This window comes from Pseudochaenichthys georgianus, chromosome 14 (genome assembly GCF_902827115.2).
Source record: "Pseudochaenichthys georgianus chromosome 14, fPseGeo1.2, whole genome shotgun sequence".
Taxonomy (NCBI): domain Eukaryota; kingdom Metazoa; phylum Chordata; class Actinopteri; order Perciformes; family Channichthyidae; genus Pseudochaenichthys; species Pseudochaenichthys georgianus.
Window position 1 is genome coordinate 33,923,459 of NC_047516.1, and position 70,720 is coordinate 33,994,178.

General features: G+C 45.4%; 1 protein-coding gene across 1 annotated transcript; it reads right to left on the reverse strand.

The window, feature by feature from the left end:
* Positions 1-12,312: 12,312 nt before the first annotated feature.
* nrip1b (nuclear receptor interacting protein 1b) lies at positions 12,313-54,265 on the reverse strand. The gene is made up of 2 exons (XM_034098671.1): positions 53,982-54,265; positions 12,313-18,585 (listed from the first exon to the last, which is right to left on the reverse strand). The coding sequence occupies exon 2, from the start codon at positions 18,131-18,133 to the stop codon at positions 14,489-14,491; it is 3,645 nt and encodes a 1,214-aa protein (XP_033954562.1). The 5' UTR covers positions 18,134-18,585; positions 53,982-54,265; the 3' UTR covers positions 12,313-14,488.
* Positions 54,266-70,720: the final 16,455 nt, after the last annotated feature.

A 70,720-nucleotide genomic window follows, 5' to 3' on the forward strand; every position in this document is an offset into this window, starting at 1 on the left:
ACCCGGGAGAGAGTCAGCGAGAGCCCTGGTGAACATCAAACAACGGCAGAGGAGAGTGGCGGATTACGCGATCGAATTCCGGACCCTGGCAGCAGAGAGTGGATGGAACTCAGCGGCTCTTTTTGATGCGTTTCTGCATGGATTAGCGGATCCCATAAAGGATCAGTTAGCTCCATTAGAGTTGCCTGTAGAATTGGACTCGCTCATCGCCATGGCTATCCGGGTGGACCAACGTCTAGCAGAGAGACATCGGGAGAAAACCGCTTTCACTCCACTGTTCGGACGGGAGTTACAGAGGGAACACTACGGTTGGCGGAGTAATACCCGGACTTCGTCTCCAGAGCGACCAGCGACCCCTAGCGCCGCGGAGGAACAGATGCAGCTCGGAAGAGCCAAACTCACTCCGGAGGAGCATCAGCGCCGCCTACGGGAGCGGCTGTGGCCAGCAGGGTCATGTTCTGGCAGCCTGTCGGGCAAAAGATCAGGCTCATCAGCGGGAAGAGGGACGCTGGTGAGCCGAGTGACTTCTTTCAACCCTTCCTCGAGAAGACTGACTCAGGTACAAATGAAACTGAAGGATAAGACTGTGACTCAGGATGCATTAATTGATTCTGGGGCTGATGAGAGCTTGTTAGACTGGGAGCTGGCTAAAGAGTTGAACTTAAACATTGTCCTTTTAGATCAGCCATTAGAGGCTAGCGCGTTGGATGGACGCCTTTTATGTACAGTTACTCATCGCACGGAACCCATAGAAATTGTCATAGATCAGGAGCACCGTGAGCGTATTAGCTTTCATTTATTTAACTCAGCTCAACAGCCTCTCATTTTGGGTTACCCTTGGCTTGTTAAACATAACCCTCACATGGACTGGCTTACAGGAAAGGTTAAGGGGAGGGGGAGTGAGTGCTCTCGTTCATGTTTAGCCTCTCATACAGTTTCGAGTGGACCGCCCAGATCTGGGAACTGTAAACAGACGTCAGATAGGGACAGTATCATTTCTTCTAAACATTCTGACTTTCCTGACTTATCCAAAGTGCCAGAGTGTTACCTTGACATTAAGGAGGTGTTTAACAAGACACGAGCTACTTCCTTGCCTCCCCATAGACCGTATGATTGCCCCATAGACCTTCTCTCTGGCTCTACTATCCCCAAAGGACGGTTGTATTCTCTCTCTGGTCCTGAAAGGGAGGCCATGGAAGAGTATATCGGATCATCACTCAAAGTTGGCTTGATTCGGCCATCATCATCCCCAGCAGCAGCAGGTTTCTTTTTTGTAGGGAAAAAGGACGGTTCATTAAGGCCCTGTATTGATTACAGTCCACTTAATCAGATCACAGTTAAGAACAGATATCCCCTTCCACTCATCTCTACGGCATTCGATCTGTTACAGGGAGCCAAGATATTTACCAAGCTTGACTTAAGGAATGCATATCATCTTGTGCGCATCCGGGAGGGGGATGAGTGGAAAACAGGTTTCAATACACCTACGGGACATTATGAATATTTGGTAATGCCTTTTGGACTTTGCAATGCACCTGCTGTTTTCCAAGCCCTCATTAATGATGTGTTACGAGATTTCCTGAATGTTTTCTGTTTTGTGTATCTCGATGATATTCTCATCTTTTCCCCAGATAAGAAAACTCATGTTAACCATGTTCACCTTGTTCTTCAGAGACTCCTGGCTAACCATTTGTTTGTAAAGGCTGAGAAATGCGAGTTTCATGTGAACACTGTGGCATTTTTGGGCTTTGTGATTTCCCCTAACAAGGTGGAAATGGACCCAGCTAAGGTCAGTGACGTGGCTAATTGGCCCACACCAGACTCTAGAAAGAAGGTTCAGCAATTCCTGGGGTTTGCTAAGTTTTACAGACGGTTCATACGCAATTTCAGTGCTATTGCCTCTCCTCTCCATGCCCTTACCTCTCCCCATGTTCAGTTTGTGTGGAATCCACAGGCAGAGAAATCTTTCCTGGAACTGAAGAGGAGGTTCAACACAGCTCCCATCCTGACGGTACCTGATCGCCACCGACAGTTTGTGGTGGAAGTGGACGCCTCCAACGGCGGCGTTGGAGCTATACTGTCCCAGAGGTCAGCGGGGGACAACAAGCTTCATCCGTGTGCATATCTCTCCCGTAAGCTATCTTCTGCTGAGAGGAATTACGACGTGGGAAATCGGGAACTGTTGGCGGTGAAGATTGCTTTGGAGGAGTGGCGGCACTGGTTGGAGGGAGCGGAGCAGGATTTCCTGGTCTGGACGGATCATAAAAACCTGCAATACATCAGGAAGGTCAAACGTCTGAACTCTAGGCAGGCCAGATGGGCTTTGTTCTTCAACAGATTTAGGTTCACTCTGTCATATCGACCTGGTTCGCAGAATGGAAAGCCTGATGCACTCTCCAGGATGTTTGATCCTGAGCCAGTCCCCAAGAGTCCAGATCCCATTCTGCGGCCAGACCGAGTGATAGGGAGGGTGACCTGGCCCATTGAAGCCAAGGTCAAACAGGCAAACGTTGGAAATCCTGTCCCAAGAGGGTGTCCTCAGAATCGCTTGTTTGTGCCGGAGCAACTTTGATCTCAAGTTGTTCATTGGGCCCATACGTCTGTACTTACCTGTCATCCTGGAAACAAAAGGACCCTGTTCATGGTGAGACACAGATTCTGGTGGCCGGGGATGTGGAAGGATGTTGCAGAATATGTGGCGGCATGTCCTGTGTGCGCCAGGAACAAAACTTCTCGGCAAGCTGCGGCAGGTCTTCTCCAACCTCTGCCCATTCCCAACAGACCATGGTCTCACATTGCGTTGGATTTTGTGACGGGATTACCAATATCGGCAGGTAATACCACCATACTCACTGTGGTTGATCGTTTTTCTAAAATGGCACACTTTGTCGCCATGCCCAAGTTACCTAATGCCAAAGAAACAGCAGAGGCCATGTTGTCCCATGTGTTCAGGATCCATGGTTTTCCCAGTGATGTCGTTTCAGACCGAGGCCCTCAGTTCGTGTCACGATTTTGGAAGGAGTTTTGTCACCTAATCCAAGCCACTGTTAGTCTGACCTCCGGATACCACCCACAGTCGAATGGACAAGCGGAGAGGATGAATCAGGATTTGGAGACCTGTTTGAGATGTCTAGCGTCCGAGAAACCTACCACCTGGAGTAAGAATCTGATTTGGGTGGAGTATGCGCACAACACTTTACCCACATCAGCCACTGGTATCTCCCCGTTTCAATGTGTCCATGGGTACCAACCTCCTTTGTTTCCGGAGCTCGAGAAGGAGGTCACCGTACCATCAGCCCATGCTCTGGTTCGCCGCTGCCGTCGGGTCTGGGCGGGAGTTCGCCATATGTTGCAGAGGAGTGCCGTTCGCATGAAGGTATTGGCCGACCGGAAACGACGTCCAGCCCCCAAGTACCAGGCCGGACAACGAGTGTGGCTATCTACCAAGGATCTTCCTCTCCATGTCGCCTCCAGGAAGCTGGCTCCCCGGTTCGTTGGTCCTTTTCCCATAGCCAAAGTGATTAACCCTGTTGCTGTCCGTTTATGTCTTCCTAAATCCATCAAGGTCCACCCCACGTTTCATGTCAGCAAGTTGAAACCAGTCAAAGAGAGCAGACTGGTCCCCGCCTCCACGCCCCCTCCACCTCCCCGGATTGTCGACGGGGGTCAAGTGTACACTGTGGACTGAAAAGGAAGAGGGGCAGAGGTAGACAGTTCCTGGTCGACTGGGTAGGGTACGGATTAGAGGAGAGGTGTTGGATCCCAGGCAGCTTCATTGTGGACAAGACCCTTATATCTGACTTCGATAGAGAACAGTCTCAGGCTTCAGGGACGTCTGGAGCCGTCCGTAAGAGGGGGGGTACTGTAAGGTTTCAGCGTTAGAGTCTGTGAGCTTATTGTTTTGTGTTTATTCTGGTGGCCTTGCAGTTTTATTTTGATGTTGACTCTGTCCTCTCGTTTCAGGTGTCATCACTTCCTGTGGTGGTGTGTCACTTGTCAGCTTGATAGTGATCTCCTGTTCTGAATTGTTTGCACCTGTGCCTCATTAACTGTTGTGTATATGTAGCCCTGTTTTCCTGTTGTCTTTTGTCGGTTCGTCTTGTCTCAACACTAAGTCCATGTCGGTATTTCCTCGTGTAAACTTTGAGCAACCTAGTCGAACCTAGTGAACTTTTGAGTGTCCTAGTAGATCCTAAATACCTTTTTGCTTTGAGAAATCTTTTGTATATTAAAAGATAGTTTTGAAGTCAAGAAAGAATCGTGCATCTGAGTTCTTGGGAGTCCTTCGTGTCAAGGAGGTGGGATGAAGAGGAGGTGGGAAGAGGAGGTGGGATGAAGAGGAGTGATGAGGTCTTTGAAATAGCTCTCACTGGATGTGATGAAAGGAGGTGGATGGGGTGGAGGCGGGCCGCAGCATGAACATCTAAAATCACGGAGAGAGGAGAACCATTTTAAAGTTTCTCTGCAGTACGATGATTGGCTGCTGGAGATTGTGGTGAAATGTGATTGGAGTGCCCACAATGATCTGATTATATGCAGTTGCGGAGTGAATGAATGTAAACCCAGTCTTCCTGGAAGAATTTAAGCTGAGTTTCATTTAGATGAGACTTTAATTGTGATTTGGAACCGTCATACAGCTTGCTAAACCTAACCATAACCCTATTTTAAAAAGTTACATTTATAATATTTGTTTCCTTTTTTTCTCATATATCAATTTATTTGTATGCATAATTGTGTCAAGTGCTGTTTTAAGATGCTGTGAATTCCTTCTAAATGTCAGATGCAGCTTCAGGTTCTTTCTGCCCAAGTTCAAACACAGAACTGTCCTTCCTCGCTCTACCGGGGATTTCAGAACTGTTTACGTGGAAAGTTCATGACCCTGCACATCAACCAGTCTCTGTTTGTGATGCAACACACAGGAAATGAGAGTTAATGTATTTCTTCATAAGATTAGATTTTTTGGATACTTTGTTTTGGTGAAATCTTTGCTTTCTAGGTCTAAATAATCAGAGCAAAACCACAGACCTCTGAACGGAGTGGCTTCTATCTTCAGGAATCAAAAGATGTGATGTGATGCAGTGGTGAAAGTAACTAAGTACATTTACTTAAGTACTGCCTCATTTTGAGAGACTTGTACCTTGAGTATTTTACATTTGTTTCTACTTTGCACTTCTACCCCACTACAATTCAGAGGTAAATCGTGTACTTTTATTAAATACATTACATTACATGTATTTAATACTTTTAATTACTTTTCAGATTTGGATTACTGATGTGAAATATAATCAACCCATAAATAAGATGGGCCGAGTATCTTTACCTTTGGTACTCAGAGGTGGAAGAAGTACTCAGATCTTGTATTTGAGTAAAAGTAGAAGTACTCAGATCTTGTACTTGAGTAAAAGTAGAAGTACCAGAGTGTAGGCTGCTGCCTGCTTCCACCTGTCTGGTGTCTGTGGTCTGCAGAGGCCTGCTTCCACCTGTGGAGTGCTGCTGTGCGGAGAAGGATTTTTGCCCTGAGGACGTCGCGGAGAGACTGAGTGGCTCCACGCTTTGGGCTGGGGCTTGCTCCCGTCGGGCATGTGCTGCTGTGCGGAGGAGGATTCGCCACAGCTGGGGCTTGCTTTCCACCTTTCCTGGCTGCGGTGTGGCTGAGGAGGAGGGTTCTTGCCCGGGGAACATCGGAGAATGGCATATGTCATGTTTCTGCTGTGCCTGTTTGCTGTTTTGGACTGTGGGAAGATATCTAGTAATCCTGAGAGGTCTACTGGATTCGGGTCTGTTCTGCTACCCGCGGTGGGCATCCCCTGCGGAGGTTCAGATGTGCTGCACAAACAATTGCCGGTTGCCTTGTCGTGGACAATCTGCTCGACAAAATATGTTTGTCTTTTTTGTTTGCCTGCTATGATGGTTCTTCAGGACTGCTTCTTAAGCTCTAATCACACTTTCACAGACTTTGCTGGTGATTCTAGAGAAGATGACGGTGTATGTGTGTCGCTTAAGAGGAAAAGATGCCTGGTTTTTGTTGTTGTTATTACTGTCAGGAAATGTACAACCTAACCCTGGTCCGCCCAGTAGTAGTAGTCAGATCGCTACTCCTGCTGATTTTAAAGCTAGGTCTGGGTTGGGTTTCATCCACTTGAATGTGCACAGTCTGTTAGGTAAACTAGATTTTGTCCGCATCTGGGCGAGCTCGACTGACGCTGACGTCATTGTTTTATCAGAAACATGGCTAAACAAGTCTATTTTGGCCTCTGACATTGCCTTAAATGGTTTTAATGTGTATCGTACCGACCGGCCTAATAAAGGTGGTGGCGTTGCCATTTATGTTAAGAATAAGTTCAGTGTAACCACATTAGTTTCCAAATCGATCAGTAAGCAATTTTAATTTTTAGCTATAAATATAGAAGTGGCAAAGGGTCAACAGGTCATGGTAGTGAGTTGTTACAGACCCCCCTCAGCTGTCAAAGACTCCTTGTCTTCACTAGCAAATCTTTTACCGCTACTTGGAGATTTTAACTGGGACTGGTTAACTGCAGTGTCAGAGGATTTTAAAAACCTTTGTATCTCTTTAAATGTTACTCAGATTGTGGACAGTCCTACACGCCCTAACATTAAGTCCCCTAATAAATCCTCCCTAATTGATCTCATTTGAACTAATGTTCCCCATAAATATTCATCTGTGGAAGTATTTGCAAATGATCTGAGTGATCACTGTGTTGTAGCCACAATTAGGGACACTAAGGTCCAAAAGGTTAAACCTCGCATTATCATTAAGAGAGACAAAAAACCTTTTGCGGGGCAGGGTTTTGTGCATGATCTGTTTGACTTTGATTGGGGTAAAATCGATATGTGTGCTGATGTAGAAACCGCATGGTCTTATTTTTATCTTGGTTTTATGGAGATCATTGATATACATGCACCCCTGCGTAAATTTAGAGTTTTCTGCTAATCTGTCCAGTCTCCTTCATGAGAGAAACCAGGCCTGGGCAAAGGCTAGGAAATCAGGCTCAAAGATAGAATGGCTGCGTTTTAGGCAGCTAAGGAATAGCTTCACTTTACATATCAAAAGTGCTAAATCAAAGTACTATCTGTCAGTAACCACAAAGAATCTGAATAATCCTGGAAAATGTTGGAAAGCCATTAAATCGTTATCCACCGGCGATATCCGTAATGAGCTACCTCCGTGCATTACCACAGCATCTGGCACTATATCGGACAGGGCCACTATGCTAAATTGCTTTAATGAGCATTTTGTGTCCTGTGGTTCTCTATTTGATTCTGTCACTAACTATGCTTCTGTGAACACTACAGTATGTGACTCTGAAAAACGTGTGTTGGAAAACCCTTTTAGTTTGACCCCTTTTACTGTTGATGTTGTTCGTGAAGCTTTAACCAATTAGATCCTAAGAAACCGGCCGGCCCGGACAACGTAGAACCTTTCTTTTTAAAGATAGCTGCAGATTTTATTGCTCCACCTCTCACTACTCTTTTTAACCTCTCCCTCAGCACTAACACAATTCCAAAATTGTGGAAGTCAGCGTATGTCCTGCCTTTGCTAAAAGGAGGGGAGGCCACCTTATTAAATAACTATAGGCCAATCTCTAAGTTGTTAGTTCTGGCTAAGGTTCTTGAACGCTTAGTGAGTGAACAGGTAAAGGTGTTTTTATGTACAAATGACATCCTGTCTAAACATCAGTCAGGCTTCAGAAAGCAACACAGCACCATCACTGCCACAATGAAAGTGGTGAATGATGTGGCGAGTGTTTTAGATAATAAGCAGAGTTGTGCAGCTCTATTTATTGACCTTTCAAAAGCGTTTGATACCGTCGATCATCACATTTTAAAGCAGAGGCTAGCCAGTATAGGCATGTCCAGCCATGCAGTGGGTTGGTTTGTAAACTACCTCTCTGAAAGGTCCCAATGTGTTCACTTTTGATGGACTGTCTTCTGAGTGGTTGAACATTGCAAATGGTGTTCCTCAAGGTTCTGTTTTAGATCCACTTTTATTCTCCATCTACATCAACAGTTTAGGTGAAAATGTGGATGAAGCTACTTTACATTTTTATGCGGATGACACTGTGATGTATTGTGCAGGTCCCACCATTAAGGAGGCTGGTGTTAAATTACAGGCTGTTTTTAACATTATTCAGACTCGGCTCTCTGAACTAAAGCTTCTTTTAAATGTTGAGAAAACCAAGGTAATGCTCTTTTCTAAAGCTAAAAAGACACCAGAGCCTGTTGTAGATATTGTAACTACGCAAGGAATACAACTTGAAGTGGTTACCTGTTACAAATACCTTGGTATCTGGCTTGATGATTGTCTCACTTCATGTCAATAACCTGCTTAAAAAGCTGAGGGTTAGGCTAGGTTTCTTCTACAGGAACAAGTCCTGTTTCTCGCTTGAGGCCAGGAAAAGTCACTGTGACCTTTTGACATGTGCTGGACTATGGTGATCTGATGTATATGAATGCACCTGCCAATTGCCTGAGCAAGTTAGATGCTGCGTATCACAGTGCACTGAGATTTGTGACAAACTGTAAAGCATTAACCCATCACTGTACCCTGTATGCAAGGGCTGGTTTGCCTTCACTAACTGCACGGAGGCTCAGTCACTGGTACATTTTTATATACAAAGCCATGTTAGGGAAACTTCCATCTTATATCTGCTCCCTGATCTCACGGAGAATTGTAAGTGGCTACTGCCTATTATCAAATGCTGTGGTTTTATTAAATGTGCCAACTGCTAGGACTGTCTTAGGGAAGACAGCTTTTTTCCTCTGTCCTGGAATAGTCTGCAATTTAAATGGAAACTGAGCAATCTGGTGCCACTAAATGTTTTTAAAGCTCGGTTGGATGCTAGTCAATCGGAAGCTATTGGTACCTGTTTATGTGGATAATTATGTAAATGATGCTGTATGATGTCCTTTTGTTGTTCTATTTATGTGTGTATGTTTCATGTGGAACTACTTGAGCAGGTCTCCCTTGGAAAAGAGATCAATGATCTCAATGGGATTTATCTGTATAAATAAAGGTTTGAAATGAAATAGCGCCTTTCACGAAACCCAAGGACACTTTACAATGGGAAGTAACAAAACAAAACAAAAAAAGTAATAATAATCATACAGATACATAGGCTGAAGAAAACAAAACAGGAACAGGTTGCTGGGTACTGCATATTAGTTGATGCTTGTGGATTTACTCCAAGTGGAACTAAAGTCTGATTTAACACTTGATTATATTTCACATCATTCATCCACATCTGTAATGTAACTAAAGGTATTAAATACATGTAGTGCAGTAAAAGTACACAATTTACCTCTGAATCGTAGTGGAGTAGAAGTACAACGTAACATAAAATGGTAACTCAAGTATCTCAAAATTATACTTACAGTACTTGACTAAATGAGTTACTTCTCACCTCTGTTGGTAATTTAATTCTATTTTGATGTCAATACTTATATACTTTTAGTAACATTTTGATTGAAGGACTTTCACTTATAACAGAGTATTCCTGCTCTCTGGTACCTTTATACAAGATGTGAGTATGTCCCACCTCTGGTAGGATGTCATTGAACAGGCTCAACAAGAGTGAGCTTCCTCTGAAGAGGAGGCAGAAGAAGACATTGGCAGGTGGGGACTGACATTGCTACTTCTCCCCAGCCAGTTTGTAAAACATTTACCCTTGTGCTTATCTGACAAAGCAATATCATCCATGTTCTTCCAGTGTCAGCCATCATCCCTCCAGCTGACAGGCTGCATGGGGCAGAGCGCTCCCACTCTTCATGAATATTACATTGGCTCTGTTTGCCGCACATGGCCACCAATAAGCTTTACAAAACAGCTATCAATAATCAGATCAAAACCTACACTGAACAAACTGACACTTTAATTAAATATATTATGTCAACATATTTCACATCACTGTGTTATGTTAGTTGAAATCAATAATACAACTAATAAAAAAAACATTAGGTTCAACTTAATATTATTGCTTTCAACTAACCTAATACAGTTATGTGACAATTAATTTAATTAAATTCATCATTTCAGTTTTTTCAGTGAATGATTTCTTGCATTCTACTCTTTTGTCTTAATTCTAACAACAAGCAGTCTTGTCACATCTCCCCCCCGCCCCCCCCCCCCCCCCCCCCCCTTCTGCATACAGACTCTCTGCACATCAGGCTTTTTAGCATGACTAATTTCTGCTTCATGTATGTGGATAAGGAGGCCATGGGAAGCGGGGGGGGGGGGGGCAAGAGGATATCAGGCAGGCATTAAGGGAAAGAAAGGACTTGCTGCCACTTGTCATATTTACACAAAATGTCAGAAGAATGGGCTGGAGAGGGGGGGTTGTATGCTGTGGTGTGTGGTGGAGGAGGAGGAGGATCGGGGAGGAGGGGGGTGCCACAGCTGCAGGCCGACAGTTGATCCTGCCCCGGGAAACAGGATCATCCAGGTCAGGGCGGAGAGGGAGGCAAAAGGTTGCGACCTCTGGGGTTAAGGAACCGACTTCACAAAGAGGTACATCTTCAAACGCAAAGGCCCCACTGGGGGAACCAGGAGAAGGTTAGGAAAATAAACCCCCCCCCTCTCAGAGCACCAGCTTCACAAGGTGTTCTTCACTGACTCTGCTCTCATGAAGGAGCAGGAGTGTTACTTCACGTCAAAGTACAAAGGGACTTTTACTAGTATCTTTATTGGAGGAAACTTATGTTATTTTACAATTTGTATGACTTTATTCTGCCTCCAAGGTACTCCAAATCGGGTCATGACACTCATAACATGTTAATTTACATTGTGTGTTTGTGTGTGTGAGTGTGTGTTTACATAAGTGAGGTCAAACCATGTGCTCAGAGTTCAATGACTTGTATGAGGTGATTGAACATCTGTCAGCATATTTATCACACCAATCACCATGACAACTAGTGACAAGTGTGAGCTCTGTATGGCCTCCATGTGAATAAACAAAGCACCTAACAAGAAAGTGTCTCATTACCACTCACATGTCTGCACAATAGTAGCTCATGTGTTCCCATGTAGATAAGCCCCTTGATGTCAAAGCAATTTAATTGTTAGTCAGAAATCGAGTTTCTCTAAATAGTTTTTTGGGGCTAATTCTATGAAGTGCCTGTTGTGCCGCGCTCACTTCCTGTCAGTCTCATGCTGAGGTCAGGAAATCAAAGCGAGCAGCCTCAGACAAACAGCCGATTGTCAAGTTGTACACCTTGACCTCAGTTTAAACTTGTGACTCCCTCCTTTATGTTCGCCGCTGCTTTGGCAATCGGAGGAAATCAAGGGGTTACTGGCGGTTCAGCCTTGATAAGGATCTTGAAACGGAGAAGTTCACGGAGGGGAAAGGTTACTTGGAGTTTAAAGAGAGTGCAGCCAGTCATGGGGAGTATTAAATAAAAGGGAAGTCGGCGCCGAGGAACTGCGCTGCGATTTTTAAAAGTGCACTGCAGACAAAAAGCCGTCTGTTCGCTCACTGGACTTCATATTCAAACACAGGGCAGGGGAAGTTTAGCCTGAACTCATCTTCACCTCTGGGGAGTCTCATGCTACAGGCTGCCTCGCTCAACTCAAGGAGGAATGGACGACTTTCTACAGAGAAAACAAGAAATAAGGTTTGTGTTTATACCATGGGGTTCCAAATAGAAGATACACTGTTCCACTCTGTAAGGCACATCCTTGGGCATTCAGTGCCCATGTGGTGACCTCTATGAGTCCCCCCCTTTTCAAGGTCTTTCCTGCCTTTGTTGCACTGTAGCGAACAGCAGCCCTCTCAGAAGCAGTGGTTTTAGGCCAGATGCAGGACATCCTCTCACTCAGACCAGCCTTTGATTATACAAAGTGCAGTTTGGCTTTGATGTCAATTTCAAATGAGAATATTCTTTACTGAAGGCAAATCAGATATCTACTGTAGATATATGGGGCCAACATGTCCTTACAAGTGACTTTATAATAGGGTTTCTGAAGCCCTTCTCCACATGACACCAAAAGTCCTCACAGCATGGCTTGAAAGACATCACCTTGAAAGATGATGTCACAATAGAGTTTAGTCACTAAACATGTCTTAGTCAGGAATACAACTAGGCTGCATACTGTATGACCCTTTTACAAGAGAACAGGAGAAAGCACATGTACTGTTTAAGATAATATACACACATGTATTCCCTGAAAGACTATTGCTGTCCCCAGATAACATGTCATAATGTATAACAAACTTGCCCACATCCTCATTTTGTCCGTAGAAAAACACACTTCTAAATGGCAAACTAGAAAAAGAGGAACACGTTGATACTAGGTCATGCATTTTAGTACTTTATTTTTGAGATATCAGTGCAAATGAACACCAAAAATGAAAACATAAAAAAATGAAATAATGTTTCAAGTCTTCACATGAAAAAAATGAAACATCTTTTTTTTATATTTGCTGCTACAAATGTATTTCTCAGATGCACAATGCAGATCTATGATTGTACGTCAATCCCCCGCTATAGCCCGAGCTCTCTCCCAGAGCTTTGTTAACCAGTAACAGAAAAAGAAAATCACAAAAATATTCAATGCACGTTTATTTTTCACACAATTTAATCATCTTGCTCAACAGTCTGTGGTTATTTAGGGACTGTTCATATTCTAAACGAACCTCTCTGTGATAAAAAAGACCTATTTTAAGACTTGACATTTTCCCCCTTCACCAGTAGGGATACACAGGTAGTTCCCATGCGTCTGCATGCAACAGGCAGCAGTGAGGAGAGTCAGACATTATTACACAACACAGCGCAGGATAGATTATCATAACCACATAGAGACACATGCAAAGAACAAACCAACCAAAAAAGATGGGCATAGCATCCTCTGCCTTTGTATGTACACTTGTACGCATATAATTCATATTTACATATCAGGGCATTAAAAACTAGGGTATTATCTTTTCTTAAACATTACAAAATAGTCATCTTTCATACTGAAAGTACTATTTACACAAATATATTTAACCATTGTGAAAATGTATTGATAATTGAAGAGGCGTACTTCATAGGTATATGTAATAAAAGGATCACAAGACTATATGAATAAAGCCGTGTCTGACGTTAACTGAAAATAATACAGTACAAGATAGCAGATATCCCTCCAGACAGCCAAATGCTGCAGTGATGATCGGGGCCAGGTACACATATCCAGCTGTTTAGAAAACAAAGATGTACCTGTGGTCTTCTCTTAGTTATCATGCAATTCTTTTGTGAGTTGAGAGACTGCCACGAAAATAAAAAAGATGTCCAAAAACCACAACAGTTAAAAAATGATGAAAAAAAAAATCACAAACTGTCAAATTCTCAACAGATCACAATACTGACTTTTTTTTAATTACATGCCATTAAATTATTCTTAAAGATCACGGGGACTTCGATAGTGCAAACTGTAGGTGGTGCTTTGTATGAAGGGAAAAGAAAAAGCCATGTGCTTGACACCTTTTGTGTGCATGAAGGAAACTGGCGATGTGTTTCTCAGACACTGCAGCCTGTTAACTGTTGCTCTAGAAACCTGTTTCACACAGTTGCTCAACTGTAAGCACCACACACACACACACACACACACACACACACTTCAACCCATCTGCGCACATCTGCAGACACAATCTCCACACCCTGAGTTTGCACTGTCGAATATTGCCCTTAAAAGTTCCATTCAAATGAAAGCATAACTCACTGAATTGTGACTATCAAACCTCCATTCACATATTCCCCCTGTATTGGTAATCATGCCACACTGAATCTTGAGAGAAACCAAGACAAAGCATCCTTCATGGTAGGATCCTCACTACTGCAGTGTCTCAAGGTCCTCTGGATGAATTGATCATGTACATTGTTGTAGTAGACCGCTGTGTCTGCCCTAGAAGGACTTGATTTGGAATCGTATCTAAAACGGATGGGTCTCTGTCTATCTGAAAAGGTTCTGATGGAGTAAATAAATAAATGTCCACTGTGCTGAGCGCTAACATTTTCCGTGTCATCAATAATAAATGTTGAAATGTTCTTTCTAAATGTGTTGCAGTGTATGTCAGGCAACAAAGGGGACATGGCACATTGATATGTTTACAATTCAGATACAACTTAAAAGTCAAACAGGGCCAAATTGTAAAAGAGTACTTGTTTATTGACTAAATGAAATATGTGGTGCATGATAATCACTGAGGGGAAAGGTTGTGAGTCAGACAGTAGTTTTGGTTGAATCAATTCCACATGTCGCTAAGATAGACCTGTTTGTACCATTCCACGACCTCAGTATTGAGAAGATTGAGAAACCAATGCAAGTATATGAATCCACACTTGTTCTGTTACACCTTATAAAAAAACAGTTTTGTATTCTTCGTTATTTGTTCCATCAAACTAATTTGGCAAGTCATTCAAAAGAAAAACAAGGGGGGGGGTAAAGTCAGTGAATTTGATTCCGCTTTGTATTTTTTTGTAGTTGATACAACTTCTACTCATATGATTGGCTCAGCCCCTGGCTCTCATGGCTGTGCTTGTCATTGTGGTTGGCTGATTGTGGAATAGAGCTCATACTGTGTTCATATGCATGCAAGTCACTGATTGGCTCCTCTTTAACTCGGACCGCAGACGGGGTTCCCTCCGCCTGGTCCTGCAGCTCCTTCCTCAGCTGGATGCTGCCCTTCTGCAGCATGTAGTACAGGATGGGGTTAGACCGTGAGAGCCGGGGAGAGTCCAGGTTTGAGTCACATCCCTCCTCTTCCTCCTCCTCCTCCTCCTCCTCCTCCTCCTCCTCCTCCTCCTCCTCCTCATTCTCCTGACTGCTCCATCTTGCAAGGCTCTCGGGCTCCTGCTTGGCTAGAGTAGGGTGGTCCCGCTTTTGAGTGACTGGCCACGGAACTGGGTGGTGGCTCCAGGGGCTGTGGACAGGGCTGTCGCCTGCAGGGGGGGTGGGCAGGGGCCTCAGATTACTCGGAAGCCCTGAGTTGAGGGAGCCATGGGGGGGCCAGCTGGGCAGGTGGAGGAAGCTGTGGTTGTGGGCAGGCTGACTGAGAATGCCGCCGTTAGCCTTGCCGTTGCCCTGAAGGACAGAGGGGCTGGGCGTCCCCCGGGGCTGCTGGGACAGCTCCTTCAGGCAGTTGTCTGAGAGCAGCAGCTGTTTGAGCACGTTGAAGCCCCGGCTCTCCCTGGTGAAGGGTTCGCTCGGGGGAGCCTCCTCTTCCTTCACACTCCTCTGATGGTCGAGCTCTTCCTGAACAGCATAAGATGCAAACATGTTTCTGTCGCCACCGTCCACTGCTCTTGGAGAGATGGTACTGTTCAAAGTGTCCGTCCGGTCAGAGCAGAGGCGTCTCTTCTTAGGACTGGGGCTCGGGTAGTCCCTCAGCTCCTCTTTGACCTGCCTGGGCTCGGCCTGCACAGCAGAGCTGGTGTAGTAGGTAGCAGTCTGTTGTTTTAGCAGCTGGCTGAGCAGGCCGTACTTTGCAATGACCTCTGCAGGCCGCGGTTCTATTTTGAAGTCCTGCTGAGAATTTGAGAGGGGGCTATTCTTCTCAGAGCCGCTATGTCTCTTTCGGCCACTTGAGTCCTCAGACCTAGCCGAGGACGGTCTCACATCCTCCATGAACTCAGTCTTGACCTTTACGTCCAAAGGGGTTCCATTGGAGCTGTCGTAGGTGAGGGGGGCTCCGGGGCTCTTCTCGTAGCTCCCCCCTGAAACCTCGACACTCCTCCGGCCACTGCCACCAGACCTATCTCTGCGGCTGACTGTAGCAGTACTGGAGCCTGTTCCCAGAAGCAGCTGCAGCACAGTGCGCCTCTCTAGAAGGTTCTCAATCTGTGACGAAGGAGGAGAGGCGTCCTTCTGACTGTAAGGTGTGCCGCTGCCTGAGGGTCCGTCAGAGAATGGAGTGGTGGTGGTCCTGTTGATTGGAGCATTGAGCCTTTCTAATAAGGCGAGGGGTCTGCTGGCATCATGCTCCTGAACCAGCCCTTTGCTGGAGGGGATGGGCGGGGAGGAGGAAGACGTGCCACACTGAGCCAGATTTTGTAACAGTTTACTGGCACTGAAGGCAGGCTCTGAAGTCTTCTCAGCAGGGAAGGGTTTAGACTTACACAAATCCAAGGGGCTAGACTGGACATGGGGGGAGGGGTAAGAGTAAGGGGATAGTGCACCACTAGGGTCACGGTTAAGTGAGTAGAGGGGCTGGGCTGGGGCTTCAGATCGATCTAGGGGGCTCTGTGTCCTGGTCTCCTCCCAGGCCCCGAGCCCAGGTGGTTGGCTTCGAGACATGGTGGCCATAGTTATATCAAGTGGCACCTCCGGGTTGCCTTTGTTTACTTTCCCCATCTCATTGTTTCTGCGCTCGAGAAGAAGCTGCATGAGGGTGACCTTCGAGTGTGACTTTGGGTCTGGGCTCATCTCAGGCTCCTTGTTCTTGCACACAGTCGGGCCTGACGGATCTGGCTTCCACTTGTTTAATAACGATTCTGTTAGTTTGTCTAGGGAGGAGGTGGAGACACAGGAGGAGGAAGAGGAAGAATTAGCAATGGAAACAGAGGACACAGCAGTGGAGGATGGTGAGAAGGTGGCGGAAGGTTGAGGAGAAAACGCCACCGGGGGGGAGGAAAAGACTGCCGTGGAAGAAGAGAGGGCGGAGGAGAAAGAGGAAAGGGAGGAAGAGGGGACAGACGCTTTGGGCCATGTGTAATGTGTGTGGGGCCGGCTTCTCATGGAGAGGTCAATGGGAGAGCAGCTGGAGTAGCAGCTCTCTGCATCGCTGCTATCTTTCGTCAGACTCCTCTCCTGGATGGAGCACTCGCTGTCCGACGTGACGGAAGAGGAGCCGCTCGCTGGCAGGATGCCGCAGCTGTCCTCAAGGTGACCGTTCTTGGTCAGCTGTTTCTGATTGTTGTGGTTGTTGAGCAGCAGCAGGAGCAAGCTGCTGCATGTCTGGGGGGGGCGACTTGGGCGGGAGTCAAAGCCGCGCTTCTCCCTCGGTGTTTGGCTGTGAGTCGGGGTCGGAGCCTTTGGGGGAGTGGGTGGGGAGCTTTGGCCACGCAGCAAAGAGGGGCCCTGAGGACTGGACAGGGCCGTCCGTGGGAGTGTTGTTGTCATTGTGGTTGTTGCCGTCATTCCATTTAGCGTTGTAATGGGTTTTAGTGTGGTCTCTGGGGTACTGGGCAGACTTCCCCCCGCACTCGGCGGCCTGTTGTCTGGGCCTAGCTGCTGGTTTGCCATGGCAGCTAGTCTCTCGCTGGCAGATCGTCCAGAGAGCTGGGCTTTAAGTGCGTGCTCTCTGGAGTACTGCTGCAGATGGGCCTCACTGGACAGCAGCAGGGCCAGCTGACTACAGGCCACACTGGGCTTGGGTGAAGGTGCTGGACTAGAACGGATTTTCACCATGTTGGCCACCGCCTTCAGACGGTCGGCACAGGACACTGACTCTGCAGTTGTAGGAGCAGAGGGGGGCGTGGCACTGTGTGCTGACCGCGGGGATTCTGGTGGGCGGTCCTGGCTGTGTCCCCGGCGACTGTAGGGTGTGATGCTGTGGTTTTGAAGTTTACTCTTCCGCATTAGGCCCTTTAAGCGGCTCGAGGCAGTCCCATACACAGGGCGGGGCTCTTTGTCTGCAGGTGGGGCCTTGGAGGGAGAGGAACACTCACTGGGGGGTTTAGTGGAGTGCTGAGACATTGCCACACTCTGAAGCCGTGAGCTGAACGACTGAAGCAGTGAAGCCAACAGGGTGCTCTCCCCAGCATGAGGAGATCCCTCGAGCCCTCCATTCTGCAAGACTCCCCCTTGGCCATTCAGCTCCATTGGGGGTGAGCTCATCCGCTGGGTCCCTGGATCATTCCAGGCTGCAGAGCGCAGTAGGCGGGCCTTTTTCAGGTTCTGCGAAGAACCTAGCGTAGGCCCATTGGTTCCAGCCTTAGGGGCGGTGGGGCCATGGTTGGGCAGTTGGAAAGGCCCGCCTACCTTGTCGCCCTGCTCCTGGTTGCTGTGGGCAGCCTCAGATCTCCCGCTCGCCGTGGCCCCAGGCCCGGCTACCACTGGATGCATCAGTAAACCTTCCAGATAAGTTAGAACAGCTGAATCCTTGTGTGTCTCAGGGCCAGGCTCCTCCCCATGAGTCATGTTCAATACTATGATCCACTCGTATGGTTCAGCACTGCTACTGAGAAACTAATGTCCACTAGGTCATCTGGCTGACGGTGTAATGGACTTCCTAAGTACCAAAAAGAAGGCAATGGAAAGTGAGTCTGCAGGGAAGGGGGGGGGGTGCACTGACCAGATGTGACCCCTTTCTGTAGTGGGCAAAGTCAGCACTGTGGTGTAACAGCATCCATGTTTGCAGGCACTCTGGGGCAGGTGGGCCCCCCAGGCATCGTTGTAGGCCTTCAAACACTGTAGGATCCCAGAAGGCCGAGCTCCCGGCTTATATGAGGAGCAAGCGAGGAGTCAGCGGGATTTCACCGCAGATATGTTGACACATTCCGTGGCTGTGGATGTTTGGGATGTCTGTCCTAAGGCCTGGCTGAGGTTCCGTCGGCGGCACCTCGCAGCTTGGCAGATCTCACATGGGGGACCTATGGGCGGGAGAGAGAGAGAGAAAAGGGGAAACTGTGTGAGAAGCAGGGATTTACACAGCACGATATCACATTCATGTCACCACCGTGTCTGCCATCTATGTTACTTAGCAACATTTCAGATTGACTGCACACGGCTCCTTCTCTCTGCACTCTCCCCTCGCAGCCACAGAACAGACGACAAATGTAGATTAGGCCTGATTGGTTCCAAATTGAGAATTCTAGCCCACTACCTTGAAAACATTTAGGTCTTGAGCTGTAAGCCCCTCACAGCAATGTCTTTCAGAAGTGAAGGGCCTTGTAAGAGCTGTGAATAATTTCATATACAGCTTGTCATTTCAGTGGATTATCCTCCCCTGCCACCTCCGGCACTTGAGCAGCATCTCACATGGAGCAACCCCCGGTCCACACAAAGCCGCAGCCACCCACCTATATGCCCACGAGAGTAAACACAAGCATGAATATGCACATGAAGACGTGCTTACATGTGCATGCATACTCTTACACAGATTAAGTGAAAGCCGCTGTGGTGGCAGCTTACTCTCACCCCACCATTGTGTTTATTAACACCTGGCCACCTGTGCATCGGTGAATCGCTCAGTGCTGTTGAGCCTGAGCTGTTTTCAAATGAGAAACGAGATAAAAGCAGTACACGGAAAAAACTAAAACGTCGACTTTAATCAAATCAACATAACTGTATTAGATGTCACATAACTGTAAAAGCAATACTATTACGTTTACATAAGAAATAATAGGTTCAATTTAATATTATTGCTTCCAACTATCCCAATACAGTTATGTGAAATGTGTTTCTATTAAACACTCAATTCAAGTCAAGTGTTCATTTATTTCTGTGTAACTGACTTGATGTGATGCGACTCGTGTTTACGGCTACAGTACAAAGGCGGTGGAGAATCAAAGCAAGGATATAGCTAACAGACTAGCAGAACTAGACTGTGTGTGTGTGTGTGTGTGTGTGTGTGTGTGTGTGTGTGTGTGTGTGTGTGTGTGTGTGTGTGTGTGTCGAGGGCTCGGGGGTGGTTTAAGGATCAGGTGCACCTGTCACACCGCACCACTGTCAGTAGGGCAAGCCAGTGACACTGGGGTGAGCTCTCTGCCAGTTGCCATGACAGTGTCAGCGGCGCTGCCCTGGGAGACCTCTGCTCTGAACCCTGTCAGAGTGGTTTCCGTGGATACAGGACACCTCCGACAGTCCTGGCCGCATCCCATAAAGGTTAATTAATACAGAGTTTCCACCTCGCCTCAGCTGCTGTCTGTGTCCTTCCCCGATGCCGCCCTCACCTTTAGTGTCCGCTGAGTGGACCGACACAGAGGGTCACGCACCAGGACAGACACTGATTATGACGAAAGGCCACGGCAACCCAAACGGCCACTAGCCTAAATACTTCACAGAGTTCAGCAGCGAGGGCCAAAAACAACAAGGTAGCAGGCTTCTAATCAGGCTGAAATCCATCTGTGAGGACAAGGTCCACAGGTTGCCATGACAGTGATGGCGACAAGGTGGCTCTTTAAATGCCACCTTGAAAATTAGCTGGGATTAGACGATGGATTTAGGTGGATCAGTGCGCAATTAAGTCTGAGTCGCAGTAGGAAAACAATCAGGTTGGAAACTTTAAGACCGTAAAGCATTGAATAAAATAAAACAATTTACAGTCCAAGGCCATTTCTAAGCTCATGACCTAAATCTGACAACAACAGAAGCCGACCTGGTCATACTGGGCCATCTGACGTCTGATGTCATGCTAATCTTAGATGGTCAGGATTAGAGCTATTTTCCCGCCAGCAAGCTTAGCGCAATTATAATAGAATGCCCTGTAACACTGCTTTGATCAGCACAGTAAACAGTACACTTGTTTACCTTCAATACAGCTTGGCAAAGTAACTAATAGCCGGCAAACAGCCCCCCCCCCCAGCTATTGAGAGGAAAAAGGTAAATGAAAAACTGACGGTTTCAACATGGGACATGGCGGTAATCTCTCTGCTGCTGGCAGTGAACCTTAGGAATTACAGCTGACCTTCTCTATGTTTTCGCCCAGAGAAACTTCAGAGCAGACATTATGACTATGTATAATAATAATAACTTACATTTATATTGCACCTTTCAAAACCCACGGATGCTTATTGTATGTATGACAGCGTCCAACATGTTAAGAGTGTGTTGTGTAATAAAGTATATAGTAAGAGCTTGTTTGTCCTCATAAGTCATACTTTTATGGTATTTTCTCTTTTAGTTTTTTTGATCTAGTTTTATTTGTATCAATTTGAATTTGTATATCTATCATATCTTTTGTAATGTTCTTGTAATTTGAATGATCTATTGTTGATCTGTAAATCCACTGAGACAAACATGTTTTATGATAGTAGGCTGTATGAATAAACTTTGATTTGTATATACAGAGCTGCGGCATCCACTGTAAAGAACAAATAACTCTTTAAACAAAGTGCTCTCGAGGGACACATCATGACTGAGTCGGTGTCACACAGCAAGGGCAAGAAGAAATCAGTTGTCCTCGGCGACAGAGCTCTGCGAACAGATCCATGACCTTAATATGGGGAAAGCTGTCCTCTGCGCTGAGCCCTACCGCACTCCTCCCTGCTCGCCTCACAATGTGTGATGTGGGCATTACTATTGCATTATCACCCCTGGTCTATACGTTGAAAGTGACCTTACACATCTGTTAACATGTCGTCTCATTCATGGTGGCACCCAAAAAGCCTGACCTCCACCGCCCCCCCACTCCACCGTGGGACACCAGAGCACCAATGAGCCGTTTCTGTGGTGATTATCCATTATCCTTGACAATGTCAGCCAATGACAGAGCAACCATTCTAAAGTGATTTCTACCCCTACAGTTGGCCACGTCCATGTGGGAGGGAGGGGTCCGCCCTGCGTCTACTCCTCTCTGTGCTCCGCTCCTCTTGGAGTGAAAAGACACCAGAAACAGTAAAGGTCACTGCACTCTAAGTTACATGGAATTGCCAGAAGGCCAACATGGAAATGCGCGGACGCAGGTGCCGTGAATTTAATCTCAATGTGACCTTCGTTTCATTCCTCCATTGACCTCCAGATTACACCCACACACAGGAAGGAACACACTTGCTTGTAACACAGCCTCCTTTTTTATCTTAAAAATAAGTGGCTTTCTGAATGACCTTCGTTGCCTGGAATGGTAATCCACTTAGGCCGTTTAAAATGTACGAGACCAAACAAAAGAATTAAAAAGGGGAAGAGCCAAAGGAGCGGCAGTTAAAGTCAAGGTCATTCATTCCGCCAAGGCTTTTTCCACTTGACGCAACAGCTGGTGTCCATGCAAAGCTCTGGGCGTTAATAAAAAGTGACAATGCTGCCCAAGCGGTGTGTGTTACTAATGTCTGACACCAGCCTGGCAGATGTGTTCTCCCTACACTTAAGGGGAGTCAAGGTTAAAGGAATTTAAAAGGAGAGGCGATGCCTAAACAATATTATTTCATGTAATCTGCAGCCCGGCTCTGCTGCACTCTCTCATCGGGGTAGCTCACTTACTGTACACATGCTGCGTGACCGCTATTTGTAAATTCAATATGGCCTGACATGATTAAATAAGACAAAACATAAGCTACCTGACCAAACGTGGTTGTCGCGAGCCTCCGCAAGTGACCGAGGAGGAAAGTTGAATTAAAAGCTCTTGTTCACCTTGAGAGGGGTAAACAAGAGAATAACACGGTTCTGAACAGCGGGAGAGCTACAGCAAGGAAGTGTTTTTGCAGATAAGTCAATCAGGACAGAATACACAGACCTATGCACACCCACACAACGACAACTAGGGCGCTGTGACCCACTTCGAAGAATGCATTGAGCAAACAAGCCATGCATAGCAGACATGCCTCCGCGTGGGTGTACCACACATAAAGGACATGTGATACATGAATGCTGAAGACTGCGACCTGTTGTGTTAAGTAGCACAGGCCATCCATTGGGAGGAATCATCCCATTCTGGAATGTGAGGGGCAGTGTGTGAATGCTAACATCTCAGACAGAATGGGACAGAGTGCTAAAGGCTCGGCCGGCGAACGGCCTTGGATCAGGGGGCGGAGTTTAACTCGATCTGTGCTCGTGAGTACAAAGAGTTCTTGGGGTTAGGAGAGAGCATGGATGAATACATGCACACTGGTGAGTCATCGAGCCAGTTCATAGCCCAGCTGATGGGAGGGAACCCAGCCAGAGTAGCCAGTGGAGATGATATCATGGCGCGGATCAGAGCCCAGGACGGTCGCTCCCCTCGCCTCTCCTTACATGTCCAGGCTCGCATGGATGTGCTTACGGAAATGTTTGTGTCCATAGTAAATATTTGTGTGCCATTTGGAAGACCCACCCAAGGGCCATTTCCTGAGCGGCTGAGAATTAGTGCATCAATTAAACACACACACACACACACACACACACACACACACACACACACACACACACACACACACACACACACACACACACACACACACACACACACACACACACACACACACACACACACACACACACACACACACACACACACACCCCCCTTCTTAATGAGCCGTGGCCACTATCAATCTATACCTCGTTCATTTCTATTGGGCTCCGAGGTAATCTTCTGCTTACATCGTCCGTCCAAAATGGGGCTCATTTCCCTCTCGAAACAACACACATTTTCCATTTGTAAACACTGGTGCTGGAAATAGGAACAGATGATTGCCCCACGGCCGGCACGCCAGCAGGCAGAGCGGGGCTCTTGAAGCAGACTCCAGTGATGATGTCTGAGGGAAATGGGCCACTTTGCAATTGAGATCAAATGCTCCACTGTCAGCTGGAGAGAAAAGCAGCTTTTCCATAATATCCTTGGCGTCCGCCCGAAGAAGGCTTTTGCCTTGAGTCAGCAAGATGTCTATCTTTATTGGGTTAAAAGAGTTCTTTCTTTTCACTGCGAGCAATTCGGGACGCGTTGGAGATATATGGCGTGTGACAGAGGTCTGAGGGACAGATGAATAAAAGGGAACATCTCTGCTTTCATTATGCTTTTCATAACGCTGCCATTGACCTACTTTCTGTTTTTAAATCATCCTAATGCTTGCTCTGAGGGACTTGGAAAATGATATTAGAGCGCAGGATGGGCTGTGAGGGGGGCATTCCATTAGAATCATTAATAACGTGGTTTGTATTTTATTTAGATAAGAATATAGTCATATTTAATTCGGTAAGAATCCAGTCCTATTCAATGAAGCAGTGTGGTGACGCTGGCACAGATATATGTAAGCACAACTGGTAAACTACCTAACTGTTCCCCTGCACCTGAACACATCCCCCACTCTCAGTGCTATAAAAAGACAGAGTAAACCCCCGTCGGTATAAATAAGTAGGCAGGTTTTGTTATTTTTGTATCTAGCTTAGTCAAAATAACCTCTTTTATGCCACCTCCTCATGCGTCCCCAGTCAACACGTGTTGCCCCGGTCCACAGAGAGCTTCTGACAGGTAGAGTTTCCCTAATTACCGTTCTGATTTCGCTAGCCGGGTGAACCTTCCGTCATTATTTAGTAGTTGACTGAGTTGCCTCCTAATGAAATGCTCTCTGGTCGGAAGTGATGCAGTGTTTATGTCGAGGGCTCTCATTATGAAAATGAAATAGGGAATTTAGTCAAATGAGTGTTTTGCATGCTCAGTGCGTCCGGCCATCACGTGCAGCGCGCAGCCCTCTGAGCACAAGGATAGCATGCTTTTTAAGGCTTTGAGTGGAGATCAGTGGAGTGAATAGATTTGATAGTTTTTGTATGATATTTCAATGAACCAACAGACAGTAGCCAAAAGCAACGTTTACAACTTGTTATCACCATCTGTTGGTTTTTGTTAGCTTCCTGTTGCCATGTTGAATGTAGCTTGATGCTAATTTAGTCGTTTTTTCCCATATACTTTCATTGTAAAACATATCTTTTTGAAATTAGGATGAGTTTGCACTTTGTTACACTATTACTCAAAGCACCTTTCCCAATTATTTATATTGCTCGCTCGCTGAATGCAACATTTGCCACTGCATGCTTCAGGAGTCAAATCATTGTTTAGCAAAATATGAATTCTGTCTGTTTATGACCAGGGCTAGGCAACATGAAGATATATCATCAAAGCTGTCTATAAATGTCTGTCATGTGTATCATGTCTAAGCGATGTTGCAAAGCCAGAGGCCGAATGCCTTACTGCAAACCTGATATCATTAGGACCACACTTTCATTGTGTGCATTGCACATGGAAGCAAAGTTGTAGAAAAGTGTTGCTAACATGAACAGAGCATAACATGCATTAAGCACTGAAAGAGTCTCCGCCAAACCCAAACAATAAAGCTTGGTCACAAAGAGTCGGAAACAGAGCAGAAAAGCATCTGTGGCGAAGTCAGCTGTTCCCACTAATGGGCATGTTGTCCTGCAGGCTGTCCATGGCGATGAGCTGGGCTTTGTCTTCCTTGCTTTAAACAGAACACAGAAAGGCCGAAACCCACTGATTTCTTTTTGATTTACAGCATTAGTCCTGTTTTCCAACTTGAATATTCCTGGGCATTTTTGCAACCATAGTTCTAGACAACTTGAAATGCTCCTTGGGGCAACAACCTTTTTTAACCCTTAGATGCATAAGTGGGTCTTTTTTGACCCGGTGAGGTGGTTTTCTTAGAGTATCTTTGGAATCAAAAATGTATATCATTTCATATTCCAGCTATTCCTCAAAAGACATGTTTTGGATATCATGCCATTCAAATTTTAAATTGTATACATTTTAAGAAATTATAGTTTTTGTATTGCTACCCCAAGCTTTCATAAGTGGGTCAAAAATGACCCACATGCATTATCTATGGAATTTCGTTTTTTTTTCAAAATGTAATTTTTTTTTCTAAAATTATAAATAGTGAAAAATTAAATATAAAATATTTCTAGTGTGAACCAAAATATAATACTAAATATTATACAAGTGATTTTTCTGAACCAAAATCACAAAAATGGCATAAAAACACATATGGTTCTAATACGGGTCCTTTTTGACCCACTTATGGAAGAGGGTGGGGTCCAGTCACTCTAAGGGCATCTAAGGGTTAAGTTGTAATAGGTTATTGTTGTTTTGGAATGGGGATAAGAAATGACAAAAAAAGCTTTGGCCGGTGTTACACAAGCTTGGTGACGCTACGTTGTACTTCAGTTTCTAACCTGGGCCAACACTTGACTAAAGCAGTTAGTAAAGCGCACTAATACAATGGAAACCAGGGGAGGGTCCCTGTTACACTACTTAATGAATCAACTCTACTTCTGTCTAATTAATTGAATTCAAAAAGTGATTGTAAATGAAAACAGATTGGAATACAGAACTCTATAATTTGACATTTGAAAAAGTCAATTGAAATGAACATCACAAGAAACTCTCTGGAAGTGTCCTTTTATCTACAAGATAAAAGGATGACTGACCCCAATGACTTGTTGGGGATCTAAAGAGGATTTAAAATAATATCTTTGTCTCAAAAGAAAGATTGTATGCAAACACACTTGACAACATAAAAATACAGTTTTCTCTGAGGATTAAATAGAGCAGGAAGTAAGGCCAGTAACCATAATCTCTAAAAACTCTCTTTTTGACTTCAAGTCCTTTTCCTGATGATCCCCAATTGAGTTAGAAATAAATCCATATCTTATAGACATGAGGGCAGAACCCTCTCGATCTAGCTTGACCTCCTCCTTATATTTAAGCCTTCCCTTCACAAGTAAGTATTTAAAGCTAACACACCCCCGCTTTACTTGTGCTGCTCTGTCTTTCCAGTTTCTGTGGACGGGCTCTGGCCAGGACCTCGAATACTTAGAACTGCATCCTTTTAAAACAGGTGGACTAGATAAGACTGGGCATAATCTACTTTCAACAGTCACATTCTTTCATGATTCTGTTCAAATAGTGAATACAAATCCAACAGTCAAGTTGAAGTGATCAGGGCTCTGAATACAGATATCACAGTGAGACAGAAAATAGAATCATTTAGAAGTACAGTAACTAAGAGAACAACGTCTTTCTTTACAAATTGAAAGTGAAGAATGAAGAATGAAGTACTAGGCTTGTTTGAGACAAGCGAGACCTGCGCAATTGCGATCAACGTCTTGCTAGTGCGCTGCATGATGGTTAGTCATTTTGTCCGACTTGCTCTGGAGGCTCGCCAACATGAGACGTTGAAATCTCGCGGGACATAGGCGCCCGCAGCCTTGAGAGCGAGGCGCGGCGAGGCGGCGCAGTTCCTCTCCACGGGCTGCGGAAGAGAAATGCTTGATGGGAAACGACTCGCTGGTATCTCGAGCTGAGCGCTCATTGGTGGGTTTTACCCCGTGCTGCTGATGAAACTCTCCCATTGGCTCGGCAAAAGTTTGTTGTTGTTTTGTGTCAGTTTTACGTCGCCACATCCATTCCCATTTTTCATCATTGTTCCACAATGTTTATCATCATGAAATGAATATCTATATATTTTATATATACTTGCACTGCTTACCGTTTTCATACTTTATATATCTTAGCATATTCATACACACTGTTCATACTGCTCACAGGCTGATATCTAGTGTATTCATACACACTGTTCATACTGCTCACAGGCTGCTGTGTAGTGTATTCATACACACTGTTCATACTGCTCACAGGCTGCTGTGTAGTGTATTCATACACACTGTTCATACTGCTCACAGGCTGCTGTGTAGTGTATTCATACACACTGTTCATACTGCTCACAGGCTGCTGTGTAGTGTATTCATACACACTGTTCATACTGCTCACAGGCTGCTGTGTAGTGTATTCATACACACTGTTCATACTGCTCACAGGCTGCTGTGTATTCATACCCCTCACCGTTTATTCATCATTCAATTCATTCTATATTTTATTCTGTAGATTCAGATTGTGTACATTACTTTTCACTTTACTGCTTGTTGCACCGTTAGAAGCTAAACTGCATTTCGTTCTCTCAGTACCTGTAATATGTAATAACAATAAAGTTGAATCTAATCTTGAGCAGGAACAAATGTATTTACTTAGTACATATCTGACATTAACGATTAAACACACGTGTGCATTCTTTATAAATGCAAACCGAGTCAAGCCGACTCCGTAGGTGGCGGTATGCACCTTAAAGTTGTTTGCAATCCGCCAAAAAACGAGAGAAGAAGAAGAAGACGAAGCCGACTCCGAGCTGTCCGACTTCAGGCGAGCTTTTTGAGACCTCCCCCGGCTGCGATCGGCTATTCTCGTCTACTTTCGAGGCGAACCGCAGCTCGTCTCGAACAAGCCTGCTGTGTCTCAGTCTGTGGGTCTCCGTGTGCGGTCGTTACTCAAACTACTGCTGGTGATCTATCCAAGCAGAGGTTCATCGCAATGACCATGTGTCATTAGTCCCCGTTTGAGTATCTACAAAAAACAGCATTGTTAAAAAGCCTGACAACTCAAAGTGAACCAAAATAAGGAATAGGTTGTCGTTGTAACGTTTAATCGACAAAAGTCATGTATTGCATTTTGCAGTATTTGTGCTTCATTAGAATTGATCAGGTTGTCTTTACTGTAATCAAGAGATACACACTAGCTGTCAGCACGGTGCACTCGAGAGATGGTATTCACACGTATTCAGGTCTTTGACTCAAGTAAAAGCAGCAAAACTAAATTTTAAAAATACTCTATTACAAGTAAAGTTCTGCATTCAAAAGTATCGGCATCAAAATGTAAAACAACAAAGGTAAAAGTACTTGCTGAGCCTGAGGCCCATGTCAGAAGTATACATGATACATGACTGGATTATGCTGATATTAACGTGTTCATCAAAGCTGGTCAAAGTGGTGCTAACTTGGTATTTGATAACATGTATAAACTGCTGCTGGATATTTGAACCTATAATAATATGTCTATTATATGTATTTTTAATAAGCTAATAATCCAAACATGTACAGTAACTATTGCTGTCAGATAAATGTATTGGTTTAGAATGTACAATATCTGCTAGAGGTTTAAAGTAGCACATTAACAACATACTGGGATCAAATACATGTTACTACTTAAAATGATACTTTGTGGTACAGTACTTTGTGGTACAGTACTTTGTGGTACAGTACTTTGTGGTATAGTCCTTTGTGGTACAGTACTTTGTGGTACAGTCCTTTGTGGTACAGTACTTTGTGGCACAGTACTTTGTGGTACAGTTCTTTGTGGTACAGTACTTTGTGGTACATTCCTTTGTGGTACAGTCCTTTGTGGTACAGTACTTTGTGGTACAGTCCTTTGTGGTACAGTACTTTGTGGTACAGTCCTTTGTGGTACAGTCCTTTGTGGTACAGTCCTTTGTGGTACAGTCCTTTGTGGTACAGTACTTTGTGGCACAGTACTTTGTGGCACAGTACTTTGTGGTACAGTACTTTGTGGCACAGTACTTTGTGGTACAGTACTTGAGTAAATGTACTTGCAGCTAACTGCAGCAGGTCCCTTTGGTGAAGGAGATGGAGAGGACACAGAGAACGAGCCGGTAGTAAATGGAATAAAAAAGTTGCCAACAAAAGATCCACTACAAGCCGCACGCTAACGGGGTGGGGGGGGCAGACACACATCACGCTCCGTAGCTTGTCATCCTTAGCTGTGGAGGCTGATGCAGGTAAAGTGCAGTAATCAATTTGCTCTCCTGGCAGCAGCGCTCCGTTGGAATACTAATCAGCCTCCCTCTTTCTCTCCATCCCTCCTCCACCACCCCCTCTGCTTTCCTCCTTCCTTGTTCACCTTTCTCATGACTTGACACCCCCCCAGTGCCCCAGACCTGACCAAATGCTAAAGGGGGGAGAAGGTGGGGGCGCTCTTCTGCACAGATAACTGCTGCCACTAATCAAGCCTACGTGCACCGGGGCGTGGGATTAGAAGAGCTTGCACAGCTTGACTCGGGCACTGAATGGTGTTAGCGACGTGCGCGGGCAGACACACACCGGGTCAAAGTAAAAACCTTTAGGGGAGCTGCTCGTCCTACAAGCACAAGCGCCTCCACAAGAGCAAACTACACAACAAGGTCAACTTAAAAGCTGATGTTAGGAGAACATTCTCGGGCTATAAAAGAACACTCCCAAGGAGATTAGATCTAAATGTGCTCCGCCAGTCAAAACGGGACCGTGTGAGCTATCTCTCTGAACACATGTCACGCAGAGAGCTGCAGTGTTGTGCGCATTGAGAGCGGAAAGAGGAACACACTCAGGCGTGAAGCGACAGGCCGCGATGCCTGTTCATTTCTCATCGGGAGGCTCACAAGAGGGGGGGGTCTCGACAACACCACCGTATCAAACATGCAGGAGTTGCCTGGAGGCTGTAACAACGCGTCATCGATGTTACACTGCATTCACACACACACACACACACACACACACACACACACACACACACACACACACACACACACACACACACACACACATTCATGTGTGTGTGTGTGTGTGTGTGTGAGACAGGGGCAGAGAGAGAGACCACGCCACCCTATGCATCAGCAGGGATATTTCATTATGTACATAACGAGTGCCATTAATCGCTCTTAACAAGAGGACACAACCTCACCTTGGCAGTCTCACACACTCACACACACAGCAGGAAGGTAGGGGGGGGGCACTGGATAAAAATCCACAGTGCACACAGAAATTAAAATTCACCACACTCGAGGATCCGCCGCCTACTTTTGACCGAACGCGGCGGCCTCGGGGTGAGGTGGAGGGGAGCCAGCAGGCGTATAGGAGCTCATCTGAGAGACACATAAAACACATAAAAGAGTGGAAGAAAGAGGGGGGGGGGGGAGGGGGTAAATATATAAATAAAAAGCAGAGGGGAAAATGCCGCAGTGGCGGTTGCCAGCGGGGGCTCATGCCCTTGACATACTGACACTGGTGGGCGAGGGGTGCTGTCATGTGACATTCTTGTCATTCGCCTGATCACCCGCCTGGCACACTCCCCCCCCCCCCCCCCTCACCCCAACATCTCGCCCACCTTCGTGCGACCTCGCCCACCTTCGTGCGACCTCATCCTCCCCTGACCTGTCGCTGCATGCCAGTTCCGTGCGAAACCCCCCTCCACCTATGCCCACCGCCCCCACTCTGCAATCCTATAGCACCCGTCTGCCCCACCCCTAGCACTCCGTCTCTTCCCCCCCCCTCCCCCGCGGCTGTGCAGCAAGGTCAGGCAGGTCACTGTGTCCTCATCTGTAATCCGCTGCCATTCGTCAGCAGAGAGAGGGGAGAGGAGAGAGAGGGAGAGAGGGAGGGAGGGAGGGAGGGGAGGGGAGGAGAGAGAAAAGAGAGAAGCAAGAAGAGAGGAGATAGAAGGAGCGAGAGGCGCTCGGACGAGGGGAGAATGCCCAATTAGGAGCTCACACACGTTCACACACACACACACACACACACACACACACACACACACACACACACACACACACACACACACACACACACACACACACACACACACACACACACACACACACACACACACACACACACACACACACACACAGAGCAGGAGAGGGAAGGAGGGAGGCAGCAGACAGAGGAGGGACGTACATGCATCCTCAGCTGTGCGTGTCTGTGTACTGTACTGTTGTGTGTGTGTGTGTGTGCACGTGTGTGCATGTGTATGTGTGTGCATGTGCACGCGCGTGTGTGTGCGTGTGCACGTGTGTGCATGTGTATGTGTGTGCGTGCGCACGCGTGTGTGTGTGCATGTGTATGTGTGTGCGTGCGCACGTGTATGTGTGTGCGTGCGCACGCGTGTGCGTGCGTGTGTGTGTTTGCGGCTGCTACCTGAGGCGTGTGACCAGGAGGGGAGCAGGGTGTGCAGACGTTGAGGATACAGTAGTGACATACAGTGTTACAGCGTGTCTTCTCTGTCAGCACCAAAGTGGGCCGGGTCAACACGTACTGCCACACTGAAAAAACTTAAACGTGGACTTTAATTAAATGTATTATGGCAACAGATTTCACATAACTGTATTAGGTCAGTTGAAAGCAATGATACAAAAATATTAAGTTCAACTAAATATTATTGCTTTCCCCTGACCGACTGCAGTAATGTGAAATCTGTTAATATAATACATTTAATTAAAGTCAACGTTTCCGTTTGTTCAGTGTGGATTTGAAAGGTAGCACGGCACTGACATTCTTTACAGTAGCAGAATAGCAGCAGATATCAAATGGGTGACAAATATCCAATAATTGGGTCGTTCATCACCATAGAACACATCTGTTTTGAGTAATGGGAAAAGTAATCAGCAGAAATGATACAGAGACGACTCCACGCCAGGCACCCGCAAGATTTATGCTCCAGTGATTCCGGACTCAAGCCTGTACCTATTGATTGTTTCGTCTAAATGCTTTTTCATTTAATCAAAAGAAAGAGTCAAAATGGTCCAGTGCCAGCCGGGTGACGAGCGGAGTGAAACTCTCTTCACACTCTTGTCTCCCTCAGCTCCTCTCTGAATGTCAAAGTTCATTAGGGTTCAGCGCAGCTTCAAATCCAGCTTTGAGTGGGTAGTGTGCAAACGGATTGCATCACCAGCGCAGGGGACACTTATCCAGCAAATCCTGTCTGAGTAGAAAGTACAGTTCATAGAGACTACATGTGATGCAGCGGGATACATAGTTCGCTCCACCTGGGACCACATATTCTCTCAGCAGTGTGTGTGTGTGTGTGTGTGTGCGTGTGTGTGTGTGCGTGTGTGTGTGTGTGCGTGTGTGTGTGTGTGTAAGCCTGTCCTATGCCAGGCACAGGTGAGCAGGTTTGCAGTTAATTAAAGGCACCATTCATAGAGCTGGGCTGTAACAAAGGCAACATGATGAGCAGTGGTGGAAAGTAACTAAGTAAATTCACTCAAGTACTTTGGTAAAACTACGTTTTGCTACTTCACTTTTATCCCACACTATTTGGAAGAAAAAAAGAACTTTTAACTCCACTACAATTGTTTTACTTGATTACAACATGCTGCAGGACATTTCAGCATCAACTGCATTTTCTGAAATCAATGTAAATGATACCTGCAAATAAATCGGACTTTATAATGTGAAATATGACCATACAGGTCCCCTATATAAGAAACTCAATCTGTTACAATGTGTTGACACAGTTGAGCTGGAAACAGCGCTGCTATAGGACTGCAGAGCGCTTCCAATGAAAGTCAGCAAGAACCCAACTAGGCAAAAAAAGCTCTACAAAACGACCACGTTTATCGAGTATTAGTGTTAACAACACAAATCAAAGTTTAGGAATATTTTACTAACAGACAGAAACGTATCTTTATCACAGATTCTCATATTGACTTGCGCAGTTCCGTAAACCAACATGTTATGTGTTTGTAGAAGAAAGCACGAGCTATTGTTGTTTTTGGTTCTTCTTTAAAAATGATTGAATATGGTTATAATTTCAAATATATATTTTAGCCTGTGTACATGACTTCGTTAAATTGTTACCCTAAGCCTTGAATTTATTTGAATGAATTAAGTTTAAAACTAAATAAATAGTTACAAAGTTTGCAGTTATTTCAACACAAGATCTGTTCTTTTTAACCAGAAACAAAGTATTAGACAGGAGGCCCTTTTAGTTGTAATCCATGCTTCCTGCGTAATAAACAAAAACGTTAGAAAAGAAGTACTGTGATACTGTTACAAACAAGATGCTAAGAAGCTGGATAAGGTCTTTGCAAAGACGCACCACGGGACCCGGTGGGAATACTCAAGTCATTTCTGTCAGACTGTGTATCCCTGCGCCTCCACCCATCTCTCAGATTGTTATTGTAATGACTCAGTGTTTTGTTGGCCAGTTTCTTGCTCTGCTCTTCCAGCACTGAAAGTACCTAAAGTGCTCCCAAAATCTTAAGATTGTTATCTGTGATGTCATATTGATGCATAGCCAGAAGCGGCTCCATTAGCGGCCTGGGAGACTGACTTTGTGGACTCATACAATGTCTGCCTGTACTTTTACAGCTGCGCGGAAATGAAAGCTTTAGCGCAAGTTCAATAAGGAAGACCTAACAATGAGTCACTTACACGTCACTCTATTGCTCCCTCCCCCCTCATTGAATGCGTGGGCGTCACCCCTCAGCAGCCAATTGCTGCACACGTTCAATTCCTTAAATGCCTGCTCTTTCTTCCTGTCAGTTGTCATTTCAGGTGACCACACGCAACCCGCCTCCTCCCCTCTCGCCTCCCGTCTCCTCCAGGACAAAGCTAAAACGTCCTCCTTCAGACCGGTCCCACCTACTCAGCACCACCACCAGTATCTAGACCCCGGGGATTTCATCGGAGCGGTTCTTTCCCTCCTGAATGATTATCCTGCAAACCGGGGCCTGATCGCCAAACACCATTCCATTCTCCTGTTGTATTATCATGGCAATCATTTCATTCATATGACGTGTAACAATAAATATGTATTCCATACATCACGTCTCTCCGGGTTGAAATGTAGATGATAGTAGGGCTATTAGTTCTGTTCCAGAAAATATAGCCTTAGGTGCATTCACACTGCGGTACTTTTCCCACAAAGGTTCATGCGAACTTAGTTCATGATCGCGTTCACACCAAAAAGAGCCGGTACTAAAAGTAGTTCATGCGAACCTTTTTACCCCCTCGAAAGTCCCTGCTAGAAAGCAGGGACTTTCGAGCAGCTCTTTTTTGAGAAAAGAGCTATATTCCTGATTGGCTGGGCGGATTGCAAACCACGCCCCGTAAAACTCCCAAAAAGTTTTGTGAAGCCGCCATTTTATTATCCTCGCATTAGCATTAGCATTAGCCCAGTGCAGAAACGCAGAGAGACTAACTTATGGCAACACAAAATAAAACATGGGAGCGGTGGAGATGAGGAGGTGTCGGCGTTCTGGCGATTTACTCGGAAGGCTTCAGTAGAAGCTGTACTTAGTTCATGCGAACTAAAGAGTTCGCATGAACTAAGTTCTCATCTTTGTGGGAAAAGTACCGCAGTGTGAATGCGCCTCTTATCTTCGTCCAAAAATCACCCCTATACTCCAGCCTTTTGGTGTGAGGTGAGAGGTCAGGAGGCATTTCTCATTTCTGACCATGGATGATAAAACGGTATTAGTCTAGGGGAATCACACTCTCAGTGCCACATTAGCTGTATAAAGTAAGCAAAAGATAGTACAATGAGGCAGTGATTATAGTGAAAGGAATCCCAGACAGAGTGATCTGGACTTTGAATCAAGGTTTTGAATCACCCTGAATGGGTCAAAATGATCATATTGCTTCCACTAACTAAAAATAGCCCGTTTAATAGCGTACCATGGCTGGAGCTGCAGCGATAGCAACAGAAACTTTGCATGACGTCAGAACAGATCTAGGTTTTTAGCCTTGTAACTAGTCTCATCCCATTTCCCATGAAGCTTTAAACACTGAAAGATCCTGTGTTCTTTTTTCCTTTTATTTACTGGGGTCACTACAGTTAATGTGAACGTCCTGTGCTCTCCGTGTTGAATACTGAATATTCAAAAAGTATTCCACAGTGTTTTCTGAAGAAGGTGTTTTTTGGCAACAGCTGATGTTGAATTGACTGGACTTCACTCTGCGGATTGGTATGACAGCACATAGTCCTTTGATCAGAGGTCTGCTATCGAGAAAGATAAGATCATTGAATGTCCAGTTGACCAATTAGAATTCTTATTCAACTAAGCCGTGTAATAATAATAAATAATGGGATACTTTATTGAGACAAATCCCATCTGAGGTCATGAACATAGCTGCTCCTGTTGACTGGGAAGGGGGAGATAGTGTTGTTTCTATCTGTGAATTGTCTTTGTGTTTTTGTGAATCGCTTTTAGTTATCACTGTGTATGAAAGGTGCTATATAAATAAAGCTTGATTTGATATTCAGTGACGCACACTTTTGTCACTATTAAAACAAAAGCATTACTGCTATATATAATGTGCATTAAAAATAGCTATTGATTAACATTCAAGTTGACTTGCAATACCTATAGAGGGACAGCCAATGAAAAATAGCCTTTTTTCTTACTCTCACTATCAGCAATGTCCCGGGTAAATGAACAAAGTATTATTCTGAAAGCCCCTCTTACTTTACTCAAAGTATTTTTCCGACTCGTGGGAAACACTGAAGTTTAACCTGTTAAGCCCCGAGCCTGTTTTCCAGGTCTCAGGCTCGAAAATGACATTCCCAGAACAAATGACCATATCTTCACTTCTAAAAAGGGGTAAATTAATAATCTTTTTTCTCAAAGTTTATTTTAAAGTAAATTCAGATTGAACATAGTAAAACATTTTAAATTATAGTGTGCGTCCAAAATTACTTACAGTGAAAATCACCCTTGAATGATGGGATAGTAGACTAAAAGCTTTAGGAATCCAAATTATAACATATAATAAGTACCCTGTATCAAGATTGATGCAAAACAAGTAACATTTGACCTTTTTAGAGAGATTTAGCACAAAAAACCCACTTCTGGGCTCAATTGGGTGCATTTTCGGTTGATTTTGATGATTGACACCTCTTTTGAACCGTTAGAGTCAATAGAATCGAGGAGAAGTTCCTAAATCCTAAAAAATTGAATTGTTTGAAAGTGACACAGACACATTGGATTAACCTTCAGCAGCGTTATTCTCGTTTTAATTGCCATTGAACACAACTTTTGATCAGAAAAACAGCAAAGGTAAGACATATTTGCCGTTTTGTCTCCGTAAAGCAACGTTGTGTGTTGTCTGGGTTTGCCTGAGCTGCCGCGAGTTTTGGTCGCACAGTGGTGATACCGATACCTCTAGAATCTGTGGAATCTCAGCTTTCATATGATATCTTGTTTGTGCAGATCCAATAAGTAATAAAGTATTTATACCGTGAGTTCTGTGCTAAGTGCGTTAGCATTTTTCCGCTCAGGGCTAATTCAGAGGCTCGGCGTTAGAGGCAAGGCAAGGCAAGGCAATTTTATTTATATAGCACTTTTCAGCACGTGGCGATTCAAAGTGCTTTACAGATTAAAAGCAAAAGACATTTAAGAACAAATACAGCATAAATACATTATTAAAAAGGCATTTAAAAACAGGCATAATAAGCAAAGGTAATGAACAAAATGAAATAAATAAACACAGCAGGTACAGAATACATGACTAAAAAGGCATACTGTAGTGTGAGTATGGGCAGCTCAATTAAAAGCAGCGGCAAATAGGTGGGTTTTTAGTCGGGATTTAAAAATAGGAAGTGTTTCGGCGGACGTGCACGATTTAGGCAGTTTGTTCCAGATTGTTGGGGCATAATGACTAAAAGCTGCTTTCCATGTTTAGTGGTTATTCTCGAAACAGAGAGCAGACCCGACCCAGAAGACCTGAGACTCCTGGATGCTTCATAGTGATGGAGGAGGTCGTCTATATACCTCGGTCCTAAGCCATTTAGTGATTTAAAAACTAGCAGTAGTATTTTAAAATCAATTATTTCTTTCTTTGGCAGACTGGACAACTAGAGTTGTGTTTTGTTTCGGTAAAAATGGTTCATATCGTCAGTTAGCTGAGTTTCTTCCCGTTAAGTGGGTATGGCACATTAATAGGTTGTTAAATGTTAAGAAGCCCTCAGATGCTGTTTCTTGCAGATGTTGTGGGGCCATGGGGCTCAACAGGTTACATGAGCACTTCAGGAACCCACGGAGAGAGAAGGTTAACCTCGTTTTGTAGGCTTGACATAATAATAGTTCAACAAATGTTTGCACATAACATGTCATTCAGCTGAGCCTGCTAATCTCTGCGACTTACTATAAGTAACTACGGTTACATACGTTAAACCCTGGACATGAGTCCACAACTCCAATGCCCATTGAAACCAACTGCTGGTTTACTACGGTTCGACCGGACAGCACAGTGTTAGAGGGGCCGGGCCAAATGACGGAGTATACGGTAAAGAGCGTATGAACACACTGAAATGTGATGTCACATACCGTTTAAACAGCAGTAGCTATTCTCACTAGATCCTGTCATTCTCATGTGTTCTTGCAAAGTTCACAAATGTAGCTTCCTCAGGTAAGGTGATTTATCCAGACATGAAGGAAGGGGAGTGACGGATAGCTCAACTGGTGGCGCTGGCAGCCCATAACCTGGGGATCAATCCTTGCTGCAGCAAACCCCGGTTCAATTCCAATCTGTGGACCATTTACACAAGTCATCCCCTCCGTCTCTGCTTTTCAGATCTGTTTCTATAATGAAGGCACTGATGGCCCAAACATTTTTTCTTTAAGAAAAAAAGGAGACTCGAAGGAAGAGAGTAAGGTATGAATACAGAGGAGGAAGAGAATGAGGAAGGACTGTCACATGATCACCAGACTGTAGGTACTTTAGTATATTAATATGTACTGTAGCTTCCTACTCATTTGTTAAATGTATGTGTGCTGTGCAATGTGTGACAATACAGAGTAGATTTGATCCCATACCACAAATTCCATCAAAAAAAATTACAAATATATTTTATATTGCACTTGATGAAGTCAGGTTGGTGTTTTAATAGCAGATGTTAACTGAAAAAAGTACCACTTTATTTGAAAATATGGTTCCAAGGATTCATAAAGCTTTTATTTTATGTTACTGTTTTCAGAGTTCCAAATAAAAGAAGCAACATAATGAAATGTGAAGTACCGTATGGTTTAAACCATTTCTTTGAAATTGTAGTACACACACTAGTACACACACACACACACACACACACACACACACACACACACACACACACACACACACACACACACACACACACACACACACACACACACACACACACACACACACACACACACACACACACACACACACACACACACACACACACACACACACACACACACACACACACACACACACACACACACACACACACACACACACACACACACACACACACACACACACACACTGTGTGAGTGTGTGCATGTCTGTGGCTGATGGTTGCTGCCCCCCTTCCTAAAGTCCCCTCTTCCTGTTCCTCTTTAATGTCACAAAGCTGCTCAGGTGACCTTGAGCAGCAGCGTTGGCACAGCAGAGCGAGAGCCTGCGGGCGCCCTTGAACTCGATCTACAAGACAAAAAAAAAAACCTTCACGCGGCCTGATAGACATCTCAGCCCTCCCTATCCTCCCCCTTTCTCCTCAGCTCTTTTATTCAATCTACGCCACTCCTTATCTGCTCCCCCTGGTGGGAAGAGATTTATCAGAATGCTGTATCTTTAACCTCTCTGTCAGACTGAGATAGAAACAGAATTTCAAAACCACCTCCTCCTCCTTCTTCATGCACAAGGCCCGGGCCATTTTAGGAAAGAGGTGGGGGGATGGGGGGTGTGAAATACACCTGTGTGATGAGATGGCCCTCCACCCCAGAGGTGTTTTGCATGCACATGACTGTCCCAACGCTGAGCCATTTCCACACACTGACCTGTAGCTTCAAAACCAATTTGCTTCAGAATATTGGCCAATCACGGCTCTCCGACTATAAGAGCGGGATGTTGCCTTGGCGCCAGTGTTTTGACAGGTTGATGATGACCTGCCGGGTCCTAATGAAGAACACTGGAGCTCCAAAGTAAACACCATGGTCCACGGTCCAAAGTCTGGCTCTGAAGTGTCAACTGAGAGCAGCTGAGTGTAGTCTACTGTAAAAGCACAAAGAAGGGATTTATCAGCGTGCAAATATTGCGGCACCCTCTCTGCGACTCAGGCCACCAAGGTTCAAGTGATACAATAAATATTTGCATTCCTCGTTAGAAGCAGTGTGTTCAAAACTGGGTGCTTGATAAACCCTATAGGACTTTGAACAGAACACACTAACACTGCACAGAAGTGTGTGCAGTGGGCTGGGAGGTTTCATCACCTCCACCAGTGTCGCGTCCTGCCATGACATGGATGTTGCAATACCTTCATCACGTGACACGCACACACATGTTTTGGTTTTAGCACACACGGGGGGAGAACCTCTTCACACAAAACCTGATGAGCTGTGTTACACCCACACAGGCTATACTGTCTGTGATTCAAACAGACTGCCTCCCTTCACCTGAGGGTGACCTGTAACGGCTGGCTCTCCTGAGGTGTGTACTCTACAGATCCCTGCTGCACGCTGCTTTAACACTCTGTATTAGAGAAACATGTCATGTGTTTCTTTTCTTTTTTTAGACAGCATCTGTTTGGTTGGATTGTTTTATCCTTAAGATATTCCCTTACATTGCCAACAGAGTGAAACCACGTAGAATCCTGTGTTCAGTGGAGTGTCCTTATACATTTTGGACCACAGAGATATAGTACCGCTATATGCTAATGTGAATGTTAGCTTATTATACCCTCCCTCAGTGTGTAAAGTACTATGTTGGAGGTTCGGACACTGTGAGCCTGGCAGAGCCCTCCTCCTGGTTCTCTTCATGCCTGACCTTTGAAAAGTGTAATGTTATCACATGTCACACGCAGGCCTGCTGGAAACCATCTGCTTGAGGCACTGCGATGGCTCCTGACCACCACAAAAACGGGAGAGAAAAAGCCCAACACAACACTGGAGAGGCCAAGAGCTGGTTCTGCCCGCTTTACTGCCCAGCATGCCTCACCTTCACACATATACACTCAGAGGAAGGCAGACGGCGTACACCCCCTCAGAGGCTGTTGTTGAGCGACATGAGCAGTCTCCTCAATTAGCGTTAAGGGGCTTTTGCACAGAGACATGAAGTTCTGGGCTAAGAATAACACGGGACAGGTCTGCTCCTCCTGGCGAGTGTGTACGAACCGGAGTCTGGCTGCTAATCCGATCCCCCGCCACGTTTAGCCCAACCTTGGAATATTATATTATGTATGTTAGTGTGACACATATACGGCTAATAAGGCCGTATATGGAGCAAGAGCCGTATCGTCAGTCCGGACTGAGATTGGGAACAGACTCGTGAACCGTGTGTTGATCTGCAGTGAAATCCCTCTCATCGTCTCATTCGATCACGATCGCAACACGGACTCGGGCAATATTCAAATCGCACGAAGCACAATATTTGTTAAAGGCAAAATATGTGTTAAAATAACATTTTGAATGAAGTGTTGAAGCTGCAGGGATACTCCAGCCTACGAAAAGGGTTCTAATAACTTAATATACATGTTTGGTACACACACGCGTAAAGAAAATCAATCTATCTAACAATGAGAATAAATGTGAAAATGATCAATCCTTTCAATAACTTGAATCATTTCACAATCGCAATATCAGTCAAATAATAGCAATTAGAGATGTTTTGTCAAATTGTGCGGCCCTACCTCCGATCCAAAATAATCTAGTTTTCATAGCAGGGAGATTGGTGTGTTGACATTTAGCAAAAGGCCCACAATAGATCCCCCCGCTCGGCTGTGGAGGCGCCACAGAGTCCAACAGATTCATTACAGGCAGATGTGTTCCTCATAGTGAAATATGAGTGAGCTCTACCTCCCGGACATGGCATGGCTCCATAAGCAACGATAGTGACGCTCAATCGGAGCTCGTTCTCTCCTTGAGCTCAATACAAACAGACACAGCAGTTCTATGCGAGGTGGAGGTCCCAAAACTCAGAAAAAACGAGATGGCACAAATGGCTGTAAAATGTATTAATATTAATTAATAATATTTGATATTGAAACTGAAATCGGGACTATTATATCCAAAGTAGTTGATGAGTTGCATAGATGTCCAGGCCTACAAAGTGTATTATACAGAAAGAACCTGGCAGTAGATACCAGCACCATGATCAATTGAATGTATTCTTCAATGATGAGAATAATGATGGGAAATGCTCAATCCCTCCTATATTGTAATTGCAAAAAGTAATTTTTTTCCAAATGGTTAAGGCCTGATGGCACGGATCCATTTACAGTCAATATCAACACATATGGTGGCTGCGGATAATGTCTCCCCTATGGCTGCAGGGCGACAGGAACACAATGTACCCAGGACTCAGTCCCTCATAAGACGTGTGACGGGTAGCTCAGCCAGCACTGCAGACACTGGGCTTCCTTTGAGACGTCAGAAGTATCTCCCATGCAGGAACATGACCTATTCTCATGTGTGGCGTTGGCGCAGATGATACGCAAAGAGGTCAGTGCAGCTGAATAAGCATCTGTATTTCTAAACCACAGTTGAACTCGCTACAGTAAATAACCTGACCTGAATAGAGTCAAGCAAATCTGGGAGAAAGGGGGCTATTTTTAGCAGACAGCCACCCGTGTGTCAGAGAAAGAGAAATGTGAACAGATCCTGTAAGTGTGTGTGGCTCGGAGCTTTGAGCAGTAACCAAACGCTATTACTGAGAGGGGAAAAGAACTTATAGGAGGGGCAGTGCTTCGGAGACTTCTGTGAGGCTTATATGTGCGTGTGTTTTCAGAAGTGCTGGGCTGGGGAGAGACCTCAGTGCTCAGCTCGGGGTGTATAATCTATGGTTCATTTGCAGCTTTCCTCCCCAGTATGACAAGCCGTTTACGAGACGTAGCCTCTGCCGCTGACCCAGTTCTGAGTGGCTGCGTCTCGCGACAAGGCCCTGCCTCCCCATCAGGCCCCTGCTCCTCGTCTAACTGACGATAACACCGCCACCCTCTGCCTCTGTGAACTGTGGGGAAGAAAATAGGTCGCCCTGACCCACTTTTCTTCTATTTTTTTCTCTCTCCTGCCTAATATCCTGCAAGGAGTTGTGCAGAGCATGATCGAGGGAGACAGCAGGAGGCAGAGAGGGAGGGGAACAAAGGAAGAAAAGAGGTTGAAAAAGACACTCAGAGACTCCTCTGTGACGAGTCCATGTATGTGGTGATACTTCATGTGGCCCGTTACATGTGGCTCTGCTGTGTGTCCGACATGCACATGTACAACGGGGTTACACCAGCTACAGGCTTCATCAGTGCTCCACCGCCTGACACCCCGACATGATGTCAGTGTTATAGACCAGTGCTTCTCAAATGGGGGTACGCGGACCCCTAGGGGTACGTTGGAGTACTGCAGGGGGTACGTGAGATTTATTTTTATGTTAATGGGAAAAAATACTAATTTTGTTTGAGAATCACTGTTATAGACAATACTTTTAGAACCAGTGCAATTATTCAACTGCAATACTCATACCACATAGAACACATTAGATTGTACGTTTCAAATACTAATCTGGTTTTCATCATTGATGTCTTTATAAATACTGTGGTGGTTGGTATGTTTTAAAGTAGTGAATGTGTAATATACACATTTTAATATATGAATCATTGTGATATTGTAGGACAAAGTACACATTTTTTATTTAACTTCTTATGTTCCCATAAATATTAGTTTTCTATATTATTCCATTTTTGACTTTTGACTTTCACTATATAAAATATATGTTATTATTATAAAGAGGAAAAGGACATGACTGCACATTATTGAATAACTTCTTATGTTTACATACATATTGTTATTATATTCTATATTTTATTTTACCTTACACATGTGTATAAATTATAATTTTTTTGTATAGCACTGGCCTCTCTTCTATAAAAGCGATGATGTCCTTGCTATATTCCGGGGCTGGCTGATCAGGGATCTGTCCTTATGCCAGGTAGCATCATCTGATCACACAGCGGGCTCTCATGCAAACCCTGCCCATTAAGCGGCGCTCACTCATGCATTGCTCCTGTAATCGTCCATACATTAAGCATGGCTCCTGGACACGTCCCCCTGACAGCAGCTGACACTTTCATCCCTTTACAAAACACATTCTGCTGCCCTTTGTATCACCGTTTGAAAGCCATTGTGAAATACCTAATCAACGCACACCTTTGACTGCTAATTTAAATATTAATGTGCCGGACGAAAGTCATCACTCACTGGTGCCTTGGTGTCGCCTAGCAACCATTGTTTAGCTTCTGTTCAAGGGCTATATCTGGGAGTAAGAGTGACATTTAATTATCACGCTTTATCTGCACAGCGGCTCGCTGAACAGAATAAGACCATAGACTAGTGCGATTCATCCTAATGGCAGAGTAAGACTTTTGTCAGAAAAAAAATAACTTCATATTTTGAACGATATTGCAATTTCGATAAGATCCACGATATTGGCCTAATTGATGATTTTTGAATAATAATGAAAAAAATAAACAGTATTTTATTTCTGTACAGTTTAAACAATGATGTTTTATTAAATCTGTAGGCCAGGATATTTCTGCATTTTCCCACAATTAGTCTTATTGTGCTTCCTGCGGTTTGAGTATTGCACTAGTCCAAACTGCGATCAAATGTATTTCTATTGTATTAGTGATTTTACACATAGCCCTTCTGAAGACACATCATTGTAAACACAGATTTGTTTTATTTGTTGACACAAACCTCTGACCAATAGCCTGTAAAATAGCTCTGTGAACATTAGCGGGCCTTATGTAAGCACTCTGCCGCACAGTTTCCCTGCGCAAGAACATTAGTCCCACCAGATGCTAGCCACTACATGTGTTCGAGAGAGTGTGTGTCCTCATTTGCATCAGCCACAGTTTGACACTCCACTTGAAAAACCAGAGGAGGGTTGACCTGCCGCTAAACTCTCACCAGCCCGGTGCTAAGCCCCTGCGTGCTAATGGTGACCCAGTGCACACAGCCATGTTGGTGCCACGGAGACGAGTCATGGAGCCCTCTGCTCCACTCTCTCTGCTGCCAGGGCCAACACACGGGAGCCGTGCTGGATCTTCATTTTATGTGTCGCAAAAAAGACCAGAGACAGAGAGGAAGCGGCCTTCAAAGGAAGAAGAAGAAGGTGTGTCCGGTGTGTTTATTCGGTGGTGGAGTTCCAGTTAAGGAGGTGGATGTAGGTCAAGCCCTGCCTCCTCATAAGCACCAAGGTCAACTGCAAAAGGAAGGGAAGGTGGCTTAGAGAGAAAGAGGCCCTGGATAAAGCACGCATTCGTCTGGCTCTTGTGCCAGCAACAGCCCCAGACATGTAAACACAGTTACACAAGCTCACAGCAGAGAGTGTGTGTGTGTGTGTGTGTGTGTGTGTGTGTGTGTGTGTGTGTGTGTGTGTGTGTGTGCTCACACGTCGTGCACACTTTACTGTAGCCCCCATAACCCTTATAACCAAACAAGGCTCAACTTAAAATAACATACGAGTTAGCGACACTTGTGTTTTGCTGCTCTATTTGGACATAACAGTTAACGGGGGGGGGGCACCCCTGCTGAGGCCGAGATCAACATCCAAAGCTACAGGTTCCTCTAGACTCCTGTGTGTGTGTGTGTGTGTGTGTGTGTGTGTGTGTGTGTGTGTGTGTGTGTGTGTGTGTGTGTGTGTGTGTGTGTGTGTGTGTGTGTGTGTGTGTGTGTGTGTGTGTGTGTGTGTGTGTGTGTGTGTGTGTGTGTGTGTGTGTGTGTGTGTGTGTGGCAGGCAGCAAATTATGTCTGATTTTAAAATGAAATCCTAGCAAGGGATCACTTTTCATTTTTTTGTAAAAACTCTCTGCACAAAATCAAGTGGAGGCAACACTGAGCTGACAATGTCAGGATTTAAAGTGTTATTCCCAGTGGGGCGGGCCATCATTAAAAAGTTTAAAAAAATGTTTAGGACGTGCGATATTAAGGAGGCAAATTAACTCAAACATGTCACAATTGTTTTGCTGCTTGCTACAAAAGGAAAAGTGGTGCGGCTCTCATGTCAGGGCCACTTGAGAGAGAGACATGCCGGCTCTGCGTGCACAGCAAACCACCAATCACAAGCATTCAGATCGCAGCAGGATAACCGAGCTAGGATTGTTGCTCTGGTAACTTAAGATCCAGACGTCCGTGACTAAAATCCTTCATCCGGTTAAATATCGTTAAAAAAATACCAATTGTATAGCGTTAAAGTTCAAGAAAGGATGGTTTGCGGACAAATAAAACGGTCTTTTCTTCAATACCTGTATTCTTCATATCAGGCCGTGGGAGATGTAAATATAGGCCTTGAAGCAACAGGAGTGAATTATCGCCTCATAGTGTGTTGATCCATTTTGATATCCAACCAGGGCTAAAGAAACCTTCATTAATATCACTTATTTACACTTTTACATCTCCATCTTCTGTATCCTTCTATCCTGTCAACGGTTTGATTGAATTGCCTCTCGGCCAAATGCTCCAAGAGAATATAATGTCCTCCAGGTAGGCAATGATTGAGAACAACAGCTTTTGAGAATGACTTATTATGTATCCACACAGAGTTAGGAAACAGTACATTTCATGTAGTTGTGCCGTGAAGAGTCCTTGTGTGCAGCCTTCTACTGTATGCCAGACACATATTACACGCAGGGAATATCTATTGAATGATCAGATTCAGTTTAGATGATGAGCAGAATTACAATGTGGCTGAATTGGATCTAATTCAGGGCCATGTGTTTGCTTTGTACATTCCAGGGAGAAGTTGTGATATTGTATTTCAGTTGTGGCTTAACACGTTAAGAATAACTCAATTATAAATGTTACCCTTCTTTGCACATTTCCCAAATGTGATCCAAAAATAGTTAGGTTATAAAACAGGATTCTCTGACTGTATAATGATGCATGGTCACTCATCACCCCAGACATACACATGTAAACTGTAAAGACAGCATAACAGCATGGAAACTTTCCACAACAACTGTAAGGAACAAGTCTTGTTTTCTGTAACAATTTAGGTTAAAGGAAAGCTGCAGCTAGTGCCCCCCCCCTTTGATTTTCCATTTCTACAACAGTAATGTGGAGACAAAGCAGTGCAGTAGATGTCCTAAATGTCCCATGTGATTGACTTGTATTTGGCTGGGATGTGTTACAGCTTCATAAATGGAAGCATCTTGGAATAAAAATAACCCCAAGAATTACAAGTTCATACCTCTGACGATCGATGGGAAAGATGTGTGAGGGACACTACACACAAACCTACCAATGGCCCTCCTGTTACATGTGACAATTATAGTACGAGAATCAATAATGTATCCATTATCCGTCGACTTAATCCTATTGATTTCTTTTCATTTGTTATTGTTGTTTCTTGTCTTTTTCTCCGATTTATTTATGCCCTGTGAGTATATTATTTCTTAAATCCCCAACCCCTTAAACAAAAAGTATATATTAAAGTATGTTTTCACAAAGTAGGCCGGCCTCCTGATTAACCCAGCCATATGGTAAACATATCCAGGGGGCAGAAATGCTAACGTACTAGCATAAAAATACTCTGGAGCAGAGACAGTGAGCCAGCGTGCTTTAAGCAGTGGGGCAGCTGTGGGGAGTGAGACATGAATCACTGTGGACACGGGACGACCTTTCCCTGACATGCGCTGCTATCGCTGATTGAGAATTGAGAGGATGACTAAACCCGCTCGTCACCGCGCTCCAACGGGGCGGAAACTTTGGAGCGGCTGTTCCAAAATCCTGCCGCACTGCTCTCTCTGACACGACCTTGAACCTGTTTGACCTTGGACAGATTACCCGATTGAATGACAGCCACGTGCATGCCTGTGGCAAGCGTCCCACCCCCTCATGGCCGCAGACATACAAGGTCGGGAGAGAGGACAGGGGGTGAGGCTGGGTGAAGGGTGTCACATGATTGGATCTCCTTCTGGAGACTTACTCAAAAAGCCTCCTCAGCAATCAGGTCAAGGTCATGCTCTAGCCCTAATGCCACAGGAAAGAGGAGAAGTGTGTGAGTGTGTGTGAGTATGGAAGAGTGCACACAAACAGAGGAGATGGACGAGGCATGTTCAGCTGTCCTTGATAACTTCAAAACACAAGCTATGATTCTATTAGCCGCATTAATCTTCCTGCTTAGTGGACACTTTTATTCAAAGTCACTTACACGATTATCACACTCGCACATCTCCTTCCATTTCTACAGCTGGATCTTTACTGGAGGAATGCAGGTTAATTGCCTTTGCTCAAGGGCAGAGGGTGAGCCGAGTATGAGCCAGCAGTCTTCTGGTCACCACTCCATTCCCCCACAGTAATAGGTCACACGGCTGCCTCCAGTCACCAGTGCTCTCCATCTCCTCGCAAATGGCCTCTCGACTACCGCTCGCCTTCAACAGTCATGAGGAAGCTGCACTTGTTTACCCAGCTCTATATAACGCCACGTCGCTAATGGGTTTACAGGTTTACAAAGGGACCGCATGTTTCAGAAACCTCCTTCAGGGACAGACGGGGGCTGAGGTTATGCAAAATGTCCTCGGCCCTCACTTTGTGGGGTGGGAGTGCTTTCATTTCTTAATTTAGAGATGTGCCACTTATTGAACCATGCAAAGATGTTTCTTATATATAATTGATGTATTCTTTGACACCTTCAAAATAGTGTAAAGATATTTGTAATGTAGCCCTAACCCGAGAAGACTCTTCCGGACGAACACATCAACTCGCTGGGAATAACATACAAAGTATTCAAGGTGATTCAGGGACATTCCTGTACTGTGCTGAGGATCTGTGTGAACTCTCATAGCTCCGACTCCACGGCCACCCGCTCAGGTCTCTTGTTGCCCGGCAACAACCCAGCTCATCACTAGAAGCAAAAACGTTACACAATTACAGTTCAAGACCAAAGGGTTTGAGGTGAGGAGCATGCAACGTTATTCAGCAAGTGATATCCAACTTCTATGATACGTGGGACTGAAGGAATGAGAGCGTGGGGAAGCCCCCGCTCTTGCGTCTTCCTCCCACCGAGCTTCACTGAAAACACTCCAAATATTGACGGCAGAATGGCGTCCTATGCACCCTGAAGGGAACGGCTCTCAGGCACAACGTGTATTGCCCAATTTCCTCAAACCACCCCCGTTTCGCAGTGGAAATCAATCTCACAGCATATACTGCATATGTATCGCCCTCCCTCCCTCCCTCCCTCCCTCCCTCCCCCCTCTCATCCTATGCAATATATCCATCATTCATTCATACATTCTGAAAACTCCTCTTAAATTAATTGCCTGGGAAAATGTAATTTCAAACAAAAGCTTTTAAAAGAGAAAGATATAATTAAGTTGCAGGGATCTCTCTGGCCCCTCCTTGTCGGGGGGGAGGTGGGGGGGGGGGGACATGTGCTGTGAGCTGTGCCGCTCTGCTCCGTGTCAGGGAAGTCATACACCCATGTTTAAAGCAGAGCGTTACGTAAAGCCTCCCCCTCTGCACAGGCTTACTGCACCAGACGCTGTGTCCTTGCCTGGGCCGCTCAAGGTTCCCAAAAGGACAGGCTGCTAAGAAGTTGGGAAGGACGGGCCCTGTGATAGCCTGCAAAGAAAGGGAGGGAGGGGGCGAGGGATGGAGGGAGGGAGGGAGAGAGCTGCTTGCCTGTGACAGCTTTGGACTTTGAATTCAGCGCCAGACAGGCTCATGCATCAATCCCTCAACTTACAAAGACAAGCCACTAACCTTGACGAGGCCAGGGACTCTTCAGGAATGAGTGGCATTTTCACTTAGCCCCAGCCTCTCCCCTGCTCTGCGGCCACGTAACACGCATACAATAAGTCACAGTTGAATAACAGCCGACCTTAGTTTCTGGACTTTGTGACACGTTGTTCTAGCGTTCGACCCTTACGCTGCCTTCACACGATGCGCTCACCGCGATGTTGGGCGCCAAGCGTAACAGGTAGTCAAACAGCTAGTTAGTTTCATTGCTGTGGTTGGCTCCTCTGCTAGTTGAGCTGCTTCAGACACAGGACAAACTGAAACGTTGGCTTCAAATGAATATCAAATAACTTAGGTTAGTTGAAAGCAATAATAGTAAGTTCAATCTAATGTGTTATTTAAACTTAATAGTATTGCTTTCAACTAACCTAAAACAGTGATGTGAAATCTGTTGACATATTACATTTAATCAAAGTCAACGTGCACAGCTGTTATCTGATTGGCTGTGCGCCAAAAGGTCAGCGGCAATTAGGTCAAAGTTGAAATTTGACCTTTGAGTGGAGCACTTGGTGACCATTTTTAGCGGTGCACAACAAGGGGGGGGGGGGGGGGGGGGGGGTTCCTTAGGAACACAACGGCAGCAGAGAGACATGTTGCTGCTGGTCACAGAGGCGTAAGGCTTCGTGGACTGAATGCAACAGCCTTTATCACTCAAGGTGCAGTGGCCTTGTCTGGAGGCCGGTCAGAAGCTGCTTTGTTTGAGCGAGGCATGACACAGGCTCGATGTATTATCACAGACTTCATTAAACAGACTCTGACTGTTGCAGCTGAACATACAGACAAGCGTTATAAAACAAGCTCATCACATGATCACTTCTAGCTCAGAGCGCCTGTCCTCGTTCCCTCTGCAGAACGCCCACTCTGTGGCACTGGCCTGCCTGTGGCGAAGCAGAGTCCTTCCCCTCTGTCTGACTGAAGCGTCCTAGCTCCCCACAAAGGTACAGAACCCTTCGTATGGCCCCTCCACAGCCCGGGGGCCGCGGCTCTGCTACAGGACGGGCTCCTCCACTGTGACCAGGAACAGAGTCAGATTCTCTCACGTCAGCCAGGAGGTCTTTTCCTCCACACCTAATCCCAGTTACCCAAAACTAGATCGAATATGAAACAGAAAAGAGTCCTATCCAGAGCCGGTCAGCTGGAGTTCATTGCCTGTCAATATCATTCAGGAAAATTCCCAATTACATTTCAAAAGTTGTTATCGCTGTATCAAAAAGCATAATTGAACTGTGTCTGTGGGTATGTACAATTAGTTGTATTATTTTAGTTTGGCTTAATGATGGTTAAAATAGGATGATCTTTTTGTTTCCCCTTCATGTTGAATTGTGAACTGCATGATGAGCTGTTTTCAGCTTTGTTGTCTGCATGTTTGAGTGTGTGTGAGGACCCGAGGAAGAACAGCCACGCTCGTGCTAGCTCCAATGGGGATCCTAATAAAGAACAAGTCTTTACTCGGGGTGCGAGAGGAAGGCTGTTGAGCTGGTCGCCCGAGGAACAGGTTGCAGTCTCCCTGCTCCTCACATTGATCGCGACAGTCAGGCTTACACAGCTGTTGTTTTCCAAACAGGCCGATACTTCATGTGGGTACATGTCCTTTATTGAACCGGCGATATCTTCCTCTTACCTCTCCTCTAGTGCGTAATTTCAGCAAAGTCTAAATAATTCACGGCAATTGCAATCAGCAGCGATCAATCGGCGGAGATAATTGAGGGGCCTGTCATTGCGCCAAGGTGACGGGTGAAGAGTCGGGGTGAGGGTGAAGAGGCGTCCATCTTTCCTCCTCACATTTTGTCAATCCAGCCCGCGTCCAGGAGGGATGGCTGTAAGGACGCATTTAGCAGTTCCTGCCTTGTCATCAAAAAGAGTCCCATTGACTTTGGTTGCCTCCCGATGATGACGGAAGCACCTACAGGAGTGATCGTCTCTGAATGAGATAGTGAACCGAGAGCCCTTACTAAAGCTTTTCTTAAAGGCAGCAAACAGTGGGAATACTTGAAAAGTGCCCACACAGTGTTCAGTGTTTCCCCTAGGTGTACTGCTGGGGGGGGGTTGGGGGGCTAGAGCAGAGAGAGGAGCTGCGGATTATTGTTATACACTAAACTCACAACTTCAAATGAAAGTCAGTCGTTATCCGAGTCAAATCTGAATGTGAAAAGTGACCGTAGATAGATTACTTCAGTTGCAATTTGGTGCTATATATATATACTTTTTTTTTTAAATGTCAGGGGGGGGGGGGCACGGGGCTCCGTTGGCGGGATAGTGTTGCGTTGGTAGTTTTAATGTCTGTGTTCATTTGTTATCCTTTTGTTGTCATTCTGTTTACACTTCGCTCAAGCCTTGACGCGTTAGCCTCGTCTTCTTCATATCCATTTCAAGACCATTTATTTTCAGATGTTATGCAACCTAGCCTTATGTGTGGTATGAAAACTGTTGTGCATGACGCCTTAATCTGCTGTTCATGTATATATTGTGTGTGTGATCCCGTTAGTAAGAGCAGCAGCAGTGTTTAGTCGCAGAGAGAGTCTGCTGAATGCAGACGATCAAATGGTTAGGCGTAATGCATGCTGCACACAGAGACTAGAGGAATGAGCTCGTGGCCAAAAGGTCTCTGGTTTGGATCCTCAGTGGGCTGAGAGTCTGCAAGTGGATGAGAAATGCTTCTATTCCTCAACATCTACTGTCAAAATGCCCTTGAACAGTTTTCGGTGGCCAACAACACAAGTGCTGGGCAGCTCCCAGGTCTACAATCAATCAAAAACGCTGCAGTAAATGCATGACACTTGTTCTGGTAGATTGCACATTAGTTTTTTTGCCCGAGTCTCTGCTATGAAAAAGTGGGATGCCACCCAAAAGCGTTGTCTGCACTGTGTCTCAAGCTATAGCGACTGACACATTTACACAGGGAGGGGGGCTTTGAGTTGGCACAGAAGAGATTGATAGTAAAGAAAAGTGCCGGGGCAGGTACTGCTGTGGCATGTGTCTGTAGAGAAATCCTCCAATCGATTAAAACGGGAATGGACCGTAACGCTGACAGATTTCACACACTGTATGAGGTTAGCAATAATATTCATTTTAAATAAAAAACATTAGGTTCAACTTCATATTATTGCTTTCAACTAATCGTTGATAGTTGACATAATACATTTAATGTAAGTCAATGTTTCAGTGTTTCCAGTGCAATGTGATGTCATGCTGTAATGAACGACCTCCTCCACATGTGGACGAGCACACGTAAACACACTCGTCAAAACATGACCCTTTCATACAGCAGCAGTGTTTGGATGGCAGATAAGATTTGCCGTCATTAAAGGCCGTCCCTGGATAAGAGCCGAGTGCAGAGTTCAGTCTTGTGACTGAGTCAGACGCCTCCACATCATTTGCATTTGGCCGTTTCCACGCCAGGTCTGGTTCTGCTGCAGGTTAGTGCTCATCACTCAGCGGCAGATGGCCCGGTCAACAGAGGCTCCTTTGAGTTACAGCGCACTGTGCTCCAACATAAACTTTAAAGTTGGGCTATAAATGTGCAGGTTTTAGTTATCTGTGGCAAACGAGGACACGCTGAACTACCTTGAACATCGTGTGTAAGTTCAGGTCAAATAATTAAGCAGCTTAAATGCTCAACAAAAGAAAGGCTAAAAGGCAGTCCTCCAGACACAGACAGCATTTAGAAGGCTTTAAAAAGTTTGACTTCTCTCCATGTTGCTATGACTTCTCGTCTTAGTTACAGACCGTGCTTCTGTGAAAGGTAGCACAGTAACTGAACTCTGTGTGTTGTGTTTTCTATCCTCATATTACGACATCCAAACAGGCTGCCGCTGGGAAGCTTTGGAAGTTGCCCTTTTGGAACTTGAACTGGAGTTCTCTGCCCTCGTTCCTGTAGCTCGCAGCGAGCCTCAGCCCCTGACCTTTTGCGTCCACGCTCATCCAAAGTCCAATGGAGCAATAGGACATCTGAGAAAAGCCACACCTACGCAAAGGCCACTCAAAAAGATTCCTCCCTGGCACTTACTGAAAACATCCAAGCATCAAAACATATCGGACATGACGCCACAGGGATCTGACAGAGCGCTGCACACTGCACTGAAACCCTTTTGGTTAAAGGCCAGTGCTACCAGACAAGTGGATACTGTGTGGTTTCAGGCTAAGCTAAAAGACCGTTATTGGGATTCATAAACTAAACCATGGTTTATGATGCATTAACAGGCCAAATGCTTGGTCTGGTCCACATTAAGTATCCATCCTATGGAGGCCTACCCTGGACACATTTACATTCTTACACCTCAGAAAACCCATTTATATCTCAAGCTCAACATAGAACAACACCTAAGTCCTTTCCAAGGTCTTGGGGGTAATTTAAAACCCTTCTGGGACTTTTTTAAGGAGCAGGACCTGTCAAATGTAATTTACAGAATAGTGCAACTGTGGAGTGCTTCCCATTGGTGGTGCTAAAACTACTCCACAATATGAGGCTGTCTACTGTTTTGACCCAATGTGATTGAGCACACTAACTGAAGTGACGTTACACTCCGGCCCTTTGACATGGACAGACAGGCCTGGTGTATTGTTCGGTAATAATAAGCCATGGGCTGGTATTATGTGCTCAGTGTGACAGTAGCGCTACAGTAGCCTCAGATACACTCTGAGAACTAACAGGGCGCTTTCATTTTGGAACGCTCCGTACATGACGATACATTCACTACAATTGGTATTCATTGCATCAGATTTGGACCCAGATAAATGCCTCTATAGTGGGCCTAATTTACCGGTCATATGGTAGCCAGGAAACACAGACAGTGGCTGTTATTACAGCGTTTATGCAGCGTTTTCAGCGCTGTATCCATATGCGAGCCTTACGACACTCGACAAAACATGTTAGAATCTAGAATAATCCTCGACATGGCGTCCCGTATGCGTGTATATTTCACCCCCCCCCCCGTTGTTTATAATAATTGTACAGATATGACAGTGCGTTTATGTGTGGCACGTAGACCCCCTACCTGCGGTGTCCACCCACAGTCAGCCGGAGAGGCGCATCGCTATTATTCGACAGGAGGAGGCAAATCCAATGAAAACGCTCGCATCTGTCTTGACACTTCTGGTAGGAATAAAAGAAATGGCGAATCAGGCTTTGAAAATCAAAATTTAAGTCCGAAAAATGCCTCGTTGTTTTTTGTCTGTGCTGCGCCTGTGCTCTCGCGGAGGTGTAGCGTGCAGTCTGTGGGAACTGTTTATTCTAGGAGTCCCCGGGCTGAGAGCAGAGCAGAGACCGCCTCACTCCTCCTCCGCCTCCTCCGCCCAGCGCTGCTGACACCACCCTTAAAGGAACATGCCTCCACTCAGCTGCTGCAATTTGCAAACATAACGGGATGATAATAACACTAATAATAACAACAATAATAATAATAATATTAATAATACTAATACCAATAATATTAATAACACTTGTGAAAACAACAGTTATAATAATAATGAAAATAATAATAATAACACTTATAGGCTAATAATAACAGTAATAATAATAATAATGAAAATAATAATAATGATACCAATAATAATGATACTAATACCAATACAAATTGTTGTAATATTAACAATAATATAATAATAATAACAATAATTATAATAATAATAACAATAATAATAACAATAATAACAATAATAATAATAATTATAATAATAACACAATTAATAATGATAATGCAAATAATAATAATAAAAATACTAATGATAATAATGACAATAATAATGGTAGTAATATTAACAACAATATAAATTATAATAATTATAATAATAACAATGATAATAATAATAATAATCACCATAATGATCATAATAATTGTTGTTTATGTTCATGTAATTGTTAAAAAGTACAACTGTATTTTTCAACTTTTTCATGATTATTGAATAGTATTATTACATGACTTTACATTGTATTTGATCCAAACTGCCTCCACATGATGTTAGGGATTCTACCAGAGGCCTGTACTACGAAGCTGGTTCAACCTAACCTGGATATGTTTGAGTTAGCCGGTTGGCCTAATCCAAAACATACGCGCTCTCGCTAAACCAGGGGTCTCAAACTCAAGGCCCGGGGGCCAAATCCGGCCCGCGACTTCATTTTATGTGGCCCCGCATTGCCGCAAGAGCTTGCAAAGAATATAATACGTTTATTTTACGCTTACATGCTGCTTTACAGAAGCAGGTTGCCCATAAACTACATGTCCCACAATGCATCTCGTTTTGTGACATGCGCACTGAAGAGACTTGCAATTATTTGACCTGGACTTCTGCTTTCAGACGTAGTTAAGTTATTATCCTAGGGCTGCTCAATTAATCGTATTTTAATCGCAATTACGATTTTGGCTTGCAACGATTATGAAAACAACATAATCTCAAAAAAAAAGTATTGGTTTTTTAGTTGAATTATACTTAAAGGTGGGGTAGATAAGTTTGAGAAACCGGCTCGAGATACACTTTTTGTTAAATCCCGATAGCAATGAATATTTTAAATGCTTTGACAATAAATCCATAAAAAAATGTCATCTGTGGAAGCCGTAGTACTGTAAAAAGCACGACCAATCATCTGAGCCGGCCCGGCTAAAGTAACTGGATGGCCTATCTGCCTGTCAGCCTTCCATCTGTGCACACATTTATCTCATGCCCTCATTGGTCATGTGCGCGTTCGTGTGTGTTGGAAGAGGGGCTCTGTGAGGAAGTGGCAGATTTTTTCCGGTTGTGTATTTTCAAATTCTCTTTTTTCAATAAATTGATGTTTTCAAAGTAAATGTATAATCGTTTTTTAATAATCGTAATATCAATTATTGACCCAAATAATCGAGATTATGATTTTTGCCATAATCGAGCAGCCCTAATTCTAATAATAATCCAATTCAGAGGCAATAATGTAATATAATTTTATATATATACTATATATTTATATAGTTACAACCGGCCCTTTGAGTGCAACCTTTATGTGAATGTGGCCCACGATGAAATTGAGTTTGACACCCCTGCGCTAAACGGTACTACGACGCGGGTTATCAAGTGGATCGCTCAAGCCAGCCGTGTATGGAAAGCCTAAAGTGCCACTATTCGCTCGTTTTTCGCGTTTTTCGCGCGTTCTTGACGCGTAAAAAACGCGCGTTTTTTAATATGATAATGAGCCCCTCCTTCTGATTTCCATAGCCACTTAGTTTAAAGTGTCTTTAACCAATCAGTGAAGAGTAAAGCCAGACCAAAGCAATCTGTAGATGAAAAGTTCCTGACATTTTTAGGCTTTGCTGTAAATTGTATATTATTCCAGATTCAGGGGACCAAGTATTAATTTTCCTTTGAATATAATCAATAAATCAAACAATATAAAATATATATATAAAAAATACAATTGCCTAACCCTTTTCCTTAACCCTCTGGAGTTAACCCTAACCAAAAATCACCGACTGTGTGAACGTGAACATTAATAGAATATCACCTCCCATCTTCAGAGCAATCTGACTATAACATTAGCGTTAAGAAAGCTTACTTAAATATCTGCCACAACATAAGTAACCGGATCAGAGTAACATTACGTAGCCTACAGTCCGCGGCACTGTGTGTGCAGACATCAATGTGTCCCATTATCATTCATATCACATCATAATGTATCATATATTTCCTTATCTGAGTCAGCTGAGCCGTATCTGGCCGTGCAACACTCACAGTGTCACATACTGTATGCAGAAGTATTATTTTAAGCAACACATAAGTTGACGAAACACTCGAGTCAAATGTAATGAAAGTCAGATCGTGTCTTAGACGGGGCAGTAATATCATAAACCTGTTAATGTACGCATTCAAACACTTTTTCTGTTCCAGCTGTATTCACCTTGCAGGTGCAGCTCTGTGGCTTTGATCCTGGATAAAGTGTTTAAGTCATGGATGTTTAAAGTTTAACTTCTTCATATGTCTAATATTATAGTTGACTTTTCTTTCAGGAAGTATGACGCTGCGCTGTCAGTGCGCTTCTCCATGTCTGTGATTGGTCGAATGCTCCAAATACCACCCCTTTCATGTGAACGCGCACCTAACTAGATAGGACACGGCTGGCTTGAGCGATCCACTTGATAACCAGCGTCGTAGTACAGTTTAGCGAGAGCGCGTATGTTTTGGATTAGGCCAACCGGCTAACTCAAACATATCCAAGTTAGGTTGAACCAGCTTCGTAGTACAGGCCTCTGGTGTCAACGCGTGACACCAAAGTGTGAAGTAGGGTGTACTTTATACCGCAGATGTGCCTATACACCATTGTTAAATGACTTGAAGTATAACTCCATGCTTTCAGTCGTCATGAGTAGTTTAAACCCATATGACTGTGCTTCCAAGTACTTTTTCTTTCTTTATTTTCTGACATCTTGTGCTAATCTGTGCTATCAGGTCCACAGGCCCGCAGGCGCTGTTTTCCACATGGCCTTGAACAAAATGTCTCAAAGGACCTGGAGAACATCAGCGTTCCCATGAATAAGAACACAACAACATAACCTACTTCTACCCCTCCCTGGCCCTGTTTCCCTTTCACATCTAGAATGGGGGGTAGTGGTGTGTGTGTGTGTGTGTGGGTGGTGAGTAGCTCCTCCCTCCCACTGCTCTGCTATCACATCAAGCTGTGTTATTGGCCACTTGTATACAGCCAGTTGGATACCCAGCCTTCTAACCTGCTGCAACCCCGCCGAGGTGTTTAAACAGTAATTCAGTTCATTGTCAGTAGTATAAACAGAGGCGGCACTTAACATGTCAGTCAGGTAAATTGGATAGTTTTCTTTTACAAGGCTGTTGTTCACAAAAGGTGTTACCTACAATTTGCATTTTGAGTACAACAGCAGTTAAAAGTCTGATCAAAGTCCTGGCCAAAGTGCTATTCATAAAAAGTTGATGTTGCTTCGTTTATTGTTGTTGTGTGAGTGCACCACGAGGGCCGCTCAGGACATTATTTTTGTTAGGGCAGTTAACATCATCCTTAACTTATCTGACTGGCTCAGCACTTTGGATGGTACCTGACCTCGTAACCTCTGAACTGGAGTGACCTTTCATCTTTGAACTCTGACCCAGAAAGCCACATAAATGGAGATACAATATCCTCCCTTTCATTCCTTCCCCCCCAACCAGAACAGGCTGGACATTGCCCCTGAAGCTTTTCACAGAAATGTGGTTCGGTAAACTCTGTCCTTTGACCTGGAGTGTACAGGTCGATTGTCGCTAACACAGAAGTCTGAGGCCTGTTTAAAAACACTTTGTCAGGATTTCATTTGTGCGTGTGATTGAACAGTGAGGAAAAGAAAGCTGCCTCACATGTTAACGGACTGGTTGCATTGTGGCTGAATACAGCTGTGGTCAATCCCAAGAGACGTGAAGAAAAAGGAGAAAGTGTGATGCATCATAAAAAGGGAAGTTAACAAGTATTTAAAAGTCATTAGGAAACAGACTTTGTTGTTTTACAACACTGACTTTTTCTTGTTAACACAGTTAACAGTTGTAGTAAGTAAAACAGAGGGTGAATGAGTCGGATGTGTTGACTTAATTGAATTAAAAAACAATCAACAACTGTAAATTGCAATGCAAATTAGAATTGTAGTTGACATGGTTAAGTGAAAGTCTTAATTTAAGTCAGTAATAAAGGGATCTGTCCCCAGCCCTCTTTACCCTCTCAATATCTCTAACAGGCTCTAGCGAATCAGTTGTAAAGCTATTGTGAGTTACTGGTCCATGTCAAACCAGGTCATGCTAGCTTGTGGGTAAGAAGGGAAAATACTGCTCCAAAGTAAGACCACATGTTGGCAAGGCTTAAACTGGCAATGCCACATCCCCAATAAGCCAACATTTGAATCAAGTAGCCATTTCATTTGATGTGTTACGGCCTATAGGATTTTGGACCCCAAAGCAAAAGACTGGAGAGAGATGGTCGATAAACAAAAAGCTTTATTCAAGCAGAGAACAAAAAATACGGCAGTGGAGTCAGGAAGTTGGCTGGCAAAAATCAAAACAATAATCCAAACAACGAGGAGAGCAGCGAGACACACCGGAGGGTCGAAACACAGAGGAATTATCTGGCAGGGAAGTGGCATGAGGACCGGGCTTTTATCTCTACAGGTGAAGAGGTGAGTGGAAACAGGTGTGCCTCGTCTGCTACTGGGAGGAGCCAGCCAACTCCCTGTCACACACCAGCCCTGCAGAGGAAAACAGAGAAGAGAGGGGTGAGACAGGAAATAGCACACAAAAGCACACAACAAAAATACAACTAAACAGAATCATAACAGTACTCCCCCCTCAACGGACGCCTCCTGGCGTCCTACCAGGCCTGTCCGGGTACCTCTCATAAAAGTCCCTAAGGAGAGCAGGGTCCAAAATCAGGGAGCGGGAGACCCATTGACGCTCCTCTAGTCCGTACCCCTCCCAATCCACCAAGTACTGGAACCCCCGGCATCGCCTTCGTACATCCAACAACCGCTGGACGGTGAAAGCAGGATGATTGTCAATACTCCGGGGGGGAGGAGGGGGCTCGGCCGGAGGGCTCAGAGGACTGGAGGAAACTGGTTTGAGAAGTGAGACATGAAATGATGGGTGGACATTCAAGGCAGCAGGCAGCTTGAGCCTAACCACAGCGGGGTTAATAATCCGTTCAATGACAAACGGGCCAATGTACCTGCGTGCCAGTTTGCGGGAGTCAGTCTGGAGTGGCAGATCACGGGAGGACAGCCAGACCTTCTGACCGGGCTGGTAGTCCGGGGCTGGAGTGCGATGGCGGTCTGCAAGCCTCTGGTTGCGAGCAGCAGTGCGAACGAGAGCTGCCCGAGCTTCATGCCAGACTCTGCGGGCCCGCCGAAGATGCCCCTGTACTGAGGGGACTGCCACATCCCTCTCCTGGGCGGGGAAGAGAGGGGGTTGGAACCCAACAGAAGCCATGAATGGAGACATTCCTGTGGCGGAGCAAACCAGGGAGTTGTGGGCATATTCAACCCAAGGCAGGTGGGAGGCCCAGGAGACTGGATGGTGAGAAGAGACACAGCGAAGGGCTGCCTCCAGGTCCTGATTCGCACGCTCAGTCTGGCCGTTGGTCTGCGGGTGGTAACCTGATGACAGACTGGCCGACGCCCCCAATGCCTGGCAAAAGGCCTTCCAGACTCGAGAGGCAAATTGCGGACCCCTGTCAGAAACAATGTCCAGAGGAATGCCATGCAATCTAAAAACATGCTGGGTGATTAGTGTAGCAGTCTCCAGAGCAGAAGGTAACTTAGGTAGGGGAACGAAGTGTACGGCCTTGGAGAAGCGGTCAACAATCGTCAGGATAACTGTATTTCCTTCCGATGGGGGAAGACCCGTCACGAAGTCCATGGCGATGTGAGACCAAGGCCGATGAGGAATGGGAAGAGGGCGGAGAAGACCAGCAGGGGCGAGGTGGGATGCCTTACTGCGGGCGCAGATGGAGCAGGCGGCGACATACTTCTTGGCGTCAGAGGACATGGAGGGCCACCAGAAGCGTTGTTGGATGAGGCCTAGAGTCCGAAGTGCTCCTGGATGGCAAGCTATCTTCGAATCATGTCCCAACTGGAGCACTGAAGATCTGGCGTGCGGTGGAACGAACAGCCGACCCGGTGGACAACCCTCAGGAGCTGGAGGCGGTGGCGCAGGAGCTGGAGCCGTCAGAGTGTTGAGCTGGGTGAAAGACTGGTCCAAGCGGCCGCTGAGTTGAGTGAAACCGGTATTAAGGTTGTGGAGGGATTCCATGATACTTTGTAGGGCTTGTTCGTGCTGCCCCACACGAGCTCCCTGTGTCGAAATAGCTTGCTTCAATCTCTCAGTCTCTGCGGGGTCCATGCTTTGGCCAGATAATTCTGTTACGGCCTATAGGATTTTGGACCCCAAAGCAAAAGACTGGAGAGAGATGGTCGATAAACAAAAAGCTTTATTCAAGCAGAGAACAAAAAATACGGCAGTGGAGTCAGGAAGTTGGCTGGCAAAAATCAAAACAATAATCCAAACAACGAGGAGAGCAGCGAGACACACCGGAGGGTCGAAACACAGAGGAATTATCTGGCAGGGAAGTGGCATGAGGACCGGGCTTTTATCTCTACAGGTGAAGAGGTGAGTGGAAACAGGTGTGCCTCGTCTGCTACTGGGAGGAGCCAGCCAACTCCCTGTCACACACCAGCCCTGCAGAGGAAAACAGAGAAGAGAGGGGTGAGACAGGAAATAGCACACAAAAGCACACAACAAAAATACAACTAAACAGAATCATAACAGTACTCCCCCCTCAACGGACGCCTCCTGGCGTCCTACCAGGCCTGTCCGGGTACCTCTCATAAAAGTCCCTAAGGAGAGCAGGGTCCAAAATCAGGGAGCGGGAGACCCATTGACGCTCCTCTAGTCCGTACCCCTCCCAATCCACCAAGTACTGGAACCCCCGGCCTCGCCTTCGTACATCCAACAACCGCTGGACGGTGAAAGCAGGATGATTGTCAATACTCCGGGGGGGAGGAGGGGGCTCGGCCGGAGGGCTCAGAGGACTGGAGGAAACTGGTTTGAGAAGTGAGACATGAAATGCTGGGTGGACATTCAAGGCAGCAGGCAGCTTGAGCCTAACCACAGCGGGGTTAATAATCCGTTCAATGACAAACGGGCCAATGTACCTGCGTGCCAGTTTGCGGGAGTCAGTCTGGAGTGGCAGATCACGGGAGGACAGCCAGACCTTCTGACCGGGCTGGTAGTCCGGGGCTGGAGTGCGATGGCGGTCTGCAAGCCTCTGGTTGCGAGCAGCAGTGCGAACGAGAGCTGCCCGAGCTTCATGCCAGACTCTGCGGGCCCGCCGAAGATGCCCCTGTACTGAGGGGACTGCCACATCCCTCTCCTGGGCGGGGAAGAGAGGGGGTTGGAACCCAACAGAAGCCATGAATGGAGACATTCCTGTGGCGGAGCAAACCAGGGAGTTGTGGGCATATTCAACCCAAGGCAGGTGGGAGGCCCAGGAGACTGGATGGTGAGAAGAGACACAGCGAAGGGCTGCCTCCAGGTCCTGATTCGCACGCTCAGTCTGGCCGTTGGTCTGCGGGTGGTAACCTGATGACAGACTGGCCGACGCCCCCAATGCCTGGCAAAAGGCCTTCCAGACTCGAGAGGCAAATTGCGGACCCCTGTCAGAAACAATGTCCAGAGGAATGCCATGCAATCTAAAAACATGCTGGGTGATTAGTGTAGCAGTCTCCAGAGCAGAAGGTAACTTAGGTAGGGGAACGAAGTGTACGGCCTTGGAGAAGCGGTCAACAATCGTCAGGATAACTGTATTTCCTTCCGATGGGGGAAGACCCGTCACGAAGTCCATGGCGATGTGAGACCAAGGCCGATGAGGAATGGGAAGAGGGCGGAGAAGACCAGCAGGGGCGAGGTGGGATGCCTTACTGCGGGCGCAGATGGAGCAGGCGGCGACATACTTCTTGGCGTCAGAGGACATGGAGGGCCACCAGAAGCGTTGTTGGATGAGGCCTAGAGTCCGAAGTGCTCCTGGATGGCAAGCTATCTTCGAATCATGTCCCAACTGGAGCACTGAAGATCTGGCGTGCGGTGGAACGAACAGCCGACCCGGTGGACAACCCTCAGGAGCTGGAGGCGGTGGCGCAGGAGCTGGAGCCGTCAGAGTGTTGAGCTGGGTGAAAGACTGGTCCAAGCGGCCGCTGAGTTGAGTGAAACCGGTATTAAGGTTGTGGAGGGATTCCATGATACTTTGTAGGGCTTGTTCGTGCTGCCCCACACGAGCTCCCTGTGTCGAAATAGCTTGCTTCAATCTCTCAGTCTCTGCGGGGTCCATGCTTTGGCCAGATAATTCTGTTACGGCCTATAGGATTTTGGACCCCAAAGCAAAAGACTGGAGAGAGATGGTCGATAAACAAAAAGCTTTATTCGAGCAGAGAACAAAAAATACGGCAGTGGAGTCAGGAAGTTGGCTGGCAAAAATCAAAACAATAATCCAAACAACGAGGAGAGCAGCGCGACACACCGGAGGGTCGAAACACAGAGGAATTATCTGGCAGGGAAGTGGCATGAGGACCGGGCTTTTATCTCTACAGGTGAAGAGGTGAGTGGAAACAGGTGTGCCTCGTCTGCTACTGGGAGGAGCCAGCCAACTCCCTGTCACACACCAGCCCTGCAGAGGAAAACAGAGAAGAGAGGGGTGAGACAGGAAATAGCACACAAAAGCACACAACAAAAATACAACTAAACAGAATCATAACAGTACTCCCCCCTCAACGGACGCCTCCTGGCGTCCTACCAGGCCTGTCCGGGTACCTCTCATAAAAGTCCCTAAGGAGAGCAGGGTCCAAAATCAGGGAGCGGGAGACCCATTGACGCTCCTCTAGTCCGTACCCCTCCCAATCCACCAAGTACTGGAACCCCCGGCCTCGCCTTCGTACATCCAACAACCGCTGGACGGTGAAAGCAGGATGATTGTCAATACTCCGGGGGGGAGGAGGGGGCTCGGCCGGAGGGCTCAGAGGACTGGAGGAAACTGGTTTGAGAAGTGAGACATGAAATGCTGGGTGGACATTCAAGGCAGCAGGCAGCTTGAGCCTAACCACAGCGGGGTTAATAATCCGTTCAATGACAAACGGGCCAATGTACCTGCGTGCCAGTTTGCGGGAGTCAGTCTGGAGTGGCAGATCACGGGAGGACAGCCAGACCTTCTGACCGGGCTGGTAGTCCGGGGCTGGAGTGCGATGGCGGTCTGCAAGCCTCTGGTTGCGAGCAGCAGTGCGAACGAGAGCTGCCCGAGCTTCATGCCAGACTCTGCGGGCCCGCCGAAGATGCCCCTGTACTGAGGGGACTGCCACATCCCTCTCCTGGGCGGGGAAGAGAGGGGGTTGGAACCCAACAGAAGCCATGAATGGAGACATTCCTGTGGCGGAGCAAACCAGGGAGTTGTGGGCATATTCAACCCAAGGCAGGTGGGAGGCCCAGGAGACTGGATGGTGAGAAGAGACACAGCGAAGGGCTGCCTCCAGGTCCTGATTCGCACGCTCAGTCTGGCCGTTGGTCTGCGGGTGGTAACCTGATGACAGACTGGCCGACGCCCCCAATGCCTGGCAAAAGGCCTTCCAGACTCGAGAGGCAAATTGCGGACCCCTGTCAGAAACAATGTCCAGAGGAATGCCATGCAATCTAAAAACATGCTGGGTGATTAGTGTAGCAGTCTCCAGAGCAGAAGGTAACTTAGGTAGGGGAACGAAGTGTACGGCCTTGGAGAAGCGGTCAACAATCGTCAGGATAACTGTATTTCCTTCCGATGGGGGAAGACCCGTCACGAAGTCCATGGCGATGTGAGACCAAGGCCGATGAGGAATGGGAAGAGGGCGGAGAAGACCAGCAGGGGCGAGGTGGGATGCCTTACTGCGGGCGCAGATGGAGCAGGCGGCGACATACTTCTTGGCGTCAGAGGACATGGAGGGCCACCAGAAGCGTTGTTGGATGAGGCCTAGAGTCCGAAGTGCTCCTGGATGGCAAGCTATCTTCGAATCATGTCCCAACTGGAGCACTGAAGATCTGGCGTGCGGTGGAACGAACAGCCGACCCGGTGGACAACCCTCAGGAGCTGGAGGCGGTGGCGCAGGAGCTGGAGCCGTCAGAGTGTTGAGCTGGGTGAAAGACTGGTCCAAGCGGCCGCTGAGTTGAGTGAAACCGGTATTAAGGTTGTGGAGGGATTCCATGATACTTTGTAGGGCTTGTTCGTGCTGCCCCACACGAGCTCCCTGTGTCGAAATAGCTTGCTTCAATCTCTCAGTCTCTGCGGGGTCCATGCTTTGGCCAGATAATTCTGTTACGGCCTATAGGATTTTGGACCCCAAAGCAAAAGACTGGAGAGAGATGGTCGATAAACAAAAAGCTTTATTCGAGCAGAGAACAAAAAATACGGCAGTGGAGTCAGGAAGTTGGCTGGCAAAAATCAAAACAATAATCCAAACAACGAGGAGAGCAGCGCGACACACCGGAGGGTCGAAACACAGAGGAATTATCTGGCAGGGAAGTGGCATGAGGACCGGGCTTTTATCTCTACAGGTGAAGAGGTGAGTGGAAACAGGTGTGCCTCGTCTGCTACTGGGAGGAGCCAGCCAACTCCCTGTCACACACCAGCCCTGCAGAGGAACACAGAGAAGAGAGGGGTGAGACAGGAAATAGCACACAAATGCACACAACAAAAATACAACTAAACAGAATCATAACATGATGCCCCTTTCACACCAACGCGGTTCCCGTTCTAGCTCCGTGCTAGAGCTTTACTGGTTCGGAACCCGTTTTTCTTTTCAGCCCCCGTTTTGTTCACACCGCCCAGAGCCCGACTGGTGCTGCCGCTGCTGCATCATGACGTCACCGTTTACGCCGCTGATTTTCTCCCCAACAGCGTTACGGCGCTCACTGCAACAACAACAATGGGGGACTGCGTCGGGTCGATAATCGTGTTGCTTTTAATCATACGAAGGCAGATAACGACTTCTCCAACCTTATACTTTTCTCCAGAGTGCCGTGGTTCATTGATTATTAATGTGTTTCAGCGGCATTTACCGACCGCTGCAGTGCTGCTCATCGACCGGACGTTATTCTCCCGTTAGCTCCGGGTTAGCTCACACGGCAGGGGCCGCTGTAAAGTATTCACTGTCTGACTCACACAAGCAGCTGATGCATATCCCCAGTTCCCCTTAGCCTAAGTGAATGTGTGTCAGTCTGAATTGACGCTGTTTGGCATCACAACGCTGTTATGAAAGTTTCTCTGGTATAAAATGGGTGATGTTAGCATAGCAACCGAAGCTAAACTGACTATCTTGACTACTTGTTGTTGCTATCCTATTGTGGCATAAACCGTTTGCTACAGGCACATTTTACCAGCGTATTTGTCATTATGATTCTAATTGTGATAGTCGGACATGACAACCTGTGCAGCCCATGTATTGATTCCATCCGATAGCTGCTATAATACAAAACAAAACGTTTGCCTGTATGCCCTCCACAATGATCAATAACAGCGAACGGATGGTCAAAGTAAGGTACAAATAAACAGAATCACACGAAGCCTGGTTAGTGTTTTTATAAGTGTGTGGTTGCGTTCTGGTCACTTTGCTCAGCGATACTGCTTGTTTCAACATTTATTTGCCGTACTCGCCTTTGACTGTTAGCTCAGGTTAATCTCGCCCCCCTATGACGTAAGCATGACGTATGCGGTTCTTGCTTCTAGACCGACCATCTTTTGGTGCTTGAAACGAACCGGATTCCGGTGCTTAGAGGCGGCTCCGCTGCGGTGTGAACAGGAAAAAGCGGTGCTTTACAGGCTCTAGCTCCGAACCGGCCCTGGAACCGCGTTGGTGGGAAAGGGGCATGAGTGAGACCATCTTCTGGAACTTGACCTCACTCACTGAGCTGTTGTGAACTCATTCAATAACAATCAGAGGCTCGTTGAAATGTACAATTACCAAGTAGAGACGAGGGGAATCAGAGGAAGTGCCTTTGCTATCCACAATAAGGGACTTTCTTGTGAGGATCTGCAGTACTTCCTCCTTCTTTTTCCCCTTTCTGTGTCTGTTTGTCTGTGTGTCTGTCTCCCTGGCTGGGCGTGGCTACCTACATTCCGATTCCCGCCAACTCACCTCCTCAGCTGCTGCTCATCTCACTGATTGCCACTACTCACCTGCACCTGCTTAAAACCCTGGTTCCCATCTTCAGACTTCGCCAGTTCTTCGTTTATTCTTCAGTGGTAAACTATCGTCCAGGCATACTAGTGTTTTTTCCTAGTGACTTTTTGATGCTCCTCGTGAAGGGAGATCATTTCCTAATCCTGCTTGTTTTTCCTGTTCCAGATCCACATCCTCCAGCCGCTCTGTCTGCCACGTCCAGCCACCCCTCCTGAGCAGCCCACGTCTTCCCTCTGTGTGCTTCGTCAACTCCTTGTCAGTGTCGTGGACAAAATAAAGCCTTTTTGACACTTCACCACAGTCTCAGTTGTTGTGCTTGCATCGCGGGTTCTCATCTCCAGTCCCTTCTCGGGAAACCTAACATTTCTGATCAGAACAATTGCAGAAAAATGCAATTCTTCCAGAAATCTCTAAATGTCAAAAGCTTTTAATACCTATAATATCTATAATCAAAGCATACGTTATTTTCCATGATGTTCCTGAAGTTATTGGTGCTTTTAGGTGGTATTTGAAGAGATTTTGATGACTTTTAGAGTAGTCAAAAATGTAAAACTTTGACACCAAATCTATGTAACATATGGTATCGACACATAAAAGGATGCAACCATTTATGAGCAGAATAGAGAATGGGAATTGCCATCATATATTTAATATTGACAGTTATTTAAGTGTGCTATTCTAAGCCCTTATGCACTTTTACAATTTATTTAAAAAAACTAAAATAAATGTATGATTAGAATAACTTAAGACACAGCGATGACCCTTTGAAGTAAATCTACAGGTTCCTAGCTTTCAGATGATGTGAATATGCTGCTATAATGCATCTACTGTTCACTTCCTATCTCTCCTTTAACCTCACCAGTCTCCCACTCTTCTAAAAAATGATTGGAGGTTATACATTTTTACTGTACTGCTCTGCATGTTTCAAGCTAAGCTAAATAGATGGAAAACATGCGGCTGCAGCGTGGTTCTCCCGCCCGGCAGAGCACACACAGGAGAGTTGAGATTCAGACGCCTGATTGTCTCACAGGGAGGGAGCTGGAGTGTCAGCAGACATTAACCCTCCAACTTTGACCTCTACTCCCCAATTTCAGCTGCAGCGTCTCCCAAGGTTGGGAGTGAAGGAAGGCCCTCTCGGGGAGGAGGAGGCAGGTGCGAGCTGCAGTGGGAGGGCCCGCTGGAAGTCACACCATACTGTAACCTTTGAACTGGAATGAGTATGGGATGGTTGTGACATTCCCCACGTATGCAGCTGCAGGGAAGGTTCTACTTAAACCATATGATGCAGATAAACCTGCCGTCAGAGAGGCCCATGAGGCCATAGGTGGCGGTGAAGGTCAGGATAGGGAAGGCTAATATCTGACTGTTTTACTTTTTTTAAACACCACAGAAGATTTTACACTGAAAAAAACTGTATTAGGTTAGTTTAAATCAATAGTTTTAACCAACAGTGACACACAGCAAAGGAGCTGCAGGGGGCTTGATGTTTATAGCATGTTTTATATTGCAACGCAACAATCAATAACTAATAGCTTACTACGCTACAGAAAAACAGATTTAATGATGCTAGGCTAACTAGCTAGTTGCACACAATTGAAATGCAGGTTACGTATTGTTTAGCGTTATGCAACAATGTAAACATAACTAATTGCGTGAAATTAAATTACCAAATGAAATGCATATACAGCACTGTTTGTTCTGAGAAGCCTATAAGTCTCCTTCTGCTGGATTTGACTGAATTTAAAGGTCACTTATTATGCAAAATCCACTTTTCCATGTATTTTATACATGTGTCCCCTCTGTGTAAAGAGATTCTGAAAGTTTCAGGAAAAAAGATTTGCTCATTTTCTTTCCTGATATATATATATATATATATATATATATATATATATATATATTATACCTGTTTGAAAATGAGCTGATCAGATTTTGGCCACGTTATGATGTCATAACGATTTTTTGGCTTGTGTAACCATTAGCCAATCACCAACCAAGGTAACACCCACTCACCTTAACCTGAATCTCCTCCTAGAGCACCATTAGGCGCTTTCACACCAATTACTTTGCCGTACTTAGTTCCTAGTACTTCATCAGAACGCTTTAGTTTAGTGTCATCTCAGGCCTCAATAACATCCTGACAGAATGTTGCTTGGAGAATGTTCTTCATTTGTTATCATGTAACATTGAGGGAACGTTTTATAAAGAACATCTTTAATGTGTTACCCAACAACGTCCAACACACATCATTAGAATGTTGCAGGCAAAACGTTCCACCTTTGTTAACATATCACATTAAAGGAACGTTTAATAAATAAACTTTCTGCCATCTCAGGCCTTAATAACATCCTGAAAACATCCTCTGAATGTTGCAGTTAAAACGTTATGTCTTAGTTAACCTTAAACCTTATAGGAACATTATTTGAAAAAATAAACATCCTAAAAAGGTTCTTTGAACATCAGATTAAAACGTTTCTTTAAAACCTTATTAGAACCAATAGGTAACTTTAGCCAAAGTTGTGAGAACGTTCCCCGCTAGCTGGGTTCCAGCAGCTTCTACTGAAGCCTTCCGAGTAAATCGCCAGAACGCCGACACCTCCTCATCTCCACCGCTCCCATGTTTTCTTTTGTGTTGCCATAAGTTAGTCTCTCTGCGTTAGTGCGCGGGGCTAATGCTAATGCTAATAATGCTAATGCCAGCAAATACAATGGCGGCTTCACAAAACTTTTCCGAGTTTTACGGGGCGTGGTTTGCATTCCGCCCAGCCAATCAGAAATGGGAACCTTTTTCTCCCATGAAAGTACCTGCTCTCTAGCAGGGAATAAGAAGGAGGTGAAAAGGTTCTCATGAACTAAGTTCTAGTTCCGTATTTCTTTGGTGTGAACGCAACATTTCAAGAACTATCGGAACTATACTGGGAAAAATACTCCGGCGTGAAACCGCCTAATGTGTTAACCAAATATCTCTCAGAGGGGCGTGGCTCCTTATTTTCATCTAAAGTAACAGAAGGAGAATCAGCACTTTTGAAACAGGGCTGAAACAGAGGGGATTATGGGTAATGCTGCAATGCATGATCTGTTTGGTATTTCAGCCAAACACTTCAGAGACATATTTTGTATATATCTGAGTCCGATAATATATTGATGAAAAATAGAATAATAGGTGACCTTTAAAACAAAGTTAGCGCCCTGATAGTGCAGCATTCTTCTGTAAACATCTGATATTTAGAGTTGCAAGACAGAAAAATTATTTAAAGCAGAAGGTTTGTATTCCCTTATAGTGACATATTGCAATTAATGTTGCATTTCCAAACGTGAGGGATTACCGGCATGATTACAATGTTACTAAAAACCTAAAAATATCCTACTGTTTGTTGTAAAGGATCAGATGTTCTCTCTTCTCTGTCAGCTGTTCTGTTCTGTAGGCCAATACTTTAAGTGTGAATCTATACGCCTACTGCCTGGATCTGCTTTATGGTTTTCACTTTCTTTGGGTCATTTGTTCTGTTTTTAAGCAGGTGAACTTATGTTCGTAACATAGTGTGTGTGAGATTATGTGTATTAAATCAAAACAGAGAATTTTCTGTTAGCCTTCTGTGGCTGAAGCCAATTTGTACTATTCATCAATAAACAAAGAAAGATGCTTCTAAATCTAAATTAAAGAATTGTTTACAAAGGTTGTTGCCACACATTGTCATGGAAAGGACGTCTTTTTACAGGCTACAATACTGGCTTTGTGATGAGTGGATTATTCATTAACGAGTGAAACTGTCTTTATTGGCACAACACACTGGAAAGAAAATGCGTGACCTCTGTTCAAAATAAACAGACAAGAGTGATTATGACTGGATTATGGCAGATATGCTAAACAGCCATCTCAGTTGTCTCAGTAAATATTCCACTTTTGTCCTTGAAGAGTGTCAGGGAGATGAAACTACGTCTGATAGACGAGACAGATCATTCCCGCACTACGCACTGCGCTCACAGAGGAGATACATGAAAGGCACAGCTGCCACTGTCATAAAAGGTGTGCCAAACTA

Coding starts and splice junctions, on each gene's coding strand:
- nrip1b (XM_034098671.1), bottom strand. CDS start 18,133: ATGACTCATGGGGAGGAGCCTGGCCCTGAGACACACAAGGATTCAGCT.